The sequence below is a fragment of the Strongylocentrotus purpuratus genome, unplaced genomic scaffold (assembly GCF_000002235.5).
Source record: "Strongylocentrotus purpuratus isolate Spur 01 unplaced genomic scaffold, Spur_5.0 spur5_scaffold_13, whole genome shotgun sequence".
Classification (NCBI taxonomy): Eukaryota; Metazoa; Echinodermata; class Echinoidea; order Camarodonta; family Strongylocentrotidae; genus Strongylocentrotus; species Strongylocentrotus purpuratus.
This window is the reverse complement of record NW_022145598.1, coordinates 27,954,885-28,023,012: the sequence shown is the minus strand read 5'-3', so window position 1 is coordinate 28,023,012 and position 68,128 is coordinate 27,954,885. Positions and strand designations below refer to the sequence as shown.

The following is a 68,128-nucleotide window of genomic DNA, read 5'->3' as shown; positions in this document are numbered from 1 at the left end:
TGAAACTAACCTCTTCACCAAAATAGCAAATGACTGGGTGCGCTGTTCACATACAGTTTAGGGGACGGGCCCTGAAGGCTCATTCTTCACAGGACACCGCCTCCTATCAAATGATTAACTACCCTATATTCTAGGTAGCCTTACAGCAATAAAAAAGCAAATTAAGTTCCTGACAGAACGAAACTCTACATAAATAAAAATATACAAAAAAGCAAATACAGTGTAAGGGGCGGGGCCCGGTAGGCTCATTATTCACAGGTCACCGTCTCCCAACTAAGAGTTAACTACTCTAAACTTTAAATAGCCCTTCAGAAAGAGAAGAAAAATAAAGTTTCTTACAGAACAAGGCTCTACATACATGAGAGAGGAAAAGAAATAAAGCTACTGCCTGGGCGTGCTATTCACCTACAGTTAAAGGAGCGGGGCCAGATAGGCTCATTTTTCACAGGTCACCGCCTCTCAGCCAGTAATTAACTACCCTATATTCTAAGCAGGCTTACAAGAACAAAAAACTAAAAAAGTTTCTGACATAAAAAAACTCCACATGAATAAATGAAACAAAGCAACTGATTGGGCGAGTCGTTGAGCCGTCAGAGCATGAAGAGAATGGCATGATGACACATAGCAAGCACCTTAAACTACGAACTAGCCCTACCGTGAGAAAAAAGAAGGAAACAAAAGAAGGAAAAAATTCCTGATCTTGCTGCACCGTTCTCCAGCAATTTAAGGTACGAGACCGGCTAGAACATCATTCACAGGTGCTCTAGTAAGACAGGTTATACCCTATTTACTAGTTACAGCTAGCCCATGTATCATCCAACCTGATCTCCCATAACTCTCAAGGCACCCACAACTATCCATCACCCTGCACGTCGCTGGCTGTACTGTCTACGGCATTACAGTAACAATTGCTAGACAAGAAGTACTCAAGATTGGCCAGACTAAAAACCAACTAAACTAAATTCTGGTGAGCCTTTCGATTTTTTTGTGAACAGTCAGTACCTGATGAAACTAACCTCTTCACCAAAATAGCAAGTGACTGGGTGCGCTGTTCACCTATACAGTTTAGGGGACGGGCCCTGAAGGCTCATTCTTCACAGGACACCGCCTCCTATCAAATGATTAACTACCCTATATTCTAGTTAGCCTTACAGCAATAAAAAAGCAAATTAAGTTCCTAACAGAACGAAACTCTACATAAATAAAAATATACAAAAAAGCAAATACAGTATAAGGGGCGGGGCCCGGTAGGCTCATTATTCACAGGTCACCGTCTCCCAACTAAGAGTTAACTACTCTAAACTTTAAATAGCCCTTCAGAAAGAGAAGAAAAATAAAGTTTCTTACAGAACAAGGCTCTTCATACATGAGAGAGGAAAAGAAATAAAACTACTGCCTGGGCGTGCTATTCACCTACAGTTTAAGGAGCGGGGCCACGTAGGCTCATTTTTTACAGGTCACCGCCTCTCAGCCAGTAATTAATTACCATATATTTTAAGCAGGCTTACAAGAACAAAAAATAAAAAAGTTTCTGACAGAAAAAAACTCCACCTGAATAAATGAAACAAAGCAACTTATTGGGCGAGCCGTTGAGCCGTCACGAGCATGAAGAGAATGGCATGATGACACATAGCAAGCACCTTAAACTACGAACTAGCCCTACCGTGAGAAAAAAGAAGGAAACAAAAAAGAAGGAAACAAAAGAAGGACGAAATGCCTGATCTTGCTGCACCGTTCTCCAGCAATTTAAGGTACGAGACCGGCTAGAACATCATTCACAGGTGCTCTAGTAAGACAGGTTATACCCTATTTACTAGTTACAGCTAGCCCATGTATCATCCAACCTGATCTCCCATAACTCTCAAGGCACCCACAACTATCCATCACCCTGCACGTCGCTGGCTGTACTGTCTACGGCATTACAGTAACAATTGCGAGACAAGAAGTACTCAAAATTGGCCAGACTAAAAACCAACTAAACTAAATTCTGGTGAGCCTTTCGATTATTTTGTGAACAGTCAGTACCTGATGAAACTAACCTCTTCACCAAAGTAGCAAGTGACTGGGTGCGCTGTTCACCTATACAGTTTAGGGGACGGGGCCCGGAAGGCTCATTCTTCACAGGACACCGCCTCCTATCAAATGATTAACTACCCTATATTCTAGTTAGCCTTACAGCAATAAAAAAGCAAATTAATGTCCTGACAGAACGAAACTCTACATAAATAAAAATATACAAAAAAGCAAATACAGTGTAAGGGGCGGGGCCCGGTAGGCTCACTATTCACAGGTCACCGTCTCCCAACTAAGAGTTAACTACTCTAAACTTTAAATAGCCCTTCAGAAAGAGAAGAAAAATAAAGTTTCTTACAGAACAAGGCTCTACATACAGTACATGAGAGAGGAAAAGAAATAAAGCTACTGCCTGGGCGTGCTATTCACCTACAGTTTAAGGAGCGGGGCCACGTAGGCTCATTTTTCACAGGTCACCGCATCTCAGCCAGTAATTAACTATCCTATATTCTAAGCAGGCTTACAAGAACAAAAAATAAAAAAGTTTCTGACAGAAAAAAACTCCACATGAATAAATGAAACAAAGCAACTGATTTGGCGAGCCGTTGAGCCATCACGAGCATGAAGAGAATGGCATGATGACACATAGCAAGCACCTTAAACTACGAACTAGCCCTACCGTGAGAAAAAAAGGAAACAAATAAGAAGGAAACAAAAGAAGGAAAAATGCCTGATCTTGCTGCACCGTTCTCCAGCAATTTAAGGTACGAGACCGGCTAGAACATCATTCACAGGTGCTCTAGTAAGACAGGTCACCGTCTCCCAGCTAAGAGTTATCTACACTAACTTCTAATTCGCCTCACAGAAAAAGAAGAAAACTTAAGTCTCTTACAGAACAAAGCTCTGAATAAATAAGAGAAGAAAAGAAAAAAGCTACTGGCCTGGCGTACCGTTCACGTACAGTTTAAGGGGCGGGGCCCGGTAGGCTCATTATTCACAGGATACCGTATCCCAGCCAGTAAAACTATCCTATATTTTAGTTAGCCTTACAACATCAAAAAATGATTAAGTTATTGACAGAAAAAAGGTCTACATAAATAAAAGTATAACAAAGCAACTGACTGGGTCTGCCTTTCACCTACAGTTAATGGGACGGGCCCGATAGGCTCGTTATTCACTGGATAACGTCTCCCAGCCAGTAATTAACTACCCTAATTAGCCTTACAGAAAAAGAAGGGGGAAAAAGGAAGTTTCTTACAGAACTAAGCTCTGCATATAAGAGAAGAAAAAGAGAGCTACTGACTGGGCGTGCCGTTCACCTACAGTCTAAAGGGCGTGGCCCGGTAGGCTCAGTTTTCATAGAACACCGTCTCCCAGTCCCCAGCCAGTGTCTAACTACACTAAGTTCTAATGAGCCTTACAGAAAAAAAGAATAAAAGGGAATCGAGTACATGACTGAACCACGCTCAACGTATAAACAAAAAATGGCAAATGATAGGGCGTACCTTTAACAGTAGGCTAATTATTATTCACATCACACCAGATCCTTACCATCAATTAGAAACAAAGGAAGGTACAAGCTTCAACTATGTATTACAAGAAAATGTAGTTACCACGCGTTAGTGTCAGGGAAACCATAGAAAACATTTTAAAAATAGCAACTGGCTAGGCTTGCTGATCACCTACAATTTATTTAAGGGGTATGGCCCGGTAGGTTCGTCATTTACAGCCCACCATCTCACAGACAAGCATTGCCTACCTTAAATTCTTTTGCAAAGCCTTACATATTGTAAAAAATACAAAAATGCAAAAGTCGATAAAAGAGTCCCTTATCGGGCGTGCCATAGACCTACAGTTCAAGACCCAATAACAAACACCTGAGAAAAAGGACATCTAAACATCATGCGAAATACTAACTTATCTATCAATATAACAATATAAACTGTGTCCACAAATATTCAATAATTATATGAAATTTTCGGGGTTATGTATTCCAGGGAAACCTATAATGGTAGCCCTATAAATAATAATGGATGACAGACCACTTGATTGGGCCGGGGTGCCGGTAGGCGAACATCTCCCAGACAGAAATTAACTACATAAACGATCGAGCACCTTGACTACTTACAGAAAAAACAGAAAACCTGAAATTACGAAGAATATCAATATGTCAAAGATCATGGATCTTAAAATCAAAAGTAAATATACGAAAGACAATTCCTATATAATAACCGAAGCCTCATTATTCGTAAGTCACTATCTCCAGCAAGGCATATACCAATAGGCCTCTGAAAGGGATAGTCTACTCTTGATACAAAGCTAAACTCAGTCAGCCGGTCAGGCGTTACTCATGTACCTTTTCCTCGAAGAAATATCTTTACATTAACTTGTATGTGTGTCAAACGTGCAATGCAGTTGGACAAGAGGCATATAAAGCTAGTAACCTAATAAACCCCTAATATCGGCTTCATGACTGGAATCCTAAAATCCCAAAGGAATGGAATATATACGGAAAAGGACAGTAACAGGAATTTTAAAAATTAAGGAGAGTACTTATTCAAAATTCTTATCTACCTACATATAGAATACCCCCTTCCTCTCATTTTTCCTTCGTTTTTATCTTGTTTATTTTGAACAGCCAACGAAGGTTTGCATGATGCAAACACTGCCAAAGAAATGCAAATCGGTTCGAAATATCCCCCCCCCCCCCTAAAATGGGGTATTCTGTATTTGGCCCATCCATAAAACACCCTTAAAATGAGAAGCAAATGCTACACATGACTTTCTTACCACCATGATCCAATGAAATCTGCTTCTCATCCATCCAGTGTCGAAACCTGATGTTTGGGTCATCACAGATAAGTGACAAGCATGATCCAGGAGAACAGTTGATGGCTCCAAACACAGATTCCCTTCTGCACCATCTTCACATGAAATGGCCGGAGACGCCCCTGGAGGTTGGGAGCAAGAAAAGAAAGAAGTTAAACCCGCTGACCAATGGATGAAGGTGAGTGGAAAAGGTGAAGTCAGTGTGAGATTACGTGATCTTAACATCCAGGGTGAGACGCCTGGTGTCCCGTTATCACAGGGGAACCTCCACGATGCGGGAGTCCATTAGGAGGCGGAAGAGGAGTGTTGCATTATTTCGCACAATTCGCACAAAGTTTTGGGAAATTTTGAAAATTTGCTGGATAGTGATTCTTTACAATTTTGATATTTTGGATGCTCCTGTGGATGTATTATAAGCACTAAAAAATTAGCCTCAAGAAAACTTCTGCATTCGAGAAAAATTGAATATCAAAACTTACCGGTGCTCCCGGAAAATTCTAATAAATTTTAAATTTTGGAAAAAAATTAAATAGCGCTTACGGCCATACAATGGTAGCTGCGACCATGAAAATGTGATTTTTATTATGGTCTTCAAGGATTTGGGGGAAGGGGCAAGGCAAAACTATTTTTGTTGATTAAAAACTGACGTACATTTTGCACTGGGGGCAGGCTGTAGATTTCCTTTTTAAAATGAACTGCCCGAAAGGGCCAATGCTATCTGTAATTTTTTTTCTTATGCTATTTTTTCTTTCTTTTTCTATTTAGAATATTTTGTCGTAAGATGTCTTCTCCTCGAGTCCTCGAAAACTACATTATTTTGCTAATTTCTAAATAATAAAAAGGTTAGGGCTTTCAGGTTATTCTGTTAAAATACGTTTCAGCATTTTGTGGAAAAGTTTTTCTGAGGGTTTGGGGCAAAATAGCTAAGAGCATCTGATGGAGAAAATTTCCTCCATGTTGGAGGAAAATGAAAGTATAATATATTTTCTTTTTTAAATTTTAAAATCGTTTAATGCTTTTGGGTATCTGGATGTCCCAAATACTTCTTCAGGCGCTGCCACGGTATATTATTGTTTTAGCCATAAATTCCGTAATAAACTGGAGAGAGAGCGACTTGTTGTAGTATTTTAGGGGAAGATCTGTAAACATCGGGTTTTCACACTTTGTGCTCCTGAATATCTAGATATAGTAGTTACCCCCATTTTAAAAGTAAACCACAGTGTTCTAAATTAGTTGGACGTAGAAACAATATTATGCCTGAGCATGTGTTCTATAAAACTATTATTAAATTGAGTAAACCATAATTATTTAGCACTCTAGCAGAACAAGACAATGTCAACCTACACCGGATGAAGAATGGCAATATGCAGATTAAATAATTTGCCAAACGGTATTCATGCCAGACTGGGTAATTCATTGATTGAACCACTACACCATGACTTGACATGACTATACCAGAGATTTGAACATCTTGCCAAAGGACTGTAGAGCCAGGCTAGGATTTAAATTTCTCAACCTCTCCATTGAAGTTGAGCGACTGAACCACTACACCACGGCGTCGCGATCAGTCAAACACTGTGGTTTACCTTTAAAGCTCAACTGAGTGGGATAAAACTTTGTCATTAGTGTGTCTATTGTCTCTCATGAATAAAAGGAACAAAAGTAATAATAGTAATAATGAAGCATGATTGCAATGCCAGCAATAATACTGTGGATAACATGAATACAAAATAACAAAAGTAAAGAAAAAATAAAACAAAACATATTGCTCACATGGGTAAAATAAATGTATAACTACCCCTGTTCCCCCACCACCACCTCCCTCTACACCATACTCTACCCCTGTTCCCCCACCGCCACTCCTCCCTCTACCCTTACTCTACCTCTGTTCCCCCACCCCCACCCCTCCCTCTACCCTATACTCTACCCCTGTTCCCCCACCCCCACCCCTCCCTCTACCCTTACTCTACCTCTGTTCCCCCACCCCCACCCCTCCCTCTACCCTATACTCTACCCCTGTTCCCCCACCCCCACCCCTCCCTCTACCCTTACTCTACCCTCTCCTCCTCCTCCTCATCCTCAGTCGCCTCGCTAGCCGTCCAATGAAGTCTCCAGTCATCGTCTTGCTGTCCCCATTCTCCTTCCTCATCCCTCTGCATAACCTCGATCATCTCAAACACCTCCACATTCACCTCCTCCTCCTCCTCAGTCGCCTCGCTAGCCGTCCAATGAAGTCTCCAGTCATCGTTGGGGTGCCCCCACTCTCCTTCTTCTTCTCCATCCATCCGGTGAACCTCGATCTCCTCGAACTCGATCTCCTCGAACTCCTCAGCCCCCAGCACCTCCTCTACGGCCTCAACCTCCAGCACCTCCTCTGCCTCAGCCTCAAGCACCTCTTCTACGGCCTGATCAGCATCCACCGCCGCCAGCGCCTCAAGCGCCGCTAATTCAGCTTCCTCTTCTTCTAAATACAGGGTCATGTTATCTGGAAAAAAAGTCCAGTCCGAATAAATGAAAGCACAGGATTTTGTGAATTCAGTCAAACAAGGCCCGGATCCCTTACAACTTTTTAGATATATTTTCCCGCATACGTAATCTAAAAACGATCCGGACATTGAAGACCGCGATGGAAAAGAGTGCGAAGAAACGAAATGAATTGGGATTATTAATCATTATCAGTTATTTTTTGTTCAATATTAAATCACGCGGGGCGTCGAAATTTCGTTTAAGGAATTAAATATGGTAGTTGAATTCATGTTAATGATATGCCTTACCAATAGCAACTTGTTTCTGCAAAGTCATGCGTTATGGTGTCATCATTATGAAAGCCAAGAATGAACTTTTATTTGATGTATTCTTTTAATCATTAATGATCATAACTCATTCTCTGTCTTTTCAAAATCACTATGAACCAAATGTAGCAGCTCTCGACTTGTTTTTGATAATTAATGTTTTTTCTGCCTGAGCTCCTACTGTCTTAATACAGCCATGCATGATTTAGTAATCATTATTTTGATGCCGTACGCTAGAAGAGAAAAATTATCTTTTCAATAATGTATGCATTAAATGAAAACATTATTTGCGTTTATTTTTTGATAAAATTGGGTTACCCTTTTAACCCTTACTGCACTGGGCTTTTTTTAAACATCTGACTGGGGAGGGGGGGGGGGCTGGGGCTCCCTCCCTTTCTATGATCTCGGCCGTCGAATGTCCGATGAACACGAAAATTTGCATATTTGAAGATATTCACGTAAGAAACAAGATGGTATAATTCGTTTTTCCTAATATGCAAGTTGTTGTCATTAAACCCTAATTGATTATGCAAATGCTAATGTCATACATTTTACAGAAAAAAATGTACATATTTGTCTCAAGACTTTCGAAGAATCTTGAAAATGCATTGAATAAACGTTTCCTTCATTTCAAATTCATGACATTTCATCATTTTTATATTTGGAAATGCAAAGGTTAATTTGCATAAATTATGAATACGCATAATTATTTCATCATTTTATTTTCTTATGTATTTTAATGTTTTATATTTCTTATTATATCTATTGTTTTATTTCTAATGTATTTGCTCGGGAACATATCAAAGCAAGTTGATATCAATTTATATCTCACACTTGTTTGAAGAAATCTAAACATGTGTTCACATTTTTGCTTGTACATGAATATGCAATTATAGCACTCTTTGATGACATGCGCATACTAATAATGTGACACCTTACAAGTATATCTGATTTCGACGAAAATGGTTTCAACATAATGAGTAGGACCTCGGTGCGTAGTTGCGTAGAAACGACAATTTAAAATTCCATGGGGGGGGGGGGGGGGGCTCCTAGGCCCCAGTACAGTAAGGGTTAATACAGGGACAGCATAGATATACACTTATGATACGCACATAAACAGAACCCTGTTCCTTATATTTTGACGTTGACAAATCATGGAATGAAATTTTCTCCAGCTATCTCATGTAAAAGATACATGGAGATATTTCCCATAATATTGAATTTAATGTCGCCAATAGCCTAACACTAATTTCATTTAAATTTTGATAAAAAAATGAACATGGTATGGAGTAAGCAGCAGGCCAAGATGGATCAAACACTATATTTCAGCGGCTTTCAAGGTGTGTTAACTTTGCATAATAGACCATGCGAAGCCGTAATGAAAAATGGCTCCAAATTGTTATATTTTTTATTTTGAAATAATAGTCATACTATTGAATGGCTTATTTTGGCCAATACATGAAATATCGAACTCAATATTCAGAAATATTTCGTCCAATATTTCTTTGTATTGACTCTAAAGCCATCCAATATTTTATTCTTCTTGTATCCATGATTGCAGGATATTTTAATGTGAGGAAACCCAAAGAAGAAAAAATGTATCATGCGGATAAAAACCCATCTCTTTCTAAACAGTGCTATTTAATCATGTCAGTGTAGCGTAATAATTTGTGTTGTTTTAGTTTACTTTATTTTAGTTAAGAATGTTATATTTTTGTGATAGTAATACATGTATGTACAGCGCCATGAGCGTCAGAGCCTGGCGGATACCGGCGCTATATAAATATCCATATTATTATTATTATTATTATAAAGTCTTTCAATTCCACAAGTGGAGAAAGATATAATAAACAAATTATAAACTTACGATGCTGGGTACACTTTGGGGCGTCGCCCGCGAATCGGGAATCTCTGCTACATCTCGAACCTTTCCTTGTGATGGATGTACATTGCGGTATCCTGTTCAGGTACAGGTTGACCAGCCTGTATGAGAACAACAATATCTTAATATCAGCTTGTCATTTATGGAATGACTATATAATATAGGCCCTTAAAACCTTAGTGGTTTGGGAGGTGCAAACGACCCCAACATAATTGTACAGGCATATAACACGTTTGGGGGTGGCGGGTCGTTATTAGTTGATTTCTACATCGTCCATGGTCGCATTTACGCAATACTCCATTCTGTTTTAAACAGACTAGATTTTATCACAATATCTGCTTTATCTGTGTAAAATCTAAAAATTATTTATTGGTTTTTAGCGGGCGAGGGGACAATTTTTGCCCCTATTCCCTGAAGAAGAAAAAATAATCACGAAAAAAAACTAGTCATCATTCATCATTACTGCAGGCGGATGGTAATTTTTCTCACATATTTTGAGTTTGTCGATAAATTCAATCTTTGTTGTAATTTTCTATAATTTTATTAAATTATAGCGGTCATATCTTTGAAATGGAAGCATATTTGCTAAGACCCATCTAAGAAAAACACAAAGAAGGAATTATTGCAGCATGAGCAAAGTTACTAAAGTAGGTAAACTATTTCATAAATTGTGTGTTCCAATTTCCCAAAAGAAATGGAAAGGTATTCTTTCAAAGTCAGTTGTTATTAAATTGGAATCAAATTTACATCATTCCTTGTAAATGTTATTTTTTCGACAAAAATAAGGTATTTTCAGTTTAAAATAACTCACAATAAGTGTCAATAAGTATTCAAATGCTGTTGGTATATCCCATTCTGATTTATGTACGTTTTGTTCAGAAGATGATAAATATACCCTGAAAATGACATTAAGTTAACAATCTATGCGCAAATAGATGTATATCCAATTTATCTAAATACTAGAATCTTGTTTTTCATTGTACCTTTCTTTGTCAAATGTATTGATCCATCAGTTTTGTTCATTTGCTTATACTGTTTTATGCTTTGAGACAAAATGAATAAAGACTTGAGTCGAAGAAAAAAATTTGAGAGATTTAGTACAAGATAGAAAAGTCATTTTGTTGCTCTTAAAGATAATGTGTCCCTTTTGCGGCCAAAAACAAATTATGTAGAACTTTGCAGGAATTATGAATATGTCACGTGCGTCCTATATGTGAAATGTATACGTTAGCAGTGTCCTAGTATTCAAATAATGCGAGGAAACCCGTTTTAGTTTCTAGACTTGACTTTCAGACACTATTGAGTGACTGACTGACTTCTGTTTTTCTTTGGTAATAACATACATAAAATGAGCTGTATATATGAAGGATACATGAGCATTTTCTGTACACCTCATTAACCAACTTCTTTTAATGGCCAAAATTAAGCTGATTGAATATTTGCGCAGCACGAAACGTACGACCATACGGTACAAGGGTCTAAAACCAGATTATTTTTCTTTCATAATTTTCAAAACTGTTGCGAAAATTCCTAACGGTTGATATAATTCCACATATCAAAAAGGCAATTGCCAGTTCTAATCTTTTCAGGGGATTTTTCAGTACCTCTTGTTTGTGATGGGATTCACACAAAATTATATTTTCAGCCTGCAAAGGGAAAACACACCACCTGAGTGTGTACTATCATTTGTTGGTATTTATGAAGAGCAAAGGAAACATGCACAGGGTTGGTATTCAGGGAAATTTCAGATATGAAAGGTGTTAGTATTGGGGGTGTAAATATTAATAATTTTCGTTATGCTGATGACACTATACTTTGCGCAGAGAATGAAGCAGATTTAAAACATGTATTGGATATTGTAAAAGTCAAAAGTGAAGAGCTTGGTCTAAGCATGAATGTCAAGAAAACTAAGTCAATCATTTTTAGTAAAACAGAGAATAAGCCTAGAATATGTTTGAAACTTGATGGACATATCATTGAGCAAGTCAGTAATTACATCTACTTAGGACAAAATATCACAGATGATGACAGATGCGAAGCAGAAATAAAAAGAAGAATAGAAATTGCTAGGAATACATTTCTGGCAATGAAAGGATTATTCACAAATAGAAAGGTGAAATTTGCGCTTAGGTTGAGACTAGTAAACTGTTATGTATGGTCTGTTCTATTGTATGGAGCAGAAATATGGACGATAAACAAGGCCATGGAAAATAGAATAACATCTTTTGAAATGTGGATCTACAGATGAATGATGAAAATATCCTGGAAACGAATGAAAACCAACAAAGAGATATTGCACATGGCAGGGCGTAAACAAATTGCACTAGTAGGATTAGTTAACCCTAAAAATGCCGGGCTATTTGAGGTCTTAGTACGGCCGGGGGGGGGGGGGTGTTACACCCACAAATGTAATAACGCCCACACATGTAATAACACTTTACCCACAAATGTAATAACACCCACAAATGTAATAACACTTTACCCGCAAATGTAATAATATCACCCACAAATGTAATAACCACTTTACCCACAAATGTAATAATTTTGAATCACCCATAAATGGCCCTGTTACACCCACAAATGTAATAACGCCCACAAATGTAATAACGCCCACAAATGTAATAACACCGTACCCACAAATGTAATAATTTCACCCACAAATGTAATAACCACTTTACCCACAAATGTAATAATTTTGAATCACCCACAAATGTAATAATGACTTTACCCACAAATGTAATAAATTTGAAGGGATATTTTGTCGAATTTGTTCAAAACTAAAACCCTGTAATAAAGAATGGGTATAGCGCGCAGTCTTTACTCCAGACCCGGTTATTTCAAAAATTTAAAAAATCTTCAAAACTAAGACCCCATAATCCTTTTCCTGTGGATTAACTTCTTCTTCTTCTTCTTGATTTGATTTTGTTTGGCAATCAGTCACAGTTGACTATTTTTGCCACACACTATTTTATGAATTATTTATATATATATATATACATTATATGTACAATTTCATGTCATAAATGACTATTTTTAGGATTCTTTCTCTTTCCATCCCCTTTCCTTCCGCTTATTTTCTTTTTAGACCCTATATATATTTTTTTTTTTTTTTTTTTTAGAGAAAATTCAATAAATTAATAAATTTGGAAAGAGATGGCCTAGCCTAGCGAGATGTACGTACTTGTTTTTTCGCGCACGTACGTGCGCGTTCACATACCACCTCTCTATGCACATGTGTACTTCGCACGTACATGAGTATTGAGCGTAGTCTTTCCTCCAGACCCGATTATTCAAAAGTTTAAAAAAACAAAAAACAAAACAAAACAAAACAAACAAAAAAAAAACCTTTTAAACTAAGACCCCTCCATCTTCCAAATTAAGACCCGGTAATAAAGCATGGGATTAGAGCGTAGTCTTTACTTCAGACTCGGTTATTTAAAAAAAAAAAATCTTCAAACTAAGACCTCACCATCTCATTCCTGTGGAATAACATGGGTATAGAGCGTAGTCTTTCCTCCATACCCGGTTATTTCAAAAGAAATAGAAATTTAAACAAATCTTCGAAACTAAGACCCACCATCTTATTCCTCTTTTTTTTCATTTAAAAATAAATTACATTATAACATATGTGGATACAACACGTCACAAATAAATGATTGGTGGGCGGTCACACGAACTGACGAATCAGTCAAAATGGTCCATATATATAACACACAGAGGAGGGACCGATTCGATGGTTCGTTGACCGTCGACGATTTTTTTGTAATCATGTAAATATTCTAACGCCCACAAATATCCTGGAATTCAATGTTCGTAGAAAAAAAAGTAATCGAATAAGTGACCTTAAATGTATTTAAATATTGACGCTGATTGTTTTATACATGTGATTATGAAATATGTTCACGATATGTATAACATATATATATATATATATGTACGCTATTAGTGACATTGAAACGTTGGATTGCGATGTTATATTTTCATGAGTGCGTGAATGAATTACCTTTCTTCATGTGATGAACGTATCAATTACTTATACTGAAGACTACCAATTGGTACGCGGTACACGGTACACGGTGTGAATTTATGAGAACGACATTTATTCAAAGGCAAATACAAACAAAACACATTTATATTACAGTTTTCCCTACTTCTGAAACACTCAAGCAGCTATATAAACAAGAACAAGTCTGAAATGATAATCGGTTAACAAGCAAATAACAACGCATACTTTCATATAACAAATCACTTGATATGACTCTACAACTATGGAAGCACTAAAAAATAATTATCTTTATTATAAGTTCGAATAGAATACAGATCAATTTAATTCCGTTCTCTTGGGAGCCAAATTATACACATTGACACAGTTTAGACAGAAATAATCATATAAAGGAGTAACAGACCCATATCACATATCTAGAGAGATGTACACCCACTTGAATTAACAAGTGAACATTTGAAATGCCCACAAAAATACCTTGTTTATTAATGTTATCACGAAAAGTGTACTTAACCTGTCGGTATACAGTAAAAATACACGACAATAAACAGCTCTATGTGTATATGATTAGTGTTCGTATGATTGTGACGTGTTGTATCCACATATGTAATAATGTAATTTATTTTTTAATGAAAAAAAGAGGAATAAGATGGTGGGTCTTAGTTCCGAAGATTTGTTTAAATTTATATTTCTTTTGAAATAACCGTGTCTGGAGGAAAGACTACACCCTATAACCATGTTATTCCACAGGAATGAGATGGTGAGGTCTTAGTTTGAAGTTTTTTTTTAAATAACCGAGTCTGAAGTAAAGACTACGCTCTAAACCCATGCTTTATTACCGGGTCTTAGTTTGGAAGATGGAGGGGTCTTAGTTTTGAAGATTTTTTAAATTTTTGAAATAACCGGGTCTGGAGTAAAGACTGCGCGCTATACCCATGCTTTATTACAGGGTTTTAGTTTTGAACAAATTCGACAAAATATCCCTTCAAATTTATTACATTTGTTGGTAAGGTCATTATTACATTTGTGGGTGATTCAAAATTATTACATTTGTGGGTGAAATTATTACATTTGTGGGTAAAGTGTTATTACATTTGTGGGTGTTATTACATTTGTGGGTAAAGTGTTATTACATTTGTGGGCGTTATTACATTTGTGGGTGTAACAGGGGGGTGATGGCCCCCTTAAGATCTCGGCCGTGAAATGTGCATGCGTGTCAAGTGAAGTGTATAGAATAATATGATAATTCAAATTTTCTGAAAAATTCACTCATTTGCATATTTATGGTAATCTATGCAAATATGGTCATAAAATTACATTTTTACCCATAAATCATACATTATTCATATTTAACAATTCTTTTTCACTTCATATATTCATTACACCATTTGGAATAACAATACGATAACAAAATTATGAAGAGCTAGCTTATTCCTTATGTTATTTCTTGTTTTCATATTTCTTATGTATTTAATTGTTTTTATCAACTTATGTATTTTATTGTTTTTGTTGTTTTATTTCATTTCTTACTACATTTCAACTATTTTGACTCCCAAAACAACCACCTAAACTTTAAACAAGACCCAATAACCAATGTTTGATCTATTTTTTTTAAGGAAAAATGACATTTCCATATGTTTTGTACACAAATCACAAAAAATGAGCGATTTTCGGGCTGACATGCAAAGACAAAATATCACATGACCTTGTAACTGTAGGTCCGGTTTTCAAAAGAAATCTTTTAAAAGATGCGCAAGACTCGAAAGAAAAAAAGTCAGCGAGCGGCGGGGCGCCATCCATATGCGTTCCAGAACAATCAGGAAAATCGTGGAGGGGGGGGGGCATAATGGCCCCCGGCTTTATAGGGTTAAGGAGAGAAAATAAAACACTTTGGTCATGTTAACCTTTTGAAAATATGTCTTGTTTATATCTAAGGCTCTTTACTTAACCGATCATACGCTTTTATTTCCACATTGTGAAATCCCCAAAGGAGTGGGTAATCTGCCATGGTAGGCAAGTCATAGTTAGAAGTGTATTCTCTAGTTTTCAGACCTACATTAATTTTGAGGTAAGTTCTGTCTTCAAATGTGTAAACTGAATAGTTTAAACATATTTTTTAACGTTTGGAATGCTGAAGTTTTGTAATTTTGATGTGCTGACGCCTAAAACATCGGACACAAATTTCATTACATCGTATTTTTCTAAGAATAATATATTGGTGTATTTTTATAAACTATCAAATGAAAATATCCGGGGATACCCATTAAGAACAAAACTGATTCACCGGTCATGTAATAAAATACTCACAATTATATTTTACAAGTACTTCTATTGTATAATCTACACAAATTTGGAAGTATATTGCATCTCTTATTTCCTGGAATCATTTTCAATCTTTTTTTAATTCCAGCCTGAGGACCTATTTTTCGCCGGGCGTCCTTGATCACGCCATCATCGGCTGGAAGCAAGTAAGTAGGGAGAGGTAGCGTTGGTGTGGTGGAGATCAAAATGAAATAGGCCAGATTCTGGACTACGTAGTTGGCGGATAAAGTTATGACTGTCTTGTCGTTGGTTTCTAGGAACGGACCCCCGGTCTATTGCCATGAATGATCTAGAAGAAGTACCGGTAAACAGCGATGGTGGACGAAGGCGTACAATACTTTGCCTCCTTCCTTCCCCTGTTAGCCGGTCATATCAATTTCCATGTAGGTCTACGGAGGAGGATTAAGGTCTTGATCTTCCCTCGCAATTCGTCGTTCTTTCGGGTTGTAATGATCAATGAATTGAATTTCAGATCACTTTTGAAACGCCCTCCCTGATGAAGTGTTATTTAATTTGGGCTTGGAAAATAATACAATATTCAGATTTTCTGGATCGGGCCAGTAGAAATGGGAAATACAGTGCGAGTCAAAAAAAATTACACCCAGAAAATTGCTAATTATTTTACAAATCATCTATGAACAGTAAATTATTATACATCTTATGAAAGAGTGTTTTATCCCGAATCATTTAGTATCATTTTTGTGTGGTGTGTGTCCACGTTTGGGTGAACAGGAGGCATTGTTTGCAAGAGTGTAAAAATCGACTTGCGCCGAAGTGATGCCTACAGTATGTGATAAGCTGGATTAAAGTGAGAGAATGAATTCAATGTATCAAATGAGATGCATTGCATAATTATGCTTTTTTGCAGAAGGAAAGTCACAATCACACACACGCATGTGTGGCATGATTACTTTTGTTAGGGATTTTTATTTTTTCTGCACTGACCGAATTAATACCCAAATCCCAATTGTTTTATTCCAACATCACAAAAGCAACGTTGACGCAAGTCGATTTCTGCACTCTCGCAAACAATGCCCCCTGTTTATCCAAGCGTGAACACATACCACACAAAATGATACTAAATGATTCGGGATAAAACACTCTTTCATAAGATATTTAATAATTTACTGTTCAAAGATGATTTATAAAATAATTAGCAATTTTCCAGGTGTAAACTTTTTTTTACTCACACTGTAGATGTTACCCTTGTTGATGGACTTTAGGAGGATACTAAGAGGACACATTTTTTTTTTTTTTTTGGTCTCGAAATTTGAAAATTTGACATTTTGCTCCGTTGGGGGGGGGTAAGGTCAGCTTTTTTAGGTCAACCATGGGAATTTTTTTTTTTTTTTTTAATAAAAAAAAGAACAATTTTTTTTTTTAAATCCAAAAGGGGGGGGGGGGTTAGAGAAATTTAGGGGGGTTTTACACACAAAAAATTACCAAGGGGGGGGGGGTTAACCCCCCAAACCCTCCCCCTGTGTCCGCGCCTGGTCTTGTCGTTGGTTTCGAGAAACGGGCCCCTGTGTTTTTTTTTTTCATCTGCGAGCATCACTTTCCTATCGTGGAAAAATGCGCTCATCTGAATAGGTCGAATAGGGAATAGCTTCATAGTAGTTTCTCCCTCCATCCCCTCCCCCCTAAACAAAAAAAATGAAAGAAAAACAGAAAAACATGAAGGAATTAAACTAAATGAAAAGCGGGAAGAAACTTACTCTTCGTACGTCAGCTCGGCCTTGTGTTGCCAACACGTTTTTGTGGCATGGCGACTTTTTCTCTTACATCGTTCTTGTCCTATGGCTTTGGTCCGACATACGCACCTGTAGCGTACTGCACCGTACATTGACGGGTGCTCAAAGTCAATGTTCATCTACGTAATGAAAGCAGAGCAAAGAAAACACACACAAATAAATGACTGAGATATTTAATCAAATTTGAATGGAAAATTGAATTGAAAATAACTCCTTTCCATCATCACAGTCAAAGACCAAACAGATGGATAAAATGGATGACAAAGATAAAATGATTGTTTTACAGAGTAAACGGTATTACAAAAATACATATAAAGTACATATCATGTAACCATATTACAAATAGAAAATGAAATGCTATGCTGATAAGGCTTGATCATCCAATGCACACCATGCGCATTGGAGATAAAGATATTGGTTAGGCCTACAAATAAAGAAAACTGGATTGATTTTGATCGAATATCAAATTGTATTTCCCAAGAACGGGTCTTAAAACCTATCGGGGTTCTGGTGTTTGGACCGAATCCCACTACCCTTTTATTAAAAATCCATTTGACTTTCCTTAAGAATCAAACTAACACATCATATGTCATTTTAAAGAGTAATTAAGATTATATCTAATGACACGGATGACTGAGCAACAGCTATTTCAAAGAGGAATTGTCAAAATTCTTTTCTACCAAGTTTAGAATGGAGAAATATATATTTTGTTAAAGCCATTACGCATTGTTACTTCAGTCCAAAAACCATTGCTGATTTTACATTCACATTGATTTTGTACATTTGAATAGAAAAGGTGAACCTGTCAACTCAGAAAAAAAATGAGGAAAAAAAAGACATTTTCTTTATTATACTGACACAATATTGGCTTTTCTCATATCACCTTCTAAGGTAAGCCATGTCATTTCATCCAAAATGGATAAAGTTTACTTGGGACACTATCCTTTTTCCAAGAAATTTTACTGTCAGCATCTTTGTTAGTTATCATAATGTGTTCTTTCGCGCATTTAATAAATCTTTGAGGTTAGTAAACCTCTAAGCTTTCATGTGCTGCTCGAAACAAATAACTTATAAACCTTACACACATCAGAAATGTGAAATGTTGCAATGGATAAATGAGCGGAAAGATCTTAGATATCAAGAGACGAGAAGATAGGCTGAAATAATTCAAGATTGTCCCGGTGAATGAAATAAGGTCATTTGAAAGCTTAGGTAAAATGGATCACTTTAAAGAGAAGGTTGAGTTCTGGGAAGAGGTGAAAAATAATTTGTGAGTGTTACTCATTCTTATTATGCAAGTGTGGAAGAACATCAGATAAGACATGTTCCCTGAAAAAGCATGGCTCTTCAAATGCCTTCATATTCTAAATATGCATGTAACATCGTAAAAATCGGGGCTGGCTTTTTACGCCACGTGTTCGTGTAGTCCCATATACATCTTTCTGTGCAAGTATTTGTAACTTTACCAAGACTTGGCCAAATTTCTTATCATTTTGATGATTCCAGAACCTTGCAATACACACAAATTCTTATATGCTAGATGATCAACCTTTTTTGGTCGGTTCCACACGGTTTCTTTCACAATGCAATCGCAAGACCAGAACTCAACTTCATCTTTAAATGATGAAGCGCTACAGTTTGAAGGAAAATTTCATTATTAAAAGGATTTACAAGACCAAAGTAAATATGCACGACGCGTTACTTTGGCATATCCCACATTAATTAGTGCATGATCTCAAACGTTAGACAAGGAGATTTGACAGCACTTTTTAAAAGACACTGGTGATCGATCAACCGTAACAGGAAAAAAATCCCAATAGTGCAGGGGCAGAAAACAAGTTACTCATACCTTGAAATACATCCACGATCACATTGATTGTGAATTTGTAATCCTAAGCTACCAAAGTTGGGTATACGTTCTTGTTTACACACTCATTACCTTTAAACGTAAATTATTCTAGGACCGAGCTTCCCCGGTGATGAACGGAAAATACCTCCAAGTATTGTAATGCCATGATATTTGCTTAGTTTGTTTCGACATGTTCCTTATTGGCATATGATTATACATATAATCAAATCGTGTTTCTGAGGATTTCAAGATTAACATAAACATGATAATATAAAAATGTAACCACACATTCTGCTGTATAATGTCGCTACATTATCATGTACTTACGGTGGATTGAAATGTGTATAATTGCAGAATCGTGTTGAAGAATGGCCTAAGGATAAAATGCAACAAAAAGAGAAGAAAAGGTCATTAAAGCGAATAAGATATGTTAGCACATAGAAGTTAAAGGAAACCTCATCCCAAAATATAAGTGTGTAGCTTTTCTGAAAAAATGAGATGTACTCAAGCCCTTTCGTGTATAATATTCCTTACGAAATATACAGAAGATATATAAATGAATAATTATATTCTTGGCATGATGCCTTTTAGCATGACATGGGCGCAGCCCATTTTCTTGAAAATGTGACTAACCAGTTAAAGCTACATACTTGTATCATGTACCAAGCCTGCACTTAAAGATACTATGTCCCTTTTGCACCGAACAAAATTCTGTAGAACTTTGCGGGAATTACGAATATGTCTGTGAAATTTAAACGTTAGCAGACTATGCAAGGAAACCTGTTTACTTGCTAGACTTCACTGTCAGACATTATTGAGTGAGTGACTGGCTGTTCTTCTTCTTTGGTAATAACATGCATAAAATGAGCTATAAAGGTATAATGAGCAATTTGTCTTCATCAATAACCCAGTTCTTGTCCAAAATTAAACTGATTGAATCTTTGAGCAGCCTAAAATATACGACCATTCGGTACAATGGTCTGAAAATCAGACTATTACTTACTTGCTCTAAAGCTCTTAAGTCGATTCAACAACTAATTTTTCCACTTAAAGACATTTTCAAGCCCCCTTGTTTTTAGGAAAGTTCTTCTTTCAAATGCTGTTGGAATTTAACAATTTCATTTTTGGCCTGCAAATGGGACATAGTACCTTTAAGTGAGTTGGAAAGACTTTTTCAATTAATAACAAATACCTTAATTTTCAACGAGAAACATCAAAGATGAAAAGATAAAATTCATATTAAATTTTGGTGAAATATATATATATATATATATATATATATATAACCAGTGGCGTACGGAGGATTTTTTCAAGGGGGGGGGAGTAAACAGTTTTAAATCGGGCCGAAAATTTTGCAACGACTCAGCCAGTCGCTGAATAAGTGGGAGGGGGGGGGGGGGGGGGGGGGGGGGGGGGGGTAAGAGCACATTTTTGTTTTTTTTATTTTGGTTCCAAAAAATCGCAACGACTCAGGGGGGGGGGGGTAAGGTCACTTTTTGGGGGTCACCCTTTGGTAGAAAAATATATATGTATGTTTAAAAAAAAACTTATTTCTTAATTTATTTTTGTTTATTATTAAAAAAAACTTATTTCTTAATTTACTTTTGTTTATTATTTAAAAAAATGAGGGGGGGGGGGTCCTAAACAAAAAAAATCACGCACATAACAAAAATTGAGGGGAGGGGTTTTCAACCCCCCCCCCCCCCCCCCGCTGCGTACGCTCCTGTATATAACAAGGGATTTATTATTGTAACTTATTCATTGAAAAATAATAAAATGTATACAGTCGAACGTGTCTATAGCGACCCCCCCCCCCCCCCCCCGTAGAAAAAAATGCCCCTGCGCATTGAAATTCGTCATCCTTTGTTATAAAACAACGAAATTCCCATACCAACAATCTTTGGTACAAGCTCGCTGATTGGTTGTTTATTCACTTGGGACGTCATTGAGAACGCCCGTAGATTTGTTCTTAAACCGTTCTGGATTTCAGTACCTCAGCGGTCACCCAACTGTTACTATACCGAGTGAGTCAAAAAAAAGTTTACACCTAAAAACTGATAATTATTTAAAAATCATCTATGAACAGTAAATTATTATACATCTTATAAAAGGGTGTTTTATCCCAAATCATTTGGTGTCATTTTTGTGTGGTATGTGTTCATGCTTGGATGAACAGGAGACATTGTTTGCGAGAGTGCAAAAATCGACTTCCGCCAAAGTGATGCCTACAGTATGTATTATGTTGGGATTAGCGGAGTGAGAAAATGAATTGAATGTATCAAATGAAATGAATTGCATATTCTTTTTGAAAGGGCAAAGTCACACACACCCACACACACGCGCACAAATGTTCGTAGATATTTGATATCCGATATGTGATATGTGTGGCATGATTAATTTTGTAAGGAATGTTATATGAAATTGCAAAGACCGAATTAATACCCAAATCCCAATTGTTATATTCAAACATCACATAAGCAACTTTGGCGCAAGTCGATTTTTGCACTCTCGCAAACAATGCCTCCTGTTCCTCGAGGCGTGAACACACACCACACAAAAATGGTACCAAATGATTTGGGATCAAACATTCTTTCATAAGATATATAACAATTTTATGTTTATCGATGATTTTTTTAATAATTAGCAATTTTGTAGGTGTAAACTTTTTTGACTCACACTTTAGTAGCTTCTCGATTTTGCGCACGCACCCAGGCGCGTACGCAGGAGGGGGGGGGGGGGTTATGCCAATGGCCGACCTTAAAAAAATGACCTCACCAAACAATTATGAAACTACAAAAGTTTGTTTTTGCTTGTTCAACTCCCTACACATTCGAAAATTGATGAGAATTCATTGAAACGGACAACGAACATTTGCTGAGATACGATTTTCTGATGTAGGAATTCTAAATCCTGATATTTCATTTGCTTTTTTATCTCACCACCTGCCCAACAGTTGCTAAGTAGCGCATAATATTTTGGCGGCTTGGAGCATGGGGTCAGGGGCGGCGATTTCTTTTCATGACCGGGGGGGGGGGATGCGAGGGAGCATAGGGAACGAGGGGGCGAAGATGACGGAAGTTACTACCCCTTTACAGGTTGTTGAAGTTGTGTTGTATTAAAAAAAATACATTCCTTATCAAAACTATAGTATAAAACGAAATACAGATTTTCTACAATATTTACTCGTATATTTTTAATGATATTATGCGAGTGAGCGTAGCGACCGAGCAAGAAGATTTTTGCATTTTTATTAGTCTAAACGCTGCACTCCTAGGCCATCCAGAGCCTAAAAGTGTGTTGCAGTCTTTAGTCAGTATTTGCTTTACATTTTTGGGGGGGGCACTTTTTCAAATTTTCCGTGGGGGGTGATCCCCCTAAACAAAATTGAGGGAGACGTGTCCCCTCCGTCCCCAGGGATCGCCGCCCCTGCATGGGGTCAAAGGAGAGCGGCTTGAGTCCACTCCTTGTATGACAGCTCCCTCGTATGACTTACAAATAGTAAAATTGTATTCGCCGTTAACAGTACTAGTAGGCATATAATAGACCTTCGTAACAAGTGTAAACATTCAAATTTGTATGAAAGTACTTAAACAAATTAACAACAACACAACAACAATGAGAATGATAACATTAATAAACAATGATAACATTAAAACAACAATAACACAAACACATTTACAACCGTTAATGATACCGGCATGCCACATTAACATTTATGGAGGAGATGATAAAACATTAAACATGCAAACGTTCTTTAAAGGCAGCTTTTGTCAAACATATAATAATTCTATCCGCTCCGGTAAGACAAACATTCACATTACAAATATGGGCATGGATTAATTTTTCGTCATGAGTAATTTAAGAGACAGAGACATACAATCAATTTCCACTGACATAAAGCAACCGCGACTATAAAGTAGGCTTAAAATAGACTTGACCATGAGAGGAGGCCAATATACGGCCTTGGTACCCGGAGTAAACGGGCATAATGTTATGATAAACATCGTTAAAACTAACTATTACAAACATCAAAAAAAACAACCCAGCAACAATATTTAGGAGTTAAGAGTTTTAAATGATGCCGACATGACTGTAACATATTATACAGACCGTCATTAGTCAACGTTTGTTTTTAAATTGATCTTTATCGGCATCATTTTGCGAAGAAATGAGCACATGAAAGTTCTATCTGATTTGATGTATAAAATTAATACAAATCTCAAGTACATAATGCTTTTAAAACAAAGAGACGGTCAGACGAACATGTTATATTGACACACAATAACCGTGATAGGAAGATGAGGGTTGGGCGCCATGACAGGTTCACACATAGCTTCATTACTATTCTGGCTGTGTATTCAAAGCTGTTTTGTTGATTCTCAACATTTCAAACACCACTGTACAAAACTCAACTGATTTCAGTCAAAATCGGTACTTTAGTGACAATCGATGACACCTAAATAGCAGTAAGATACAATTTTTTCAACTTACCGATGTTAGGGAGAATAATTTAAAAAATCAAATCGTGAGTCTACTATCAATCTTGCCGATCAGCCACATCGTATTCATCGTGTGCATTTGTGTGTATTGTGTACCGTATATTGACTAGTCTGTCCTATAATCTCGCATATTATTTCGTCTGTCATCCCTCTTGACTCCCAATACACACAAATAACACAATAATACACTTCAATTATTGTGGAATAGCCTGACAACGACTTTTTCATACCATGTTCTTATTCTATAAATCAAAAACAAAATTCAGAGTTAAAACCATTAATGGGTTAGATGGCCCCTGCATGTTAAATAAACCGTGTTAAATAATCTTAAAAAAACAAAATGAACATGAAACCGATTTCTACAAACTAAGGCAACGTTTGACGAAGAAAATCTATGACACCAACACCTCCAGCCAATATACAATAACAATCACTCACTATTAGCTAGAAATTACATACCCAAACATAAACTCGCATTATTTCTAATGATACGGAAATGGAAAATATAACCGAGCGCATATCTACTGTTCATATTAAACCATAATATTGTTAGACATAAAACATAGTTAAAGAATGACCACAAATATGAGAAAGACAAGGAAGGTGGTGTTGACTTACGAAATTCTGTGAGACAAGTCTGCAGATCCAGTGAAGGCTGTTGGTATTTATACCAGATAATGATCAAAGACGCTCGCATTGAACATGACCATTGAACTATATCAAACTCAATGGATTAGCTTGTCATCTTGACCAGTAACGTGGAGTTCTATTCTTATCATCCTTGTCCATCGCCAGCTCTATGAAAAACGGCTTTGTCATGTTAGAAGTAATCATTGTCCCCGTCAACTCTGGTAAGTTCGTAGCCGTCCACGTCTCAAACTGACGAAGAAAAGCTCCAAGCCTGCAACAAAGCATTGGCAATGTAAAACTCAGGATAAAGGGGAAACATTCTGGGTCAATTATCATGCAAATCTGCTGAAATAGTCATTTATTTGTCATCCCTCTTGGCAATAGATGCTTTCAATTAGTATATGCTGTAAAGTCAGCCGTTAATCCATCTCCCTGATCAGGGTTTAGGTGCCCATTCAATCCTTCAACATCATGCTTTGTAGCTTATACAGTTTCTTATACATACAACAACATTTGTGAACTTTCTTTCTGCATGATTATGCAACAATAAATATACAGTAATGTTCATTTTTGATTCATGGAAAATGGGGATTTCACCGGCCAAGCATCAGAGTTGATGAGGAGAAAGAGACACTGTATTAAAATGCAAAATCAAGAAAATTGTTAAAGTTGTGACCCCTCCACTAAATCGCGACAAAGAGAGAGAGAGAAGGGGGGGGGAGACTGGAGAGAGAAGGGGGGTAGTAAACCCTCCCATAACACAAGTATAAATCTTCCCATTAACGGTGTACGTGGCCCTTGGTAATTCGAATTTCAGTTCCGCGCCCCCCCCCCCCTTCCTTCCCCCTAACAGTTCCCAATAAATGGCTGGACCGAGGCTACACTCTTTGATACCTGGTTAGGGTTACATAACATGTAATGGGGGTCTTGGGGCCATTTGTATTCCATTCAACGGTGAACACCCCCCCCCCCCCCCCCATCAAACCGCCAGTGTCCCTTAAATGACGGGGCCCAAATCACGGCACTGGATTTTAAGTTGTGTTTGAATAATTATTTAAAATTTGGGAGCCTTTACCTTATGAAAAGACACTTTAAGTGTAAACAAGATAACACATAATGTGCAAATGATGGTCTGAGGTTTTAACAGCACAGGAATATTGTTTGAAACCAGCTATATTCTTGATTTTATCAAGTTTGGTCAAAATAAAACAGTTATATTATTAGGAGTGTATAAAATGAGAACAGAAAAATATTTATCGTGCTTGTTTAAATATAAGTGCAATGTTGCCATGCCATAATCAGCATTATGGTTATAGTTAATAGCCTTTTAGAAAGTGAGCGCACGGAATTGAGGAATTTCTTGTCAAGTTAATAATTTTATTGGGGTAGTAGGTTCAGTGTATGGCTTCATATCGTGGAGGTGTTGTGGTATAATGGTTCATTAACTTGACTCTCAATGCAAAGTTTGAGGTTCAAATCCCAGCGCAGCACTAAGGTCATTTGGCAAGATGTTTTGCGACTCTCCACCCGGTACGTACCTGGCAACTGGCCTTATCTTAATTACAGGGCCTTCAGGAAGAACAATGTTGATGCTGATGATGGTTCACTGGGTAAACAAATTATCATTATTTATTATTATTATTATTGTTATTATCATTATATTTTATTGCTGCTATTATTATAATTATTACTATAATCATTGTTACTAATGTGCCTCTTGATTTAACTTTAGTATTCGGGTTCTATCTATAATATGATATTTAATAGAATTTCACCATCTTTCTGTTACATTTTTTATGTACGTTTGAGACATTCGGAATGAAGTACATTCATTTCGTGTCTGCATTGCAAACTTTCTGTAAGTTTTGTGGTAAGGTACCCTTGAACTTAGTTGCATGCGACAGGGAAGGTATATACTTTGTGGTTTTCAAAGCATTGCGAAGATGAAACCTTATTAATTGACTTCAGGAGAAAAAATAAGCTAGGAATGACCTTCATTTATATCCCCCCTTTTCACTTTTTACTCTATTAAATATCATAATATGTGCAATCAGGTGGTGCAACATGAAAACAACTAGTAAATGATCCGCATCCATGGCGAGCTGCGTCAACTTAGTGGAGTAATAGTGTGACGAACACACAGACAATGAACGGACGAGTCCATTGTGATCTCGAAGGGTAATGAGTCTGAAAATAATGTTTCATTGATGAGGAACGAGGCACGAGCACTGGTGTAGGGTAGTTTGCAGGCACAAACCTTGGTCAGTCGTAAAGAGAGTCTGCACTATAATACTAGCATAGGCCATGTACTATAGCTGCTCCTGATATTGACATGTATCTTCTTTCTTCTTCTTGATTTGATTTTGTTTGGCAATCAGTCACAGTTGACTATTTTTGCCACACACTATTTTATGAATTATTTATATATATGCATAATTATGTACAATTTCATGTCATAAATGACTATTATTAGGATTCTTTCTCTTTCCATCCCCTTTCCTTCTGCTTATTTTCTTTTATATTTTTGTTTTTGTTTTCAATAAATTAATAATTTTGGAAAGAGATGACCTAGCAAGTTGTACGTACTTGTGTTTACGCGCACATGCGCGCTCAAATATCACCCACACCCTTTTCAAAATGCCATCTTACCAGTCTTTGAGGTACATTTCGCAGACTTTCGGTTTTAACCTAGGTCACTCCGGCATAGGTGAGGGGGTGCCAGCTGGCATGTGATGCTGGAGGCGACCACCGAATTGTTAGAAATTTAAATGGTCAAATTAGTTACAAGTATTGTGGGCTTTATTGGTGCAAGAAAAAGGAAAAGAGAAGATAAGAAAGACAAAAAAAATTAATTGTTTTGATACTGCCGCTTTGTTCTTCAAACGAAGCGAACTATTGCTTTTTATTTAATTATTTCTGAAATGTTAAGTAGTGTCATGATTTAACATAGCTCTTTCTATAATGTACTTTGGGCATTCAGTGAGAAAGTGGTATACAGTTTCAATATGTCCTATGCAGTTATTGCAATGGCCTGTCGAGTGTATATTCAATCTGAAGAGATCTAAGTTCAAACCTATTACTCCTATTCTTAATCTATGGAAAATACTTTCTTCAAATCGGTTCAGCTTACATAAATATGGTTGATTTACTGTAGGCAGTATCTGTCTAAGAAAACTATCAGAATTATTCCATCTGTCTTGCCAGAGTTTTATATACTTGCTGGTAATAATACTCTTTATTTCAGAAAAGGATAATTTATTACAAATTTCAATGTTATTGGTCCAGGGGGCCGAGAACCCAGGAGCTCAGGGGTTTAAAGTATATTTTGCATAAAAATCTGCCATTTCATTTCCGTGTACACCACAATGGCTAGGAATCCGTTCTAAGTGTATGTGTTTTCCTTGATACGATAATTTTGTACTTAATGTAATAATTTCAGTTACAAAATATGTAATAGCTTTTTCATCCTTTATAGCGAGCAGGGCGCTTATGGAGTCACAAAAAATAACAATGCCAACATACACATTAAGGTTCTCTAGCCAATTAAGCGCAAGGAGAATTGCAGCCAGTTCGGCTCTAAAAGATGATGTGTGATCCGCCAATCGTTTTGCTTGTTGAAAGGAAAAGGCTGGTACATAAAAAGAAGCAGAACTTATTCCAAGATTTGGAACCTTTGACCCATCTGTATAGATGTGTAGTTGTATTGGCCATTTGGTACTGATCAATTCTAAACTGCGTTGAAGTAAATGAAATGGGTTTTCATGTTTGTTCACTATTTCGCTTAATTCTATCGACACGTTTGGAGCATTAATTTTCCAAGGGGGGGGGGGGACTAGATATAGTAAAGGGTTCGATAGTATACAATGTTTGATAAGTTCTGTTCTGCATCCAAATTGCTTGTTATTCTATTGGAGCTTCAAAAGTTCCATTTGCCAGCTGGGCTTAACGTTTAATATGACAGGGTGATCTCGATGCATTTCAATCTTTTGTCTGAATCTGTCTGCCAGTAGGTATCAGTAGGTAGCTGGGCTTGGCTTCTCTTAAGGCACAATAATTTTTTGATAAAGTGTCAAATTAGGGTCTGTGCTTGCAGAATAGGTGTAGGGTGGGGAGAGGGCATGGGGGCTGCACCACCAAAAAACTTTGAAATTCGCCCCTACTTACGAATAGGCCATTTTCGTCCCAACCAATATAACCAAATTAAATGCAAATGCCTTGGGCTTATACTAAACACTCGGGTCGCGGCGCGCTGGAAAACATTCGGGTCACAGCTTGCTGCTTCCAACTTCGTTTTAAAGTAAATTTCCCCACGCACCCCCATTGAAAAATGGTTAAAAATAGTCGCTAATCTAAAATAAGAATTTACCAGCGTGAAGGGCCGATTTGAAGACACTATTAGCCAGCCGTGACCAGAGTGTTTTCCAACAAGCCGCGAACCGAGTGTTTAGTATAAGCCTGCCTTCATGTACAAATTATTTCAGTCACCTGTTCATTTTTAGAATAATTGTTTTTTTAGTAGTCAGCCGTAATATGTGTTCTACATTGCCATAGAACATCATCTTCACCTTTAAGTTTAGGTTCAAATGTAAATCCTACCTCCCTGGACGGCAACAGAAACCGTACATAATTATATTGTAGCAATGACAATGACAATGATTTGTATTTCTTTAACGGCCCCTTCTGGGGAATGGAAGAAATGTTCAAAAATGATATTAAAAAAAACACAGAAAATCTTTAAAAACAAGAAAATCTTTGGCAGCGAGCAACATACAAATCGTTCGTTCGTGTCAGTTATGTAAAGTTCCTTAATTAAATTAAGTTAAATTAAATTAAGTTCTTCCATCGCCCCATTGCTGCAATGGACGTTTCATTAAAGGCGCGGATCCAGGATTAATTAGGGGTGGATTATTTAGGATTAGTCGTGCCGACAAATATTTAGCTCAGTGGGGGGGGGGGGGGGGGGGGGGGGGGGGGTAGGGGGGGGGGGGGGGGGGTGTAGCTATAATTTGTTTTTCTTCCAAAAAAAATAGAAGTTTAGGGGTTTTATACATCAAATCAGGGGCGTACGCAGAGGGGGGGGGGGTTTGGGGTTCAAACACCCTCCTTTGGTATTTTTATGTATGTAAACCACCCTAAAAAACCTAAACCCCCCCCCCCCCCCCTTTGGGTGTTTTTTTTTTTTTTTTTTTGATTTTATAAACCAGAAGTTATAGGCTCTGCTGGTGGGGTCGGACGTCTTTGGAAGAAAAAAAAAAAAAAAATTATACCCACGGCTAACCTAAATAAGGTGACCTTCCCCCCCCCCCCCCCCAACGAAGAAAAATGTCCAATTTTGAAATTTTGAGACCAAAAAAAAAAAAAAGTGTCCGCTTAACCCCTCCCCCCCCCCCCCCCCCCCCCCCCCCCCCCCCCCCCCCCCCCCCCCCCCCCCACTGAGCGACTTTTCGGCCGGCGCGATTTTCAAATTTTCGGGAGCAAAATATTTTAACCCCCCCCCCCCCCCCCCTTGAAAAATCCTGCGTACGCCCCTGGCTGGGACAGTGCTAATTGCAGGGCCTGCGGGAAATACAGATGTGGCTCCCCCTCGGCCAACGAAACCCAATTATATCTCATTATTCATTTAGCACTATGTCTAACCTTACTGTTATTCCTATATAATTTAAATAGAAGAGTTATTAGATGATTGCAGATTCCATTTGATTGTGAGTACAAATTTTCGTACTGTTATAAATGATCAAAACTCTTACTCTTTCGCGAAAGAAAAGATGATATTCGGGCAAGTGGCGTCTGCCTGTTGGTCAGTTCGAGACAGTCCGATTCTGGGTTAATGGGTCATTAATGGTTTTGAGCTATTCTTACAGATTGAAGCATTGAAATTTATGCTTAGACCTTTTTGGAGCTCATGAATGCAACAATCTTCACGTATTTTGTTTTTCCCAATGTCTTACCATGAAGCAGGTATTTTCCCTTGCGGATTACAATGGAACCCAATTTGTGACCACCTGTAAAGAAAGACCACTTGTCTAAACAGGTCGTTCTGAGAAGTGTTCCCCTCTGAAATGCACAAAAGCTACATCTGCATGTGCATAAAGATCACCTGCTTTTATACAGACCACATTTCTTGTCACCCTTGAGTAATCTTTATTTACAGATGTAATACTTATAACAGAAATATTATCCTGCTGTCCCTCTTTCTAGCGCTCTGTAAAGTTTGCTACGACGATGTGGGTTGCTTTAGTCGAGTATTTTTTACCTGCCATCATCGACACCCGGACTCGCCGGCCAAGATCGGCACGACGTTCACTCTCTTCACCCGCTCGACCGCCGGCGACGTCGGAGTTGGAGAGTCGATGGACAGGAAAATTCCGCCAACGATTACAGCGTCGAAGTTCGATGCGAGGAGGGGTACGAATATTCTGATACACGGCTGGAAGGGAAGTATGGAGGGATACAGGTGGACTGGTATGAGGGACGCTCTGCTTTTGAGGGTACGTGGAAGACAAGAGAATATTATTTTAACAGAAATTGTAATACTGTCATGTGCAGAAGTAATACATTGCTTCCCCTCCATATATATATCTCCCCCCCCCCCCACTCTCTCTTTCTATCTCGCTATTTCTCCCTCACCCCTCTCCCTCCCCCTCTCTCTTGCTCTCTCTGTCTCTGTCGCTCTCTCTCTCTCTCTCTCTCTCTCTTTCTCTCTCTCCTCTTATTCCCACTCTCGATCTTCGTCCCTCTTCCTCTTCTCTTTCACCTCTAATATAATTTCTTTCTTGGTACCATCCTTTCCCACTCCCTCTTTAACTGCCAGTCTCTCCTTAATTCATGATTTCCCATTACTTTGAATTTATTTGTAGATATTCACGACCGCAAACTATATAAGTAATGAACTTTATCGGTTATTTCTATACCTTCTTTTACAACCACAGAAATAAAGTTCGGATGACAAGAAGATGTGTCATAATCTTTATCTTTAACATTTAATAGTTGAAGCATCGCAATCAGGCTATTGAATTTGCCTCTTGTAGATTTTAAAAATAAATTATTTGCGATCTTGTGTAAAGTTTCCATGGTTGCGTCATGTGTTCTTTTTAAAGCAATACAGCCCTGAATGTTAATAAGGGCTGATATTTCGGTATTTTGACACTTTTCGCCACTTTTACCTTTATAAAAAAACACAAAGGAAGACGTCAACGTGATCATGGTCGACTGGTTTTTGGGTGCTCGAAGACAATACCCGACGTCGAGGGCCAACTCTCGCGTGGTCGGTCGCCAGGTCGCCAGGTTAATCGAAGCCCTCAATGTACACGGCGGGGCTCTTTATATCGACGTCCATATCATTGGGCACAGCTTGGGCGCCCACATTGGGGGCTACGCAGGGTCATCCACCCACGAAATGATCGGAAGAATATCAGGTACATGATTTTTTTTCTTTTAATTATTGTTATTATTTATTAGGCCAATCATAAAAGCACAATACAATTACATTTTGACAGATCATGCAATACAAACAAAATACAAGAGGAAAAGGGAGGGAGCAGCGTGTGGGCCAGGGCTCACAAAAGTGAAATTCAACACTATTACCCGGAGGTATGTGAGCCCTCACATGTTGCTCCCAAATCAACTATTGCACAGTGTTTGAAAAAAATCTTAACTCCTCCCTCCCTCCAAAAACTAAGACTAAAATGACACATTTATTACATATCGCATATTCCTACAAATAAGGATATAATTCAGATATACCAAGACAATTATAAATCATTATGATACAAGCAGCATTGTATTAGAGTAATGTAGAATTAAACAGTTAGGAATCTGGTATCTTCAACAGGGTTGAGAAAATCACATAATGCATCTAGTAAAGACGCAGGATATAAAGCTTACAGTATGCAAGGGGCCTAGTATCAACATGAAAGTGTATAAATGATGTAAAATACAAGTATAAAGAGAATATAAGTGTTATATAGGCCTGAAGAAAGAATGTCTATATTATCTGTGAGCCTATTAATTTGTATAATGTTTGTACATTAAATCCAGCAAAGAGTGGCGCCCCCCCCCCTAAAAAGATAATAACAATGATAGTGGGCTTACCGACATTCTGGTAAAAAAATAAGATGCACCATCATGAAAACAAGTTTCAAGAGCCTTGTGAGTCACCAATTAAAATGTGTGATCATGACAATGACGCGTTATTACGTAATCTCAACATGATTTCTGTAGGAGTCAATGGCGTATTGATAACGCCCTTGAGTTGATTTTTGGAAAACGGTGTGCATACCTGACACTCAACATTTTCCCGGTCCGTTCATCATTTTGATACCATTTTCTTTATAATAATAATAATAATAATATCGAATATTTAGGAGCGCTAAAAACAATAAGTACCATAGCGCTTACAATACAAATATATGAAAAGAGGACAAAAAAGTACAGTACAGGTAACAGGCGCGTACGCAGGGGGGGGGGGGGGGGGGGTGGTTCTGGGGTTAAACCCCCCCCCCCCCCCCCTCGATTTTTTTTTCATGTGAATGTTTTTTGTATATTATTTTGGAAAACCCTCCCTTTTTGATTTTTTTTTTTGTGTGTGTAATTAAAAAAAAAAAAAAAAAAAAAAAAAAAAAAAGTTGCCAATGGGTGACCTTAAAAAGGTGACCTTACCCCCCCCCCCCCCCCAACTGGACAAAATGTCAAATTTTCAAATTTCGAGACCAAAAAAAAAAAAAAAGTGTCCTCTTACCCCTAACTCTTATTTGCGCAGTGCTGAGAAAATGCCCTAAATTAAAAATATAATAATAATTACGGGGGCGGGCATATTGAATTGAATTGAATTGATATCTTTATTTATACACGGTTAAAAAAGCCCAAACAGTTACAAGACTGATTTCCATTGGGGCCGTGTGAAACAATGTAAATACATCGAATGAACATAAAAATGATAATGGTACATCAAATGACATATTTAAAACAAACAAGAAATAATCAAGATAAATATCTAAAAGATAACGATAGAATAGTACTTCAGAAAACGTATATTAATATGAATAACAATAATCATGAGTGTCCAAACAAAAGTAATGTATATATACTTCAAATTAAAATAGGTAATACGAATTGTTACTAGTGCATATAAACTGCCAGAAATGATATATACAAAATATTAAAAAGTAAAATGTGGCTGGCCAAGATACTGCATTATTTCAATTATGGATATGATTACAATTTTATTTTATTTAAGTCAGTAAAAGAACACATGAAAGTGAATTGAAATAACAAGCACAGCAGATAAAACTGTATTATTTAATCATTTTCGGATAAAATGAAATGAAACTATATTACATCATATGGAAATTTAAAAATACCCGAGCAGATATATACACAACAATTTAAATTCAAACAACACACAAATGGACACATCAAAAATAAGAAGGAAACATTCGAAAGTTCATAGACATATTTGAGCATAGTATACTGTATATGATTATAAATTGGTTATTCTTTTACGTCCTGTTGTGAAACTGTACTTGGTTTGTGCAGCTTGCAATTCGTGTGGTAGTGAGTTCCATAGGCAAGCGCCTCTGTACACAAATGCGTTTGGTACTATCCGTTTTAGGCTGGATTGTCTTAACACATAGATTGCCACTTCTCGTATTATATGGCCTTTCTCTGAACGAAAATTTATCTATTAGATAAGAAGGGGCTTTTTTATTAAGTATTTTGAAAGTCATTAAAGCGATATTTTCTTTCCTTTTCTGTTCAAGCGTATCCCATCCAAGTTTATTAAGGTTGAAGTGTCCCGATGAATCCCAAGGGGTATCATTTATTATTCGAGCTGCCCGATTTTGAATTTTTTGGAGATCATTTTGTAGGCAATTTCCACAGTTTCCCCATATTACATCACAATAGGAGAGGTGGGATAAAATCAATGCATTATATACTAATTTCAATGTATCTTTACCAACAATATCACGTATTGATTTTAACATAAACAATCCACTACTACATTTCAGATTTAATATGGTCTGTCCATGATAGAGTTTCATCCACAATCACTCCTAAATGCTTGCACGTAGTAACTCTTTTCAGAGGGGTTCCATCTATGTTAATATTCAAATTTGTATTACTAGCTAGTTTTAGACGATTTTTTGTTCCTAGTACAATGTATTCTGTTTTATTTATATTCAAACTTAACTTATTGACATCAAGCCATTTGTTCACATTTACTAAATCTTCGTTTACCTTGATTTCCAGTTCAGAAAAGTCATTACTAGCATAATATAAAATAGTGTCATCAGCATTCATATTTATTTTGCAATTTTTTAGTATCAAGGGTAAATCGTTGATGTGCATAATAAAGAGAAGAGGTCCATATAGCTTGAATTACTTAGAGCTATTTTTACATTCCATTTTCTTGATACGTAATTATGCACATCTGTTTCCTGATGCAATAGAGTAGTGAACTTCGCCTTTGTTGAAGCGGTATTGCTAGTAGTAAAGCATCCTCCGATGTCGGCGGCACTCTCCACTTTGTATATCAACATGACAAACAGATGTTTCGGCCTCATCACTATGCATATGACAGACAATGAAAGCGGACAAAATATACAGTTCCTCAGGTAGACAAAGGGACATCCCTTCACTGCTATTATGTAAAAATGTGTAGAACAGGTGTCACATGCATATTCACCTGTTCTACACATTTTTACATAATAGCAGTGAAGGGATGTTCCTTTGTCTACCTGAGGAACTGTATATTTTGTCCGCTTTCATTGTCTGTCATGTTCATAGTGCATACACGTAGGCCCCTAATGAAAGAAAATGGGAAACGGGACCTTCATGATATTAACTGACCCAATCTCTCCCCCGCCTTCTCTCTCTCTCTCTCTCTCTCTCTCTGTCTGTGTCTCTCCTCTTTCTCTCTCTCCCCTCTCTCTTTTTCTCTCTCTCTTTTCTCTCTCTCTTTTCTCTCTCTCTTTTCTCTCTCTCTCTTTTCTCTCTCTCTCTCTCTCTCTCTCTCTCTATAATTATATATATCTTTATACCAGGTTTGGACCCTGCAGGCCCAGGGTTTGGCGGGAAACGGGTGAGGAACTTCTGTCGTCTAGACAAATCCGATGCAACGTTTGTTGACGTCATACACACTGACGGTGAACTGATCGCAATGGGAGGACTTGGGCTCATGGATGAGGTAACTATGGAAACTATATTGTAAAAGATGTTCCTCTTTTGTGTGATTAAAAAGGGGAAATCAGACAAGGGCTACATGACGTTAAACGTAGGCCTACTCATTTCTAATCTAATTTGGTAATATAGGGGTACTATCTCTACCCCCCTCATTTTCACCTTCCCCTCCCACCATCCCCTCTCTTTATCCCTCTCTCTCTACCTCTGTCTCAGTCTGTCTCTCTGTCTCTCTGTCTTTCTTTCTTTCCTCTCTTTCCTACTATTCCACGTTCTACGCCTTCCCCAAACTTTGCGGGGGGGGGGGCACATTTCCGGGGGAAAAGAACCATGTTCAGGATTTGTATTGACTTACCAATAGACCGACTTATATTTTGTACATATATGTTTTAATCCGTGATGAGCCATTATGCAGGTCCGGTAGCCTGTGCGGTCTCAAATTGAAAGGAATCTTTAGTGTATTCCCCGAATTTTCAAGGGTAGAAACAAGGGCGGGCTGTGGTCTCCTGTTAAAGTGTGCCAGTACGTCCCTATATTATCTGAACATTCAGTCGCTTCTTTGTCCAAATCTTTCACAGCTTGGCCACCAAGAGTTCTATCCCAACGGAGGGACGGACATGCCCAATTGCTACTTCAGCATCATCTGCGACCATATGAAAGCCATTGCATACTACACCGAGAGCATCTCCAAAAGTACCCCATGCCGCTTCAGGCCCACCACGTGGGCACCTAAATGGGACAACTACAAGAAGGGAATACAGACCCGGGACTGTCGGAATATGGCTTGTCCCGATATGGGTTACACTGCAAGTCCCATTCATGACGAAGGCGTGTTTTATCTCAAAACAAATAAATATTATCCCTTCTGTCAAGGGTAATAGGCGATTTCAGGAAAATCACCACAAAATGGAAATACGAAAAAAACATCAAAACTTTTATGAACATTTTTTTTTAAACGGTGCGATGAAGATCCGGGCCCTGTATTACTAAGAGTTGATATCAATCGCAACTATGTACATACGAGATAGGAGATTGCAAACTTGCGATTGATTGGAGGACTTATGATTGATTTGGGTCAATCGCAACTCTTTGTAAGACGGTGCCCTGTAGATGCCTACTATTAAATGATAAGAGATACATTATGTACATATAAAAGAAATTCCTACTTCTTTTCACCTTCTAATGTATCCATGGTCTCGCTCCGTCATTATTATCTGAACTCCTGGGACCCGTTTCACAAAGCCTTTTTCAATGACAAATTACAAAATCAGTGACAAATCTGTTAATAGCCAATCAGAAGCAAGGATTTCAGTAGGTTATAACAAAAAATGTCATTTGTCTCCGACGACAAGTTTTGTGAAACGCCCCCTGCATACATGTAAATACCAGGCAGTCTTCCCGTGCTCCCTTCGCTCCTCTCAAGGCATCATTCTACCAACCCTTGGTGACAGAGCATTCACAGCTCCTGCATCAAAACTATGGATAATCTACCCAGATTTCTTCGCAACCAGCACTTTTTAAATGCCTTCCAAAATATCACAAAAGCTCACCTCTTCTGATAATAACATTATTGTAAAGTCCTTTGAATATTGTTGTTATCATTATTACAATTATTATCATTATTGCTATTATTATTATTTCTTCTTATTGTTATTGTCATTATTTTTTGTCATTTTTTGCCGTGAATTCCTATTGTTTGTTGCCTGTTTATATCATCATATTTTGCTGTTGCTGTTATCATAAGTTAAAGAGCTGCATGCACTTCAAGTGCACGCTTACGCTTCAACTCTTCTGCATTTTGCTACGTTAATCGTTCCCAACATTTTGTTGAACAAATAATATTCAATGACGCTGATTCCCCACTATGTACAAAATGTTCAGATTGTTATTGGTTATTATTGTATGAAAAATTGAGAAATCAATCAACCGAACCAAAATCAAATCAACTTATTATCATTATTATAACACAATGTTTTGTGTGTTTTTTTCTGTTAAACTGCTACCTCAACATATTTCATTTAACCCATTGCTTACACTGGAACCGAGTGGCCCCTGTATTAAGCCTATAGTAATGAATAAATTTAGTTGTCAATAGGTTAATGTGAAAATACAATTTTAAATATGTCAAGTGTAGTCAGTGTATCTTTTGTAATAATTGATCATTTTCTTCTTCTTTTTATCACCATTATCATTTTCTTTATGTTTTCCTTCGAGTCAGAGTTAGAGCCTCAACAGTAGAACAAAACCCGTGTGTAAGTAAAACCATTCAACCTAACTGACATTAAAAATAAACATACAAACTTTGGATACGTAATTTGAATGATTTAGATGTAATTGAAAGTTGTTTCAAATTATAATTTAAACATATTTTCAGGGTAATAAGGATCAAAATAGAAACACGAAATTTAGGAAAATCAAAACAAAGGCATTGGTGAATGGATAAAATGAATAAATGAATAAATTGATGAATGACTGATGAATAAATTAATAAATTGATGAATGACTGATGAATAAATTAATGGATGGATGAATTGATGAATAAAAGAATGAATGTTGGAAAAGTGTAAAAATGTCATTCATATATGGATGCTTAATAATAATCTTAAGCTAACGATAGTGAGCGTGCATTTTGGGTTATCGGAACTTCACAACAAATTTCAAATAAGAGTTGGATCCTCCAATGTGAAACCCTTTGTTACAGCAAGGAATTTAGGAGTATACTTTGATACTAATTTGAACATGGAAACACAGTCATGTTAGAAATATATGCAAATCAACATACTATCTTCTATACAATCTCAGACGTATCCGCAGATATTTTGATCAAGAAAGTATGAAATTGGTTCGATATGCCCTCATCACAAGTAAGCTTGATTATTGTAATGGGTTGCTGTTTGGAATGCCTGATTCTCTGATATAGCTAGGTTACAAAGAGTCCGAATGCATGCCCAGGTCGAAAAAACAGTTAGATACCAGTTGAACCAACTGGTACTGGTACCAGTTGATTCCAATTTGTGAACTGGATTCAATATGGATATTGGAATACTGGAATCAACTGGTAACCAATTGATTCCAGTTGGACCAGTTGTCAACTGGTACCAGTTGATTCCAGTTAAGTGAACTGGTTTCAATATGGAAATTGGTTTACTGGAATTAACTGGTAGCTGGTACCAGTTGATTCCAATTAGTTAACTGATTCAATATGGATATTGGAATACTGGAATCAACTGGTAACCAATTGATTCCAGTTGGAATACCAGTTGTCAACTGGTACCAGTTGGATCCATTTTACCAATTTCCATATTGGAAACAAACAGTTGATCAATAACCAGTTGATTACCAGTAGCGACCAGCAATCAGTTGATAATCAATAATCAATATTGCTTAGCATCTGGCAACCAACTAAACCATATTTACTTAGACTCTTGCTAGACCCCATCACATAATCATTTGAGGCGCATTACATTTGAGTATAAGATTAATTAAGTACTAGCGAGCTAACATGCAAATTAATCATGAATATGCATTAGATACATTGAACTGGTTTTTCAACTGGTATTCTACTGGTTTCAACCGGTAAATCAACTGGCAATCATGTACTGGTTTTCAACTGGTAAATCATCTGGTAATCATCTACAGGTTTCAACTGGTAATTCAAGTGGTAATCATGTATTGGTTTTCAAATGGTAAAGCAACTGGTAATCATGCATCTACTGGTTTCCAACTGGAATCAGCTGGTATCAAATACATGCCTGTATAATATAGTAGTCTGCTTCGGAATGCTTCGGAAATACTAGTTGAAAATAAATAAATGATTCCGTTGTCCGGGTATTTACCTGATGAAGCACCATCGCTGCGAAACTTCATTTTTCTTTTGTTCAGACGTTTCGAGAATCATTTATGAATTCATTTTCAATTTGTCACGTCCGGATGTCACGTACACCCGACCTGGCTTTTATCGTCTCGAAATTGTGAAAACAATTATGATTCTTACTGGATTCCGAAGTGGGCCTATTGCAGTTATTTGAACCAGATAGATTTATCGCTTTGGTCTCAGACCACCTGGGCTATACATGCACGCAGAGTACAAGAAAAATAATCAGCAAATAGATTTTGAGGCCATTGAACAAATTGTAATAACAATGTAATGAAAACTCTAAAACCGTAAAGCAGGCATAAAATTTCGCGTCCCAAATCTCGGATACGTTGCAAGTTTTTGGCATAATGTAGATAATAAACGAGCCACAGAAATATACATTTTCTAACGCTCGATTCCTTCGCTTTCACCGTCTTAGTGAATTAATTCCAGAGGGCACAGTCATGTACAATTTCATTGCTAAGTATTGTCGATTGTTGCTTTTAAAAAAAATTGGCATACTATCTTAGGTCTCTATATAGGGTTGATTTAGTTGAAGAAACACGCAGGTTGATGTTTAATAAAACGATGAAATAAAAATGATAATATTTCATTTGTCCTGTCTTATTTAATAAACACTGGTACAGGGTAAAGGAGGATTAGAGAGAGGAAAAGAAAGAGAGAGAGAGAGAAAGAGAGAGAGAAAGGGGAGGAATAGAGGATGAGAGAGAGAGAGAGAGAGAGAGAGAGAGAGAGAGAGAAGAAAAAGTGAGCGAATAAAAAATTAGAAGGTTAATAATGTCCAATGTATTCAAAATATAGTTGTATGCCTATCTCCAACAAAACATTACAAATCAATTATTCGTTTACTATAAGGAAAAGAGGGGTCCACTAAAATAAAGCATTGCTTGTACAATTATTGTAGTCCCCTCAAATGATAGTTAGGAATAATGATAAATTAAATTAACAAAATCGTAACTACAAAAAGGAACTAAAATAGGAAATAAAGGGGAGACGAGAACTGGACAAGAGAGAGTACTTTAAGGCCAATAAATTATTGGAGAATACGGTCACAATACAAAAAGTATAATAGACAATGCCAAATAAGCAGGCGCGTAGCCACGGGGGCACGGGGGGGGGGGGGGCACGTGCCCCCCCTAAATTTCCAGGATCGGTTAAAATTTTGGAGACCCCTTTTTTTGACCTCGATCGATTACATGTATGTGCCCCCCCCCCCCCCCCCCCCCCCCCAACATCAAACTCTGGCTACGCGCTTGCAAATAAGAAGTAGAGATCGGGGTACAGAAAATAATGCAAAAGGATGAGCTGCATGAGGGTTGAGAAGAAGATGAGGAAGGAGAAAATGCGCATTAGAAAGGAGATATGCATGAGAGGGCACAATATAGTTTATCTAATTTCATTATGAGTCACAATTCTGAAATCATGGACGCGTATACGTCACCACGATTCGTAGTCGGCCGGGTTTCTTCTCTCCGACAAGAATCATCTTGCCATCTGTTCGATATTTCAGTTCATATGACAATAAGGGATCTTAATCAGAAATATTTTTTGTACTGGCTGACATTTTCATAACTGACCTTAATTGTTTCATTTTCTTTATGGTTAAGGCATAGTTTCGTGAAACCGTCTTAAGTACAAGACCACCGACATTCCTCTCAGAGCTCCTCGTTTTCTGTCACCTTCTCTTTCTCCCTCACTCTTCTTCTGTTCTACTCCATGCGACTCCTCCCTCTCTCTCTCTCTCTCTCTCTCTCTCTTTCTCTCTCTCTTTCTCTCTCTCTCTTTCCCCCCTCCCCCTCCTCCCTCCCCTCTTTCATTCATAAATTGGCCACAATCTGCGATAGTGAGGAGTTTTTGTAAGTATTGACTATTAAAGGGACTTGGTAATATTGTTCAGATGAGAGAAAGTGGTGTTAAAGGTAATGCATAGTTTCGGGAAATTTTGACAATTGGATTGATAGTAATTATTCTTTGAAATGTTGATTAACTTGGATGCCCTTATGGATGTATTATAAGCACTAGAAAATGTAGCCCTAAAACACTTCTCCTTTCGAGAAATTGAATAATCAAAAATTCACCGGTGCTCCCGGTAAATTTCAAATATTTCAAATATCGCCTTAGGCCATTCCATGGTAGCTGCTATCATGAAAAATGAATATGCAGCTCTGATATATAATTTCCAAACGGGAATAGCAAATCGGTCAATTGTAGTCAAGAAACATTGTTTTAGAGCTAAAGTAATATTAGTCTTGAGAGGGTGCTATACAACATAAAGAGTTTGTTATTTACAACTTTATTACTTTAGACTCGATTTCAACCGCGACAATGATCAATGAATATCGTTAAATTGCATAGGCTTCTAATATGTTCATTTGAACTAAATTCATGACCCCTTGGTTTACCAAAACTTTGTAATACATTTAAGGTAATGACTTCAATGCTACATGTACAATTAACGATAATATGAAAATTTGAGTGAAAACATATCATTATTAATGATAACTGTTGGGGGAAAACTGATCTGATCGAGTTGTTAATTCACCCATATTATTACAATTTAATTACATTTTAGGTGAATGTAAATCATCACAAAGCTATGCATTGGCTCTATATACCATCCCAGACATTTAAGTGTCGAAATATTTTTTAAAGCCTGTCTTTTGTCTTATTTTCATGGAAAAACGGTTGGGAAAATTCAAAAATGGTTTGGAGAATTTACTGTTAGAGGGTGTTGACCAGTGACGCCTTCAAAGAAAACCATAAATATCTTTGTGGTTTAAAAAAAAAATCAGGATTTGTTTGCATGTTAGAGGGTTAGTCCAGTAGAAGGAATATAATAAGGCGAGGCGTCAAAAATAAATATACCAGCCGGCGGCAGCTAACTGCACTTATGCGTCTTGGCTGCATTTTTTTAATTAGCTGAGCCGGCTACCGCTGGCGGTAGGAAATGGTATCCAGAAGCATGCGCCGGCTGCCGCCTTTCGAATGGAAACCGAGCCTCGGAAAAAGCTAGAAAACATGAGCTCAGCCTGGCTGCCGCCGGCAGGAGGACAGTGATATGCCGCCAAACTCCAGCCTCTCGCATGGAAGCCGAGCCTCTTCTCAATGAGGTCGTCTGGGCCTAATTGAAACAGCCACCCCGCGGCCTGGCTCACCGCCACATCCTGCCAATCGATATCTTCATAAAGCAGAATCTAATTTGTCAGAGCAAAAGAAACAGCGCCATCTTATGATCACTGATAAATAACTCGAAAAAACAGTATAGCCTTGCGAAAATAATCTTTTCAGATTGGACAGCCTTATAAACCCCAAAACAACAATAACAACTTGTCACTAGAGACAAATATGTGGTCATTCTTTTCTGCATGATATGCCTTTTTCAATAAAGATACCAGTCGTACCGTCGATATATGTGGGCTCACTTTATGTAGATGCATCCTGCCTGTAAACGGATTAGATGCCTTGTATTTTCATTAAAAAATGTATTTAAAAAAATAATTTTGGTAACAACATAAGATTTGCTATTTTAAATTATTGGCTCGCCTACTGTTTATAATACCCAAATCATATATTTGTATTTATTTTTGTTATGCTTCAATGATATAAATCCTATTATATACCTTACTTTAAGAATCATTCCTAATCCTGCCACCTGATTGGTTGAAAGTGAAGTCGTGATTTTAACTATGCCCGCCAAAATGATCTGTTTTTAAATATGCCTGCCAAAATGTTATCTTTGTCAAGTCGAGGTGAGGGAGATAATATTATCTTTGTCAAGTCGAGGCGAGACAGATAATATTTATATTATATTATAATATGCCACCGTCATGTTCTGATGAGTTACGTTTGAAAGATAGAGTTCAGTCTAGAAATCAGGGGTACTTTGTTTTTCGAAGAATTTAGAAAATATAAATCTAACGTACATCTCTATCAGTTATTTGGGGACTGAATAGATAATAAAAACAAACATGTCAACGGCAAGCAAGACAATGAAGCATATATTGTCATATAGCTTTTTATTAAATGAATTTTCTGTAGATATATTGAGTAAAAAGGTCGATAATAGAAAAGGGTAGAAGGTATAAACAGTTTTACCGTCCTCTTCCTTTTTCTCCTCTCTTTTTTTTTTGGGGGGGGGGGGACCTTATTGTGACACTGGCAGGTCACGTATTGGCATGGGGTTCAGGGGCGGAGCCCCCGGGAGCTCAGGGATTTTAGGCGTTTGATTACGGTCAGATAAACATTCGGGGCCCGCTTTAGGGCCTTTGGTTTGGTCCAAAAGGCAGAGCCGCCGGAAGCTCAGGGGTTTAAGGCGTTTTTATTACGGTCAGGTGAGTATTTTTTGATACCATATTATTTTGTGACACTGGCAGGACACTCTTTGACTTGAGGTCTAGGGGACGGAGCCCCCAAGAATTTCAGGGGTTTTAGGCGTTAAATTACCGTCAAATGACCATCATTTAGCAACATTTGTAAGTCACCGTAAGGTTATGGAATTAGAAATAAACCACGTTTGAATTTTGCCTCCCCCGATCCACAACTTGTTGGCTTCTTTTCTTTTCTTCTTTTCCCCTTTCCTTTATCTCCTCTTTTCCTTTTTTCGTTCCCTTTCCTTCTTTCGCTCTTAATTTTTTTTGGATTGGAGTTGGGTTGGGGAGGGTTGAGGAGGCAACAGCCTGAGAGGCAAGGCCCTCGATCTCCTTACCCCCTTTTCTTTGCTTCTTCCTCTTCTTTGACCCATGTGTTGTTCGTGAAATCCATGCAATACTGTTTAATGCGTCCACAGGCTTTGCAGGGTTGGCGCATAGAGTCCCTTTTATATACCAAGAGTTTTGACACGAAGCGTCAGTTTTGTTGCGTTTTGTTGGAAACAGTTATGGCGTTTGAATTATACTTTGGACATGCTTTGAGTCATCAGTTGATTGGGTGAAACAAGCCCCTTGCGTGCGGCAGGGGAAAATAAGGCATGCCATAAATGGGGTGCGACCCATGCCCCCGACGTGCCGGGCAGCATGCTGAGACATTTTAGTCGTCATGCTTTACTCAATATATTTACAGAACGTTCATCAAACATTGAACATCCGACAACCCCCCCCCCCCCCCCCCCTTCACACACATAGCCTATGCCATGCCGACACTTTGGGTAATTCAAGTTAGGCAGCCTTAATCCGTGCCACAACAATAGAATCTGGCAAGCCGGACAAAAGCGATCAAACTAGTGTTGAATGAGCGCGCGAATAGTAAAAAGCTACTAGTATAATTATGACAACAGATGCTTAGTTGATGAGCTCGCCATTGACTTGTTTGTTATTATTTGTATATATTAAGTCCCCAAATAACATATAAAGGTGTACGTTAGATATAGTATTTGATCGTGAATCCTAACTTTTCCTTTTATTATGTCTGTTTAACTTTATAATTTATATTTGTTTCCATGACGCGCCGCCCCACGAAAAAGCGTTGAGTCGCCGAGCGCGCGACTACGTAGTAAAAAGCTACTAGTATATGACAACAGATACTTCATTGTTGAGCTCGCCGTTGACGTGTTTGTTATTAAGCCAAATAATAAAAATAACGTGTTTCTCGTTCAGAATTTAACACAAAACGGAGGAGGCATGCAGGGCATTACTTTTTACTATAGGATTTCCCGGCCAAATTCGCGTGTTTGTCATTCGAATTCATTTACTTTGCATTTAAGTTAGCGCAGATCGGCTTTGCCATGCCAATTATCATTCAATTTTCCAGTAATTGTATTTAATTTAGGATTTTGGTCGAAGGGTTTCATAGATCTGTTTTTCAATTTAGAAACTGCTCAAATAGCATTCAAATTAATATTCACTTGTCGAAGCGTATTTTTTATCATTCAAATTAACTCCTGTCATTCGTATTCGTAATATTTTTTATTCAAGTTAGGAATGTTAGGGGGAAGAATTGCAACAAATTTTTACAGTTTTTAAATAATGCAGTTAAAATGCATCATTTGCCATTGGGGTCTAAGCTGTTATTCCATTTATTTATTTTTAGGACAATGCAGATGGGTGTAGTCAGACATAGGGTAAAGAAGGGGCGAAATCAAGGGATAAGGCATTTCTGCACAGACATGTTCTTATACCCGGGAAATGTGGGGGTACCCTCAGAGGCCCCTTTTTACTACAGACTCGGAATTTTACAAAAGTAATTCACATCGTCTCTTATACCCAGCACACCACTCTGTTTTTCTTAAAGAGTTTCATAGTTTACTTGCCCGCCAGCAGATCGATAACTAAAGACATGGCTAAATAATGAATCATGTTCAAATTGCCTAGTCCCTACCCCAGTCACAATATTGTACCCTTCTTCCATAATGAAATTATGATGAAATTATGATAAATTTATGATGAAACATAAGACAAACAACTTCCTTCCATGAACATTTACAAATATACCGAGACCATCAGGTCCGTAGATGCAAGTCGTTTTTCTACTTAACAATCAAACTTAAATGCTGATGAATATCAGATCAATCTAATAAGTATAAGTGTATAAATGCAAGAAAATTAAATAAGATGAAATACACATGAAAAAACAATCTTGAAAGAAAAAGAATGAGCTATAAAAAGTGTGTAATAAACGAGAAATGCATATTGACCATCAATTTAAGTGCACAAAGTGCTAATTTGAATGCTACAAATGAATTAGAATGCTCGAAGTACATCGTCGCGTTGTCAGAAAATCGTGTTGAGCCAAATCGAATGACCAAATAGCGAAAGAAGCACATTGTTTATAATTTGAATGAAACATACGTAGATTCTAACGAAAATTCCATAGATTTGAAAACTAGAAAAGGGAATATAAACCCGATATATAGCTGACTGCACTAAAACCGTCGAATTTGAACGCAAGACAAATTAATTTGAATGACAAACTCGCGAATTTGGCCGGGAAATCCTATATTTTTCAAATGTTTTTCCAAGATGGCTGCCAATTGCTTATTATAGCTGGCCAAGCCCATTTATTCACAGATATTGTGCTAAGTGAGTATAGTGATATAATGTATGACAAAATAAATGATTTGTATCACTTTAGAAGATATTTAAACAAAATATATATCACAGGCTTTTTTGTTGGGGGGGGCGTTCCGGAATAGTAAAAAAAAAAAAAAAAGGAAGCGGCGGCCAAAAAGGAGGCGAAAAACACTTCGTTTTTGTTATTTGGCCTCATTCATATCTATTTAGTCCCCAAATAACCGATAGAGGCGACCTAAGAATTTTCTTCGAAAGATAAAGTGCCCCTGATTTCTAGACTGAACTTTAAAACGCAACTCATCAGAACTTGAAAACATGACGGCGACATACATTAGGCCAAATAAAATAAAAATGTTTAGCGTCCTGCCTTTTCAAAAAATAGGAAGGAGGAGGCCTTTTTTCTTTTTTTTTTTTCTTCTTCAAAATGGCCGCTTGGTACATTTTCCCTGCAGCCAAGATGGCTGAGGGGATTTTTTTAATTATAAAATCAGAAATAGATCCATTTTAAACATACTATGTCCCTTTTGCAGCCTACATCAAATTCTGTAGAACTTTGCAGGAATTATGAATATGTTATGTATGTCCTATCTGTGAAATTTAAACTTGAGCAATGTCCTAATATTCAAATTATGCAATGAAACCGGTTTACTTGCTTGACTTCACTGTCAGACACTATTGGGTGACTGACTGGCTGTTAATTGCCTTATGCTGTTGTTGTTACTTGTTCGTGTGGGGGGGGGGGGCGGCATTTTTATATTCGATTGAGGTAGCGCAAAATTTATCTTAACCTTCGGGGGCGCAACATCTATCTTAGACTAAAGAGGGGGCGCACAATTGATCTGAAACTAAGGTGGGCGCAAAATGGATCTTTCATTGAGGGGGTGCAAAATTGAGTCTGAAACCTTTGGGGCAGGAATTTATATTTTATTGAGGCAGCGCCAAATTGATCTGAAACTAAGGGGGTAGGACGTTTATATTTTAAGGGGCGCAAAATTGGTCTGAAACTAAGGGGGCGCAAATTTGAACTGAAACGTAGGGTGCAGAAATTTATATTTTATTGAGGTGCCGCAACTTGTTCTGAAACTTAGGGGGCGCAAAATGTATAGTTTAGGTTGATCATGTAACATATACGTATTTGTGTGTACTACAAGGTTTTGGAATTAGCCAAGCCTTGGTTATAAAGTAACAAATACCGTACATAGAAAGATGTAGCCTATATGCAACTACACAAAAAACTTTGTATAGTCCAAGAAGACAATATGCATTGCAAAGCCAGAATGTGTTATTGTATCTGCTCTATTAAACGTCGCTCTTTTTCCAAATCCCCCATTTTAAGATATGACTTTCATTACGACTAAGTTTGTAAGCTTCAGAATGTTGGTAGTGAAGAATCATAAAATCACAGAACGTAGATCAAAAACTAAAGCATATACATGTATGTTCTGTTAACCCTCTGAAGGCAGACAATGCACAATGCGATACACCAGCATCGCATCGCACTTTTTATTCTTTTTGTTTTACCGTAATGTTTTTAAAGTTAACTGTAATGTTCTCAAATATGCGTACATTCATTCTCGTCATTATCATTATCATTTTCTTTTTCTTTTGTATTTAGTACCTGTTTACTCCTGATTATGTTGTTGTTATTGCTTTTTCGTTGGGCGGTGCGTCATGGAAACAAATAGAACAAAATAAGTTAAACAGACATATACAAAAAGAAAAAGAAAAGTTAGGATTCACGATCAAATACTCTATCTAACGTACACCTTCATCGGTTATTTGGGGACTGTATATTAATATAAATAATAAACAACAGGTGAACGGCGAGCACAACAACTATAAGCATCTGTTGTCATATACTAGTAGCTTTTTACTATATGAAGTCGCGCGCTCGGTGACTCAACACTAGTTTGATCGCTTTTGTCCGGCTTGCCAGATTCTATTGTTCTGGCACGGATTAAGGCTGCCTAACTTGAATTACCCAAAGTATCGGCATGGCATAGGCTATGTGTGTGGAGGGAGGGGTGATACTTTTTTAATAATATTATATTTGTCTAATGTTTAATGTTTGATGAATGTTCTGTAAATATATTGAGTAAAGCATGACGTCGAAAATGTCGTACCGTGCTGCCCGACACGTCCAAGGCATAGGTCGCACGCCATTAATGGCATGCCTTAATTTTCCATGCCATACGCATCCGGGCTTGTTTCACTCAATCAACTGATTACTTCATGCATGTCCAAATTATAATTCAAACGCCATATCTGTTTCCAACAAAACGCAACAAAACGGACGCTTCGTGTCGCAACTCTTTGTATATTAAAGGGTACTATATATGCCCCATCCCTGCAGGCCTATGGGTGCATTAAACAGTATTGCATGCATTTCACGAACAATACATGGGTCAAAGGTTCCCCTTTGGTCTTCGACACCCCCACCCCCCCCCCCCTCTCTCTCTCTCTCTCTCTCTCTTCCTCTCCCTTTCAAACGTGCCTTCCATCATATGACAACGTTGCGTTCACATGTTATTCGCCGTATTAAAGTGATGGTGTTAGATATAGAGCGAAATAATTGAAAGTATATAACGAAAAATATTAAACTTGGAAAAAAGAAGAGAAAAATGACAGTGCTGATTAATTGAGGAGTTGCAAATTGATCTGAAACTTAGGTGGCGGAAAATATATACATTATTGACCGGGGGCGCAAAATTTGTCTTTTACAGAGATGGCGAAAAATTGATCTGAAACTTCGGGAGGGGGGGGGGTGGCAAAATTGATCTGAAACTAAGGGGGGCGGCATTTTTATATTCGATTGGGGTAGTGCAAAATTTATCTTAACCCTCGGGGGCGCAACATCTATCTTAGACTAAAGAGGGGGCGCACAATTGATCTGAAACTAAGGTGGGCGCAAAATGGATCTTTCATTGAGGGGGTGCAAAATTGAGTCTGAAACCTTTGGGGCAGGAATTTATATTTTATTGAGGCGGCGCCAAATTGATCTGAAACTAAGGGGCGCAAATTTGATCTGAAACTTAGGGTGCAGAAATTTATATTTTATTGAGGTGCCGCAACTTGTTCTGAAACTTAGGGGCGCAAAATTTATATTTTATTGAAGGGCCCGCGCCACATTGATCTGAAACTTGGGGGGTGGGGGGGGGGGGGGTAGGACGTTAATATGTTATTGAGGGGGCGCAAAAATTGAACTGAAAATAAGGGGGCGCAAATTTGATCTGAAACTTAGGGTGCAGAAATTGATATTTTATTGAGGTGCCGCAAATTGTTCTGAAACTTAGGGGGCGCAAAATGTATAGTTTAGGTTGATCATGTAACATATACGTATTGGTGTGTACTACAAGGTTTTGGAATTAGCCAAGCCTTGGTTATAAAGTAACAAATACCGTACATAGAAAGATGTAGCCTATATGCAACTACACAAAAAAACTTTGTATAGTCCTAGAAGACAATATGCATTGCAAAGCCAGAATGTGTTATTGTATCTGCTCTATTAAACGTCGCTCTTTTTCCAAATCCCCCATTTTAAGATATGACTTTCATTACGACTAAGTTTGTAAGCTTCAGAATGTTGGTAGTGAAGAATCATAAAATCACAGAACGTAGATAAAAACTAAAGCATATACATGTATGTTCTGTTAACCCTCTGAAGGCAGACAATGCACAATGCGATACACCAGCATCGCATCGCACTTTTTATTCTTTTTGTTTTACCGTAATGTTTTTAAAGTTAACTGTAATGTTCTCAAATATGCGTACATTCATTCTCGTCATTATCATTATCATTTTCTTTTGTATTTAGTACCTGTTTACTCCTGATTATGTTGTTGTTATTGCTTTTTCGTGGGGCGGTGTGTCATGGAAACAAATAGAACAAAATAAGTTAAACAGACATATACAAAAAGAAAAAGAAAAGTTAGGATTCACGATCAAATACTCTATCTAACGTACACCTTCATCGGTTATTTGGGGACTGTATATAAATATAAATAATAAACAACAGGTCAACGGCGAGCTCAACAACTATAAGCATCTGTTGTCATATACTGGTATCTTTTTACTATACGTAGTCGCGCGCTCGGTGACTCAACGCTAGTTTGATCGCTTTTGTCCGGCTTGCCAGATTCTATTGTTCTGGCGCGGATTAAGGCTGCCTAACTTGAATTACCCAAAGTATCGGCATGGCATAGGCTATGTGTGTGGAGGGAGGGGGTGATTCTTTTTTAATAATGTTAGATTTGTCTAATGTTCAATGTTTGATGAATGTTCTGTAAATAAATTGAGTACAGCATGACGTCGAAAATGTCTTAGCATGCTGCCCGACACGTCCAAGGCATAGGTCGCACGCCATAAATGGCATGCCTTAATTTTCCTTGCCACACGCATCCGAACTTGTTTCACTCAATCAACTGATTACTTCATGCATGTCCAAATTATAATTCAAACGCCATATCTGTTTCCAACAAAACGCAACAAAACGGACGCTTCGTGTCGCAACTCTTTGTATATTAAAGGGTACTATATATGCCCCATCCCTGCAGGCCTATGGGTGCATTAAACAGTATTGCATGCATTTCACGAACAATACATGGGTCAAAGGTTCCCCTTTGGTCTTCGACACCCCCCCCCCCCTCTCTCTCTCTCTCTCTCTCTCTCTCTCTTCCTCTCCCTTTCAAACGTGCCTTCCATCATATGACAACGTTGCGTTCACATGTTATTCGCCGTATTAAAGTGATGGTGTTAGATATAGAGCGAAATAATTGAAAGTATATAACGAAAAATATTAAACTTGGAAAAAAAGAAGAGAAAAATGACAGTGCTGATTAATTGAGGAGTTGCAAATTGATCTGAAACTTAGGTGGCGGAAAATATATACATTATTGACCGGGGGCGCAAAATTTGTCTTTTACAGAGATGGCGAAAAATTGATCTGAAACTTCGGGAGGGGGGGTGGCAAAATTGATCTGAAACTAAGGGGGGCGGCATTTTTATATTCGATTGAGGTAGCGCAAAATTTATCTTAACCCTCGGGGCGCAACATCTATCTTAGACTAAGGAGGGGGCGCACAATTGATCTGAAACTAAGGTGGGCGCAAAATGGATCTTTCATTGAGGGGGTGCAAAATTGAGTCTGAAACCTTTGGGGCAGGAATTTATATTTTATTGAGGCGGCGCCAAATTGATCTGAAACTAAGGGGCGCAAATTTGATCTGAAACTTAGGGTGCAGAAATTTATATTTTATTGAGGTGCCGCAACTTGTTCTGAAACTTAGGGGCGCAAAATTTATATTTTATTGAAGGGCCCGCGCCACATTGATCTGAAACTTGGGGGGTGAGGGGGGGGGGGGTAGGACGTTAATATGTTATTGAGGGGGCGCAAAAATTGAACTGAAAATAAGGGGGCGCAAATTTGATCTGAAACTTAGGGTGCAGAAATTGATATTTTATTGAGGTGCCGCAAATTGTTCTGAAACTTAGGGGGCGCAAAATGTATAGTGTAGGTTGATCATGTAACATATACGTATTGGTGTGTACTACAAGGTTTTGGAATTAGCCAAGCCTTGGTTATAAAGTAACAAATACCGTACATAGAAAGATGTAGCCTATATGCAACTACACAAAAAAACTTTGTATAGTCCTAGAAGACAATATGCATTGCAAAGCCAGAATGTGTTATTATTGTATCTGCTCTATTAAACGTCGCTCTTTTTCCAAATCCCCCATTTTAAGATATGACTTTCATTACGACTAAGTTTGTAAGCTTCAGAATGTTGGTAGTGAAGAATCATAAAATCACAGAACGTAGATCAAAAACTAAAGCATATAAATGTATGTTCTGTTAACCCTCTGAAGGCAGACAATGCACAATGCGATACACCAGCATCGCATCGCATTTTTTATTCTTTTTGTTTTACCGTAATGTTTTTAAAGTTAACTGTAATGTTCTCAAATATGCGTACATTCATTCTCGCCATTATCATTATCATTTTCTTTTGTATTTAGTACCTGTTTACTCCTGATTATGTTGTTGGTATTGCTTTTTCGTGGGGCGGTGTGTCATGGAAACAAATAGAACAAAATAAGTTAAACAGACATATACAAAAAGAAAAAGAAAAGTTAGGATTCACGTTCAAATACTCTATCTAACGTACACCTTCATCGGTCATTTGGGGACTGTATATAAATATAAATAATAAACAACAGGTCAACGGCGAGCTCAACAACTATAAGCATCTGTTGTCATATACTGGTAGCTTTTTACTATACGTAGTCGCGCGCTCGGTGACTCAACGCTAGTTTGATCGCCTTTGTCCGGCTTGCCAGATTCTATTGTTCTGGCGCGGATTAAGGCTGCCTAACTTGACTTACCCAAAGTATCGGCATGGCATAGGCTATGTGTGTGGAAGGAGGGGGTGATTCTTTTTTAATAATGTTAGATTTGTCTAATGTTCAATGTTTGATGAATGTTCTGTAAATATATTGAGTACAGCATGACGTCGAAAATATCTTAGCATGCTGCCCGACACGTCCAAGGCATAGGTCGCACGCCATTAATGGCATGCCTTAATTTTCCATGCCATACGCATCCGGGCTTGTTTCACTCAATCAACTGATTATGGCCCGGTCCCACTGGCCGATGGACACAAAACGTATGCATAAAGGACACAGCGGACGAGCAAAATTTCGGGGGTGGTTCCATCCGTTTTCATCCTCTCCAGAAATGGACAAAATTTGCGAAAATTTGCGAAAACAGAACGGAAAATAACGGACGTGGGTAGTATGTAGCGGGAATGTTAAACGGATGTTCATCGGAAGCCTAGCGGATGAAAGTGGATGACAGCTTTGAATACTTTATATACGAGATGCATACGCTTACATCCTTTCTATTTCCGTGCCACTAACGATGTATAAACGTTCCATGTACCTTATCTTTCCTCCCTCTTTCCCTTTTCAGTTGCAGCGGATGTGAGTTGCGAGGATGCCCAGAGGATGCAGAGAGGATACAGCGGACGTTTAACGGATGATAACGGACATAGAACGTTTGTTGCTCGTATTTGTCGCGGATTTACATCGTACACGGCGGAAGTTCATCCGTTCTAAAAGTTTTGTGCAGCTCAAAACTTTTTGCGCGGATGAAATCACAGTGGACGGATGCTCGATGGATAGAGCGTATGAAACACGTATGCAATGAGTACACAACGGATGCATAGCGTTTTCCAACGGATGGCAAGATTTTGTTACGTTTTACATCCTCTTTGCATCCGTAAGTGCAGTGGGACCGGGCCTTTACTTCATGCATGTCCAAATTATAATTCAAACGCCATATCTGTTTCCAACAAAACGCAACAAAACGGACGCTTCGTGTCGCAACTCTTTGTATATTAAAGGTACTATATATGCCCCATCCCTGCAGGCCTATGGGTGCATTAAACAGTATTGCATGCATTTCACGAACAATACATGGGTCAAAGGTTCCCCTTTGGTCTTCGACACCCCCTCCCCCCCCCCCTCTCTCTCTCTCTCTCTCTCTTCCTCTCCCTTTCAAACGTGCCTTCCATCATATGGCAACGTTGCGTTCACATGTTATTCGCCGTATTAAAGTGATTGTGTTAGATATAGAGCGAAATAATTGAAAGTATATAACGAAAAATATTAAACTTGGAAAAAAGAAGAGAAAAATGACAGTGCTGGTTAATTTATGTCCTGCCAGTGTCACAAATAAGGTATAAAAATATGCTCATCTGACCGTAATTTATTGCCCAAAACCCCTTAGCTTCCGGGGGCTCCGCCCCCGGAACCCCACGCCAATTCGTGACCTGCCAGTGTCACAAATAAGGTATAAAATTATGCTCATCTGACGATGATTTGATGTATAAAAAACCCTGAGCTTCTGAGGGCTTCACCCCCTGGACACAACACCAATTTGTGTCCTGCCAGTGTCACAAATGAGATATCAAAATATGCTCATCTGATCGTAATTTATTGCCCAAAACCCCTGAGCTTCCGGGGGCTCCCCCTGGACCCCACGTCAATTCGTGACCTGCCAGTGGCACAAATAAGGTATAAAATTATGCTCATCTGACGATAATTTAATGTGTAAAACCCCTGAGCTTCTGGGGGCTCCGCCCTCTGGACCGAAAACAATTTTATGTTCTGCCATTGTCACGAATACGGTATCAAAATATGCTCATCTGACAGTAATTAAATGCCTATACCCCCTGAGCTTCTGGGGGCTCCACCCCTTGACCCCCGCTGAGAAACGTTCAACGGCGGGGCCTACATGTCTACCCCCCCCCCCCCAAAAAAAAAAAACAGCTTATGACAGCTAAGAAAGCAATACATGCTTTTTAGTAAGCAACCAGAAGACCGACGGCTTTAGGTCCTCTCCGAGGGACCTGGTAATGAGGATTAATGCCTTACCAAGGGGCACTAGCGCATCGACTTGGTTTCGAACCCGGGTCACCGGATAACGAGACCAATGCTCTATCGACTGAGCTATCGCGCCTCCTCGCGAGCACTAACCAAAAAACTAAACTAAAACAAGGCCAGCGGATAAATATTCACAGTTCGTAGGGAAAAAAACTTGTCGGCCGACCGACAATATACATCTCACCGACTTCAAACTTTTACTCCCACTCCTCCTCTCTCAGACCATTACCTCCCCTCTCTCTCCTCTCTTTCCTCCCCCGTTTCTTTTGTTTCCCTTTTCTCTTTTTTCTTTTTGTTTCTTTCTTTACTTTCCTCCCTCTTTTTCTTTTTTCTCTTTCTTTCTTCTCTTTCCTTTCTTTTCCTTTTTTTCTTTTTCTTTTTCTTTTTTCTTTTCTTTCTCTTTCCCTCTCTTTTTTTCCCTCCCCCTTTTCCCCTTTTTTCCCGACGGCAGCCAATTTACCGACAATATCCTGACAGATCGCACCCCACCCCCCCCCCCCCCCACTTTGGAGACGCCCCTGAGTGGACACCAAATTTAAATGGTGTAAGATAGTGGATATAAAGACATAAAATGACATGAAATATTTGAAATTATACACTTAAATTGTCAATAATAATTATGATGATAGCTAGTTCTTATATTATTATAGTAGCGCTTTTCAGGACCGAAGGCCTTCTCGAAGCGCTTCACAATTATTACCCCGGTCATCGGATTCAGGCTTTGCCGCCAGGGGCGTAGACAACGGGGGGGGGGGGGATGAGGGGGATGCATCCCCCCCACCTCACAAGGTGGGGGGGGGGGGGAATGGCATGTACAATCATCCCCCCAGGTTTTGGGGAATGATATTTGCTTACTTAATAAGTCATAATGATGATAATAATAGTAATAATAATAATGATAACAATTATAATATTAATAATAATAATAATTATGATGATGATAATAATAATCATCATCATTATTGTAATTGTGTTTATTGTTATTAGCCGCATTCACACGCTGAAAGCCAATTCAGACGGTAAAAAAAAGAAAATCTTACAAGTATTTTGTGGTTATCTTGTGGTTTGGAAACCACAAGATAACCACAAGATTAAACAGGCGCGGATCTACGGGGGGGGGGGTTAGGGGGTTTAACCCCCCCCCCCCCTTGGGAGGCCAAAAAAAGAAAAAAAAAGAAAAAAAAAAGAACGCATGCTGGAGAGGAACCCTTTCAAGTGCAAATATTGTGAAAGATATTCAACTTATCTGGTAACTTAACCAAACACATGATAACTCTGGATATAACTGTGTATTAACTGTTACTTGATTTAAAAAGACGTTATCATGCACTGCTTTTTATGGTATCCATTGTGTTAATAGATGCCAGGAAAACATCACTTACGGGGTTCAAATAAACACCCCAAAAAAAATCGGCTCGCCGCTTCGCGGCTCGTGGACGATGCTCCGCATCGTCATTATTTTGGTCACCCCCCTCCTTAGCAAAAAGCTAGATCCGCCCCTGAGTCATCCCCCCAGGTGTACGAACCTGTCTACGCCACTGTTTGCCGCACACATACTCCCTGGGGAGCATTCCAGCCAAGCGTCGTTTTTACAAGCGCACACTTGCTAATCCAAGCAATTTAAAAACAGGTGCGTTTCGCTGTGAACAGGCGCGATAACAATCGCCCTCAAAGCTTCGTCTAAACTATGTTCCCAGCATCACGACAGCCACGTTTGCTTGAAACATTCTGTATTCAAGATTTGTTGGGTGTTGCTAAGTTTTTGTCAAGGTCTATCACTGTATCTTTCCCCTCGTTGCCTTAACGTCCATCCCTTTTTGTATGCAAAGCCCGGCGTGAATAGAAATGTAAACATAGCTTGAAATGACGTCACAATCGGAAAATGAGCGCCATTTTTTTAGGGAAAGCTCAGTACGTTTCAACAAGTTGCAACTTCAAGCATCAAAGTCCATAATCTGGCCTATTTAATTTTGATCTCCACCACACCAACGCTACCTATTCCTACTTACTTGCTACCAGCCGATGATGGCGTGATCATTAAATTAAGACGCCCGGCGGCGCATATTTTTTTTACACAACTGTTTAGCCATTTTCGCGAAAAATTTCCAAGAAGTGCTCTGGTGAAAGAGTCTAAGTCGTCAGCGCACTATGTGCAAGCACGTACACCCAGGGAAGGGAAGATATAATAGCTAAGGGGAAAACAAAGATAGTGGAGACGGTATGGAGAAGGAAAAACAATGAAATACATAAGGAAAGAGGAGAGGATAAGTCAAAGGAAGAACATAGAAATACATAATTGAAGAGGTAAGAGGATCATAGATCTAAACTAAGAAAAAACAGGGAAATACATGAAGAAGGAAAGGGAATCTATCAGTTTAAAACAATTAAAGATATATGACGAAGGAGAAAAGGATAGATTGAAGGAGAAACAAAGAAATACATAAAATAAAAGAGAAGAGGTTAGAATGAAGGACAAAATAAATACATACGAAGGAGAACTGGGGGATAGATTGAAGGAAAAGCAAAGAAATAACGAAGAAGAAAAAGGATAGATTGAAAAAAGAAAGAAATACATGACAAAAGAGAAAAGGATAGATTGAAGGAGAAACAAGGAAATACATACAATAAAAGAGAAGAGGTTAGAATGAAGGACAAAAGAAATACACTGTTGCTCATAACGGTGGAATATTTTTTTTTATCCCAATTTATGGAATTATTTTAAAAATAATTTAAAAATACTAGATCTAGATAATAGTATACAGTCTCAGATTTTATTGAATAATAATTTGCCAATATGTGTTTTGCGTGACTGCTAAAGCATGTATATTATGCTACTATGTTTATCAACTAGGGGACCTATGCCCTTAAGTCATAAATGACAGTAATGAGGATTAATGCCTCACAAAAGGGCTCTGATATAGCACATCGACACGGTGTTGATCCTGGGGCCTCACAGTTACGAGGCCATTGCTTTGTCACTGAACCATGACTGTACGCAGCGGGGGCTAGGGTAGGGGGCAGTTTCCATAAATTAAAAAAAAAAACAGAAAATGCAATAAATATTCAATAATTTATTGCATTCTACCCCGGTCCCCAACATAAAAAAATCCTCTGGACGGCCATGCATTATGGCTCAAGGCATGGGCACACAGAAGATTTTTTTATGTTGGGGACCGGGGTAGAATGCAATAAATTATTGAAAATTTATTGCATTTTCTGTTTTTTTTTTAATTTATGGAAACTGCCCCCTACCATAGCCCCCGCTGCGTACAGTCATGGTTCAGTGACAAAGCAATGGCCTCGTAACTGTGAGGCCCCAGGATCAACACCGTGTCGATGTGCTATATTAGTGCCCTTTTGTGAGGCATTAATCCTCATTACTGTCATTTATGACTTAAGGGCATAGGTCCCCTAGTTAATAAACATAGTAGCATAATATACATGCTTTAGCAGTCACGCAAAACACATATTGGCAAATTATTATTCAATAAAATCTGAGACTGTATACTATTATCTAGATCTAGTATTTTTAAATTATTTTTAAAATAATTCCATAAATTGGGATAAAAAAAAATATTCCACCGTTATGAGCAACAGTGTACATACAAAGGAGAACTGGGGGATAGTATGAAGGAAACACAAAGAAATAACGAAGAAGAAAAAGGATATATTGAAGAAAAAAAGAAATACATGACAAAAGAGAAAAGGATAGATTGAAGGAGAAACAAGGAAATACATAATGAAAGAGAAGAGCGGATAGATTTAACCCGAAACAAATAACGAGTATGTACACTGTGTAACACTGCTAAGGGTAATGCTAGACTCTGTCTCTAGTCGTTTGCACAGTATATTTGACTGAAGTGGCTAAACAGTTGTGTAAACAAAATATGCGCCGCCCGGCGAAACTCCCCCAGGCGTAAAAAAATAGGAAAAAAATAGGGGAAAAATAAGGAAAAAATAGTCCCGAAAATATATTTTTTTTCTATTTTTTCCCTATTTTTTTTAAAGGAAAAAATAGGGAAAAAATAGTTTTGGAAATAGGAAAAAAATAGGTTTGAAACAATTTTTTCTATTTTTTTCCTATTTTTTTCCTATTTTTCAGACCTAAAAATAGGAAAAAAATAGGGAAAAAATAGTGTAGAAAATGGTGAAGAAAATAGTAAAAAAATAGTGATAACTAGGTGCTAGTGGACAGTGAAAAATAGTGAGGAAATAGGAAAAAAAATAGTGAGGAAATAGGAAAAAAATAGTAAGAAAATAGGGAAAAAATAGTAAGAAAATAGGGGAAAATAGTAAGGAAATAGGAAAAAATTAGTAAGAAAATAGGAAAAAAATAGTAAGAAAATAGGAAAAAAATAGTAAGAAAATAGGGGAAATAGTAAGAAAATAGGAAAAAAATAGTAAGGAAATAGGAAAAAAATAGTAAGAAAATAAGAAAAAAATAGTAAGAAAATAGGGAAAAATAGTAAGAAAATAGGAAAAAAATAGTAAGGAAATAGGAAAAAAATAGACAATAAGTGAGGAAATCAGAAAAAAATAGTCAGGAAATAGGGGGGGGGGGTCACTCATCCTTTACTTTCATGGATTTCTCAAGCACTACCATCTCACACATCCAGTCAACGACTCTGTACATTCAATTAAATCATACAGTGCAAACTTGATATAAAGAGATCAGTTATACCTGAAATGACAAGGTAATTTAACAGCTTTTGGGGGTTAAGATTTCTTGGTTGCACATGACCTCATTGTCAAAAGTTTCCACTGTAGAATAGTCACCCTACTCCTACAGCTCTTTTCTCTGCATCGATGCACCTACTCAGTTTGCCAAATTCACTTCATCCTTTCAGTCCAATCCATTCAGTAGAACATTTAAAATAGTCAATGGGTATATGGAAAATGTTATACAGTCCACTCCTATTATAACGAACATGGATACACCAAGATTTTATTATCAGGCAATTCTCATCAGTCCCAATTTTAAACAAACCAATGTGTTCAGTAACTCGAGTATAACATGATTTCATTTTAACAAGGAAATTGGCTTGGTCCCGAGCACCTCGTTATAATGGCAGTGGACTGTAACAAACAAAAAGAATAAAAGGGAACGTGTCAAATAAAATACATGTACTTTATTTTCGAGAGGTAAACACAATGACATGAGTTTAGTATAGTATGTGTGTTCATGTAAGCAAATAAATAAAAGAACTTAACTGATATTTACCATCCTAGGTTAAGTACTGTAGTGTACATGTTGTAGTAATAGAGTTGTTCATGGTTTGCTATGATTATACTCTAAAAAAAAAAAACAAGACAAATGCGACTGCGTCTCCTATATGCCTCCGCCTTAAAAAAATATCATCCACCTAGAATGTAGCTTTCTATTTTTGTTCAAATAAAGTATTCAGGTGAGTTTCAGGACTATTACTGAGCCGATGTGGATATGCCAGGCGATCACAAGCTCTCTCCCTCACTAGTAACCAAATAAAGCAGTATTCTTGACATGAGAGTGTTGTTTTCTGTCTCTTTTATTACAATTTAATTGCAAAGTGCTCTTAATAATGTAATAACATTTTCAAACCTCAAGAAAATCATGACAAGTAAAAAAAAAATTCTCGTTATTTACAAAGATAACAAAATAAAATAAATCATAAAACAGATTTTTCAACAATGCATGCATGCTGTATTGTACAGTTGACATGTTACATAATTTTCTCAATCTCAATTGAACTGTCAAAATCTTAATACAATCATCATAATCTAGAAACACTTACTACAAAATCAATGACATGTCATGTCATTGAGATATATATAAACAAGAAAATGACAGACTTACATGCTACTATTTTCAAATAGTTTTACAAAGTATACCATCATTACCATGTATCATAAGTAATGGTCTTATGGTCCTTTATCTTCACAATATGCAGGCACTCATTGTGTACACATACATGTTGTACTTGCCTATGAATCTCAATGATTAGACATAAGAATTACATAATAAAATGGAAACAAATACTAATGTAAAGGATACAGATGTTGGTCATGCTGTTCACAGGCATCGAATGGTGATTGTACGTTACATGTACATTGTAGCTTGATTAGTTTCAATTGATCTGTAAAGATATAAATGAAATGTGAGTTAGGGGTTAGAATAATCATGCATTGGTACATTTATGAACATGCAATTAATACTTAGTACAAGTATTTATGTATTTCATAATGAAAAATTCAAAGGCACAGAACATGTGTGTACAAAAGTATGATAGCAAAAAAGATGCCAGGCTGACGACGAACGGATGGTGAAACAACGGAGTCATCAAAGAGCTGTCAAGGTGCATGAAATGTAAACCACTCAGGTAGGCAATTAATTAGAGTTATTTTATTCTTAGATATATTGGGTGAACATACATAAAATAAAACATAAAACACAGAAAAGAAAATAGTAAAGGAACAATTTGTTGAAGAAAAAAATAAAAAGGAAAGAGAAAAATAATGTAGATCTAGGTAGAACTTGTGCCACCTGCAAATTATTGTTCTAGCATAATGATGAGGTAAACTACTCTAATATTTTGATGTCAGATCTTAACTAACAAACATGAAATAAATAAACCCAAAAAAATTATCAACAATAGATTTAGATTTCTACTTAGTAAGGACATACCTCGCAGACACACTCTCGGACTTGGAAGACTTGCTCTTCTTCTTGCGTGGTGCTTTAGCAGGTTGTGTTTTCTGATTCCTAGAAAAATAATTTGAGATACAATTTAGCCTAAAACCACATCAAAACATTATATCATGCAAGGCAAAATAATTGACAGACGTTGTAATGGTACAAAATCTGAAATTTTTTACGTGGATTTATTGTAATCACGTTTGTTTACATTCACTCATTCACTAACAGACACTACACTGCACTTGGAGATTCACTACACTACACTAAGAAGTTGTGTAGTCTACAAGTAACCTCAACACTAGTAGGCCCCCTACATGGGAATATTGATACGTAAAATAACATTCTATAGGCCTATTATGTCTATGAAGTAGCATTATATTCAACAACAGACACAATAAAAATATATATATCATAATATAATTAAGTTTCAGAAATAAACGTACCTTTTCAGCTGTTTTCTGGGGCCAGTTCCGCTCGTCGATGGTCCGTAATTCGACAACAAACTCGTTTCTCTACGAGTGGGACTAGTAATATTTTGAACATTTGTCGGGCTCATTTTCTTGGGAAGAATCACTAAAATGGGATAAGGAGGCATCGGAGTATGAGGAGTCACTATCTCTTGATGAAATTTCATCGCTAGAATAATTGCTGGAAGACATTTTGGTGTGATTTGGAGACGTTTGATGAACGAAAATCAGCAAAAGTCCGATGCGCACAGCAGTGCCAGTGGGGAAAAAAAAATAACGGGTAATTTTCAAATTACGTACTTGCGTACTGTCCTCTACGTTGAAACTTTGTGCACACATAGAAGTTTAGAACGGGAATATCTCGATCGAATGCTTTTTTTTTCTATTAATAAAGGAGATTTTTTTTGGTTGAAATTTCTATGTGTACATTTTCTTTTTACACATGGTTTATGTATGGTTATCTTTGAGTTCACTAGTCACTACTATAGTTTGTAAATAAAATCAAGAATATTAATAAAGGAACAAAATTGAAATTTCGTACATTTTCTTTTTACACATTGTTTATTTATGGTCATCTTTGATCTCACTATTCAATATGTGACCCCACAGCTAAAAACAACCAATAAGTCGCAAAATGAACAACAGAGATAATGGCAGGAGAAGCGGGCTTTTTGAATAGGATGCCAGTCATAAACAATGAAAATATGCAAGTTTAGAAATTAGACAAAAAATAGTTTACAAATTTGTATCATGTCATAAAAAATTTAAGTGCAAAAAATAGGAAGAAAATAGTACTCGCAAATAGGTAAAAAGAAGTCTGAAAAAGATAAAGGTGAAAAAATAGGGGAAAAATTGTCTGAAAAAGATTAAGGTGAAAAAATAGGGAAAAAATAGTCTGAAAAAGATTAAGATGAAAAAATAGGGAAAAAATAGTCCTATTTTTTTTGAGAAAATAGGCAAAAAATAGTCTGAAAAAGATGAAGGTGAAAAAATAGGGAAAAAATAGTTTGGTACTCGAGAATAGGAAAAAATAGAACTATTTTTTTTCTATTTTCTTTTAAAAAAATAGGAATAAAATAGTCCACAAAAGTTGAAGGTAAAAAAAATGGGGGGAAAATAGTTTGTGCTTGAAAATAGGAAAAAAATAGGACTATTTTTTTCCTGTTTTCTTATAGGAAATAGGAAAAAAATAGTCTGAAAAAAAATATAGGTGAAAAAAATAGGGAAAAAATAGTTTGTACTTGAAAATAGGAAAAAAATAGGACTATTTTTTTCCTGTTTTTTTATAGGAAATAGGAAAAAAATAGTCTGAAAAAAAATATAGGTGAAAAAAATAGGGAAAAAATAGTTTGTGCTTGAAAATAGGAAAAAAATAGCCCTATTTTTTTCCTATTTTCTTGAAGGAAATAGGGAAAAAATAGTCTGCATTTCCAGAAAATAGGGAAAAAATAGGAAAAAAATAGGGAAAAAATATATTTTCGCAACACACAAAACTACTAGGGTCAGGCTGGGCTGGTGGCGCATATTTTTTTTTACACAACTTTTAGCCATTTTCGTGAAAAAATTCCAAGAAGTGCTCTGGTGAAAGAGTCTAAGTCGTCAGCGCACTATGTGCAAGCCAAGCAAGTACACCCATGACAGGGAAGGAAATTATAGAAAGGGGAAAACAAGGATAGTGGAGAGGTTATGGAGAAGGAAAAACAAGGAAATACATAAGGAAAGAGAAGAGGATAAGTCAAAGAAAGAACATAGCAATGCATGATTGAAGAGCTAAGATGATTAAAGATCTAGACTAAGGAAAAACCGTAGGGAAATACATATAAAGAAGGAGAAAGGGAATCTATCAGATTAAAACAAAAAAATAGATGACGAAGGAGAAAAGGATAGATTGAAGGAGAAACAAAGAAATACATAAAACAAAAGAGAAAAGGTTAGAATAAAGGAGAACAAAAGAAATACAAAACGAAGGAGAACTGGGGATAGATTGAAGGAAAAATAAAATATAACGAATGAGAAAAAGGATAGATTGAAGAAGAAAAAAATACATGACAAAAGAGAAGAGGATAGATTGAAGAGGAACACAGAAATACATAATGAAAGAGAATAGAGGATAGATTTAACCCGACACAAATAACGAGTATACATGTACACACGTACAGATCCTCCAACAAACTGCTAAGGGTAATACTAGACTCTGTCTCTAGTCGTTTGCACAGTATATTTGACTGAAGTGGCTAAACAGTCGTGTAAAAAAAAATATGCGCGGGCTGGTGAGCATAATTATGAGTCTGTTGATAACGCCATCTTCGACGGCTTGGATCAAGTGTGGGGAAATTATAAAGGACCGTGCAGATTCTGGACTACAAGCATCACCGCCTGGCTGCCGCCACTAAAACTTTAAGCATCTCCGTACGGCGACCGCCAGCTGGAAACTTTAAAATTGCAACTGTAACGACCTATTTTTGGCGGCAGCCTGGCTGAGCCAATTATAGACGTGCCGCCAGGCGGGGGGTGGATGGGCCGATTAAAGATTACGGGGTAAAAGTCAGATCCCAGCCTGGCGCAAGCCGGCTGGGCTAATAAGTGAAAATTAATTGCCCCAGCCAGGATCCGGGCGGAATTGCAGCCTCGATCCGCCAATACGTGAGGCGGGAGCCAGCTGGTATCGATATTTTTGACGCCTCGCCTAAATAACATTTCATACAAAAATTACGCAGTTTTTTCATCAACCTTCACCAATGTTACCAAGTCTTTTAAGAGCTGTAATTTTGTCTTTGCATCTATTTTTAGTATCATTAGTTTCATTACCATAATTATCATCATCATTATCTATTATAATAATAATAATAATAATTTTTCTCTGAATATTTCAGTTTCTACCCAAATAATCACTTAGTCTATTTTCTTAAAATTGAGTAATTTACATATTGTATTTTCATCTTTTCAGCATGCTCATCTCCTCCGGTGGATTGTAAATTCGGCGGGTCGTTCTACAATTTCAGCACTGCCAAGATGAATCATGCTTCCGCGGTTTCAGCTTGTTCCCAATACGGATCCCATCTGGTCTTCATCGAGTCGCTAGAGGAACAGGATTTCATCGTAGGGCGTGCTAGTGGGGACTACTGGATCGGGCTGACCGGCTTAAGTCTCAGTGAGGCTAGGTGGCTAGACGGATCAAGTCTTACATACACCAATTTTACCCAAGGGTCGTTTGACGAGGAAGTAAACTGTTTTCGAATTTACGTTCATGTTCGTAGTTCGCATAAGAAACTTCAATATAGTTGGCAGGATAGGTTGTGCTCCATACAATTTAGATTCATATGCGAGAAAGAAGTGGGGATATAAAAATTGGATTTGTTTATTCCAATTTTTCATACCACCTGGTTGCACCACTGATTGCATCTGAACACCTAAATGGGGATTGGTTGGGGGCTAGAGAATACCCCCTCCCCCCCCCCCGAAAGAAAAAAAATCGGGTTTTCGTTCTTTTGTCATTGTTTCTATAAGTGTATCGGAGCTTTAGGAATGTTCAAGTTTGTGGTTTTTGTCATTCCATGCACTCATTTTCACACGAAGAGCTCTGCAAAGATTGTTAAAGAGGTGTTAATTTATGATGTTTAAAAGACGGAGCTCTTTACATCTTTACATTCAATAAATTTATAAATAATGATATTGATGATTAGAAGTAGTGGCGGTTTCTACTTTTGTGTTTTATAGAATCTCATTTTTATTACCAAGAGACTTTGTTCAAACTCCATTGTATAATAATAGTTAGAAATGATAAAACGTCAACAATATTTGATTACAACATAAAAGTGCAGTTTGTGTAGTAGAGTATTTATAGGGTCTTTGATACAAATATACAATCCAGTATACATATACTTACTTATACATGTACATGTAAATACACATACACATACATATACATATACATAATTATGCATACATATGAATATACAAATCTGTCTGGGGTCTTGTGTAATGAGCTTATACTTCAGATACGAATAGAACTAGTGAATAACGAAAACAAAAAATGTAACGTCAATGTGTCAGAATACACGGCAACTTATGACATTATTTACTTGTTTTAAGTTTCAAGTTTATCTTATTTTATGTTTCACAATCATTACCTTTAAAAAAATCGAATAAAATGAATGAATGCATTCCTTCATTGAAAACTACAAACAATACATGACATCATGTCATATAAGTAATTCAAGACAAGGCAAAAGATTTTTTAAAAGACAAAAGTCAATATTTTATTTCCCAAACTTGTAGTGTGAAATATAAGATAATTAAAAATTAGTTTCATTACCATAATTATCATCATCATTATCTATTATAATAATAATAATAATTTTTCTCTGAATATTTCAGTTTCTACCCAAATAATCACTTAGTCTACTTTCTTAAAATTGAGTAATTTACATGTTGTATTTTCATCTTTTCAGCATGCTCATCTCCTCCGGTGGATTGTAAATTCGGCGGGTCGTTCTACAATTTCAGCACTGCCAAGATGAATCATGCTTCCGCAGTTTCAGCTTGTTCCCAATACGGATCCCATCTGGTCTTCATCGAGTCGCTAGAGGAACAGCGTTTCATCGTAGGGCGTGCAAGTGGGGACTACTGGATCGGGCTGACCGGCTTAAGTCTCAGTGAGGCAAGGTGGCTAGACAGATCAAGTCTTATATATAACAATTTTACCCAAGGGTCGTTTGACGAGAATGTAAACTGTTTTCGAATTTACGTTCATGGGCATGAGAACCTTCAATATAGTTGGCAGGATAGGTTGTGCTACTTCTACTTTTGTGTTTTATAGAATCTCATTTTTATTACCAAGAGACGTTGTTCAAACTTCATTGTATAATATTAGGTAGTGCTTTATAAAATGATGAAACGTCAAAGATATTTGATTACAACATAAAAGTGCAGTTTGTGTAGTAGAGTATTTATAAGGTCTATGATACAAATATACGAACCTGTATACATATACTTACTTATACATGTACATATAAATACATATACTCATGTACATATACATATACATATGCATAATACATATGAATATACATATCTGTCTGTGGTTTCGAGTAATGAGCTTATACTTCAGATACGAATAGAACTAGTGAATAACGAAAACAAAAATGTAACGTCAATGTGTCAGAATACACGGCAACTTATGACATTATTTACTTGTTTTAAGTTTCAAGTTTATCTTATTTTATGTTTCACAATCATTACCTTTAAAAAAATCGAATAAAATTAATGAATGCATTCCTTCATTGAAAACTACAAACAATACATGACATCATGTCATATAAGTAATTCAAGACAAGGCAAAAGATTTTTTAAAAGACAAAAGTCAATATATTATTTCCCAAACTTAAGGTAGAATGAATATGGTTGTAGTGTGAAATATAAGATAATTAAAAGTAAGATGCTCGTTTTATAAAATATCAACTATACACTGTGTCCCAGAAAAAATGAAACTCGAAAACAAATAGAAATTGTGAATATCTATGAGGTGTATAATAAGATTCCTTGCTTACATAGAGTAGAAGTAATATGCTTTCCTATTGTACATTGACTACATTAATCTAAACACGCTTCACTGAGCAACATTGTTTTTGCAATGCCATGTCAACATCCACTTGTGCCGGATTTGTGTGAAAGAGTAAAACCGTTAGTATCAAAATATCAAACGTGAACATGACCGATCATGACCTGAAAGAAACACAAATTTTAAAAGCGAATGAGAAGATTATTTTATAGAGCAAGATTAATATATACCATCTTTATCATGAAATAATGCATTGTGGAAATATTGTCGATGATGAGGGTAAAAGGGCATACTTTAGTTAGTGAATGGGTCTGCAATTGTAATGAACAGTGGTTTTGCATTTTCAGAACTTCCTGA

General features: G+C 37.3%; 1 protein-coding gene and 2 long non-coding RNA genes across 3 annotated transcripts; 1 reads left to right on the top strand and 2 right to left on the bottom strand.

The window, feature by feature from the left end:
• Positions 1–9,518: 9,518 nt before the first annotated feature.
• Positions 9,519–24,726, bottom strand: LOC115923084. The gene is made up of 4 exons (XR_004063771.1): positions 24,559–24,726; positions 19,769–19,814; positions 17,557–17,711; positions 9,519–9,617 (listed from the first exon to the last, which is right to left on the bottom strand). It is a non-coding gene; the product is annotated as an uncharacterized LOC115923084 (long non-coding RNA).
• Positions 24,727–24,757: 31 nt separating this feature from the next.
• LOC115923253 (pancreatic lipase-related protein 2-like) lies at positions 24,758–36,788 on the top strand. The gene is made up of 5 exons (XM_030983665.1): positions 24,758–24,791; positions 30,769–31,058; positions 31,754–31,985; positions 35,613–35,755; positions 36,327–36,788. Exons 1-5 carry the CDS (start codon positions 24,758–24,760, stop codon positions 36,624–36,626), a joined length of 999 nt encoding a protein of 332 aa, XP_030839525.1. The 3' UTR covers positions 36,627–36,788.
• A 24,050-nt stretch (positions 36,789–60,838) lies between these two features.
• On the bottom strand, positions 60,839–62,548 carry LOC105442059. Its single transcript, XR_004063770.1, has 3 exons — positions 62,188–62,548; positions 61,733–61,810; positions 60,839–61,184 (listed from the first exon to the last, which is right to left on the bottom strand). It is a non-coding gene; the product is annotated as an uncharacterized LOC105442059 (long non-coding RNA).
• Positions 62,549–68,128: the final 5,580 nt, after the last annotated feature.

What these genes read in the sequence shown, in the direction of transcription:
- LOC115923253 (XM_030983665.1), top strand. Translation starts at nt 24,758, where the DNA reads ATGTTAGAAGTAATCATTGTCCCCGTCAACTCTG. An exon ending in GGGACGCTCTGCTTTTGAGG is followed by an intron (nt 31,059 to 31,753) that starts GTACGTGGAAGA and finishes AAAAACACAAAG; the next exon opens with GAAGACGTCAACGTGATCAT. An exon ending in AATGATCGGAAGAATATCAG is followed by an intron (nt 31,986 to 35,612) that starts GTACATGATTTT and finishes TCTTTATACCAG; the next exon opens with GTTTGGACCCTGCAGGCCCA.